Here is a 72,089-nt window from a genome sequence, read left to right on the forward strand (position 1 = left end):
CCCAGAATTTCGATCACATGTGGTCGAAATATGGCAACCATATTGCTAAATTTCGACCACGTGTGGTCGAAATTTTATTTTTCTGGGTACAATTTCGACCACATGTGGGCGAAATTGTGAAATATCTGGGATGATTTTCGACCACCTGTGGTCGAAATTCTGGAATATTTTTTCCAGCATTTTCCTGTTTTTGACATCCCACCTGCCAATTTTCAAATAACCAAATTCATCAACCAAAACAGTTATCCAATTCATCAACAATGCAACACGACAACCATAAACAATGTTTGAACACTTAAACATTATCCATTCAAACACTTAAACATCATAAACTACGTTCAAACACTTAAACATCTTAAAATTAAAAGTACTTCTAGTTCAAATTAAAACTACATTTAGTGCTTCTAGTTCAAATTAAAACTACATTCATATACATATCCATTTAAACATAGCAGAATTAGAATCCAAAAGCACATTAATCAAAAAAGTCAATGTTCGGTGTTAGAGACATGATCCGTATCCTCCCCACTAGACTCATCGACAAGAGCATGATTTATGTCAGCTTGTGACCAACGTCGTCTACCTTGGGAAGGTCGGGGTTGGCTAGGAGGCTATGACCTACGAGCATCCCCAGGACACGGGGGAATCGGAAACTGCCGCGAATTAAGTAAGCTATTAATTTGGGCTTTCATACCCAACATCCTGGCCTCCGAGGAATTAAGTGTTCTTGTTAGCAGGTCAAGTTGCTGCTTCATGGCTTCATACTCCTTAGGATCAACTGTCCCATCATCCATAACACCTACGGCTTCAAGGGCCGACGAGTATCGAGGAAAGGCTCGACTAGGCATTCCATAAACTGTCCCATGCCTTGTTGGTGGAGCAACCTTCTCAATCCATTGTTGTTGTATTAACTCGTCGGTCATCTGCGTGGTACTTGGCTGAGTGGCTCGAAACTCCCCAAAGTGTTGCTGAAATTCGTTCTAAAATTGAAGGATACAATGTTAGTCGTCTAATTTAGTACAAAAAATATATAATTATTGTTAACTAACGACTTACCCAAGTTCGCTCAGCCCTTGGCTGAACCCATCGGTCTGTACCATCAGCTTTCTTCTCCTTCCTCGTGTGAGTAATCTTGAAGATCTCATCTTGAGGTACCGCCTGACCCCTCTGGAGCTCCTACAAATAAATCAAAATTAACAATTTAAAAAATTCCGCAAAAACTATCCCCAAAAACAGTCCTAACAAAAACTATCCCCAAAAACTAACATTAGTACTCCTTTACCCAACTTACATATTATCCTTGTTATACTTATTATCAAATGAGGAAAATTAAGATTCATTTTAATCATTTTTTATAACTATGAGAACTAAGTTTGATTTGTTATTCCTATGACTGATAAGATTTGTTTAATTGGTACAATTATGACAGGAGCTATAGTGTGTCAATTAGAAATAAAGAACAGGCTAAGCTGTTAAAACAATGCATTAGTAGTTGTTATATACAAGGAGCTACAAAAGAATTATCTACAGTCCAGTAGGTAAAACATCTCTCATTTATTTGCCTATCAAAATGATATGTGGTTTTAGAGTGCTGGTTTGATTTGTTTCCATAGAATGGAAGAAAAAGTTATAACACTATTTGCAGGAAGAGTTGTGTCTACAAACATAAGATGGTCTCCATTTATATAGAATATATATGAGATTTTTGAGTTGTTAAATGATGAAGGTAATGCAGTGCTTTGGTTTATTTGACATGGTTGTAGTGTAAAAGGAAAGAATGCCAAAAGAAGATGAAAAAGAATTTTTATAATACGAAGCTAATGTATTAGTATTTTTCCCTTCAAACTTGGAGCCACTTAATCATTATGGAAAAACAGTACAAAAAAATGACCAAAAACAGTCCCTAAAAAAACAGTCCGCACAAAACAGTTCACAAAAATAGTCCAAAAATGACCAAAATAGTCCGTAAAAACAGTCCCAAAAACAGTCCGTAAAAACAGTCTAAAAAAACAGCCTAAAAAAAACAGTGCAAAAATGACCAAAACAGTCCGTAAAAACAGTCCCAAAAAACTGTTCAAAAATCCAAAAACAGTCGCAAAAAACTGATCAAAAACAGTCCCAAACAGTCCGTAAAAACAGTCCCAAAAAACAGTCCAAAAAAAAACAGTCCCCAAAAACCAGTCCAAAAAAAACAGTCCAACAAAATAACTAAAACCATCCCAAAATTGAACTAAAACAGTCCCAAATAACTGAACCAACACAGTCCAACAAAATCACCAAAACAGTCCCAAAAAATAAAGAACCAAAACAGTCCCAAAAATCGGAACCAACAAGAATAAGAAATGTCACTTGACAAAGCTAAAGAAGGAAACATACCAGCCGCTTCATCAAGTCCACTTGACTCGTGGCGCCACTAGTGTGCAGCGATCTACCCTTCACTGAGGCTCTAGCGGCCTTCCCATTTTCGCTTCGTTTCAAAAGTCGGATCAGTTGCCCAGTAGTGCAGCAGCTCCTTCCACCATTCATCTTGGATCCAATCAGGCTGCACACAATTATTACGAGCTCTAAGTAACGCATCCTTAAGTATTTTAGCCGCTTTTTTCTCAAAGTTTTGCGCTACTAAATCATGATGTTCCGGCTTCCAGGAACACTTTGTCTGTAAAGAAATTAATATGATTAGGGAGCATATTAAAGGAATATCCCATAAACAATCAACATATAGTATTTTACTACAAATATTAAATACCCTAAACTCGAGAAACATCTGCTTCTTCAGTTTCATTGGCACCTTGCCCCAAGACGGAACGACGCCTCTATAGAGTCCTTTGATTGTCTTTGAAATCCTCTTAGTTGCTTTGCCTGGATAGAAGCTTCATTAAAATGATAAGATAATTAGATGCTATAAAATTAGATGTCTTATAATAAAATAAATAAGTTATGCAAACTAAATAAACTTACGTGTATCCAACTGGCTCGATTATGAGACGACCACTCATATCAAAATTCAAAACCTGTGGAGGGTCTCCTTTTTTGGGACGTTCTTCGTCAGAATTAGAGCTACTTTCTTCACGCTCCGACGTCCCAGCATGTGGAGTAGATGATGTCGATGGTTGTGACACAGTCGGGCTAGGAGTAACTATCGGAGTACCACTCCTAGCCGCTCGCTGTGACACATGATAAAACTCAGGGAGGCCATGTGGGATCGTCAAAGGTGTGATAGGGGACGGAGATCGTCGTGCATGTGGATCTGTCTGGCCCTGAGGCCAAAAATATGGTGTCACTGCGACATGGCCAGTCTGCTGACTCCATGACAACCCATCTGCAACACCTGACATCGGAGGGCCAAGTGGCGGAAGGCAAGGTGCAGGATCTCTAGCTCCAATCCGAAGGGGACCTGGCTCTATGCCTTCTGGTGGTATATACAAACCCTTCTTTTTTGACTTTTTTGGGGCTTTCGCAATAGCCTTACCCTTTTTATCACCTGCCATCTACAAAATAAATATAAGTACTGCAATTAAATTATGAAACAAAGTTTAAATGTTAATGGTAAATACTAACACACAAAACAAAAAACACCAAAATGACATTAGCATTGAACTAGTGAAGTTAGTAAATCTGCAAAACATAAAATACCAACCAAATACCCAAACAATATGAGACACTTATAAATCTTACATTCAATTAAGATTCAGATACTTATAAGTCTTACAATCAATTAAATAAAACTACAGATATTAAATAGTTCTAAAATGAAATACAAGCTATTTTTCATCATTTTCTTCCTCGTCTGACCATTCTTCCTCATCGCTTGTTTTAATTTCATCATTTTCTTCTACTTCATCAGTAACTTGTGCTACATCCACTTCTTCTAATATATGTTCTGGATGCTGCAGTTCAGTTTATAATTCTGAGTCGACTAGTTGGTTAACATGTGATGTGTCGTTAGTCTGAAAGGCAACAGACAAATCACTCTCAACTTCCACACGACCAACCAGCTTGGTTTTAATAACCACCCACCAATCTGACTTATCTGGTCTTAATGGATAAGGGAAATAGTACACCTGCTTAACATTGAGTGCAATGATGAAAGGATCGTAACCTGCATACCTCCGCTTGTGCTTTACTTCAATTATATTGCACTCCTCCAGTACGCTCGTACCTCTTTTTGGGGTTGGATCAAACCAGTTACATAGGAAAAGAACAATCATTTTGAGAGGCCAACCAGAATAATCTAACTCTAAGATCTCTTCAATTACATCAAAATAATCAACACCATCAGCACCTTTAACCCACACACCACTGTTATTAGTTTTCATGTGGTTAGCACACTCTCGAGTATTAAATTTGAAACCATTAACAACATATTTGTCCATACAATGGACACTAGTTGGTCCCCAAGATAAGTCCATCAAAAATTGTTCATGAAAACCACACGGATTCTTGTAAACCTATTAAAAGTTAAGTATTAGAAAGCTAGAAATATTAGAACTCAAAACTTAGTAATGTTGCTACATTACTAAAGAAAATTATATATAAAACTTACATAATTGTTAAACCAAGTCCCAAATTGGTCGGACACTGTTTCTTGGCCATGTATTTCCACAAAGAGATTGTTCAACAAATGGAATTTCAGTTAGCCCTTATTCTCAATTTAAATGATGAAATTTTGCAATTTTTGGTAAACTTACTCATAATAAGGTTGAAATTTTGGGCAATTTAACAAGATATGTGTCGAAGCTGATTTATACTCCAGTTGATTCAATGGTCTCTCACGTTTTTTGGACCCATCACCTGGTCGATTGAAGATCGACATCAGCTTCAACAAAGAGTTATTCACACCTCCATCATAGTGTCTATTAGGCCTGTTTCTCAAACAAGGCACATCGTTCTGAAAGTAGTAAGAACAAAAATGGGATATTTCCTTGGCAAGATAAACTTCGCACATTGAGCCTTCCACTTTCGATTTTTGCTTGATAGCCCTTTTTAACTTACCAATAGACCTACATTTAAATCGTGGTGTATTTTTAAAAAATTAAAAAAATAGATTAGATAGGAACAAAAAAAAAATTGACTCATTACCTCTCGAAGGGATACATCCACCTATATTGAACTGGGCCTCCGAGCCGGGCTTCATATGCAAGTTGAATTGGAAGATGTTGTGGAAGAATTTTCTCTAACTTGTTTGTGATAACAGGAATATTCTGATGCATCCGACAAAGGTTATCCTCCCTCAACGTACTGGAACACAAGTCTTTGAAGAATAAACTAATTTCTGACATAGGTTTTCAAATTCGTTCAGGCAAGCCACTAAATGCAATAGGGAGTAAAGTTTCCATGAAAACGTGACAATCATGACTTTTCATCCCATGTATCCTGCCTTGCTCCATATCAACACGTGATCCAAAATTTGATGCATGGCCATCGGGCATCTTCAAGTTCTGGAGGCACTCACAAATATTTCGCTTCTGCTCCATTGTGAAAGAATAGCTAGCCTTAGGCTTGAAGAACCTGTCCTGTTTAGGTTGCAACCATAACTCTTTTCGTCCACAATACTCAATCAAGTCCATTCTAGCCTTAACATTATCTTTCGTCTTGTCCTTCACATCCATCACTGTGTTACAAATTATCAAAGTAATTTTTTTCAATGTGCATGACATCAAGATTATGGCGTAGAAGATTATCCTTCCAATATGACAACTCCCAAAATATGCTCTGCTTTGTCCAGTTATGGTAAACCCCATACCCATCGAATCTGTACGGTTCTTCTTCGGTAACTTTTGGGAGGTGTTGAACCCTCTCCCAAATATTCTCACTAGACAGTATTGGAGGTGGACAATGTTGTTCAATTGTGTTATTCTTGAATGCATTTTTCATTCTCCTAAAGGGATGATCCATCGGCATGAACCGACGGTGACAATCAAACCATGAATTTTTTTGCCGTTTTTTAAAGTGAAGGACTTAGTATTTTCCATGCAGTGAGGACACGCTAACTTTCCAGCTGTTATCCACCCAGACAACATCCCATACGCAGGAAAATCATTAATAGTCCACATTAAAACGACCCTCAAATTAAAATTCTACTTACGCGAAATGTCATATGTCTTAACAACCACTCTTTTCCCGCTACGTGTATCCCTAAACCGTTCACTACCACAAAACTTACAAGATTCTAGATCGACGTCATCATTATAGTATAACATGCAGCCATTTTCACAGCAATCAATTCTCACCGACGAGAGTCCCAACATAGATACCAATCTCTTTGCCTTATAGTAATTATCGGGTATCTCTATAGTCGGGTCAACCAATTCATGCATAAGGTCAATCACAGAATCCATTGCCCCTTGGGGAACATTGTTATCTGCTTTGATACTCAATAATCTAACAGCAATAGATAATTGAGAGTGGGTAGAACCATCATGTAAGGCCCGACTAGCTTTTTTAACTTTTTATAAAAACGGCTGGCCTCTTCATTGGGAGGTTCTTCAACATGGCCACTTGATTCAAAGCCCCAATGCATGCCATAACCATCCTGAACCATGTCGTGCATTCTAGAATTCTGGACAGTAGGTTCTACCATCCTACTGCTTTCACCCAAAACAAAGTTCTGAAATCCACCCAAATTGTTACGCGTTTCTCCATGATTAGTCCAAACTGTATAATTACTTTTAAAACCTTTTTCCATTAGATGTCGCCTAACAATCTCTGGGGTCTTGAATTTCATGCATTCACATTTAGAACAAGGACACCTAACCACACCATGAATTGTAAAATCCTCAAGTGTTTTAGCATAGTCAACAAAATCATAAATGCCGGCTACAAATTCATTCTTCAACCCAAATCGACCAGGATTAGTTCTATCGTACATCCAACTACGAGATTCCATCTACACAAATTGCAAAAAATTTGAACTTGTTAAAACATATTTAATTTATATGATTAGTAAAAGAATTTTATTTCAAAGTATAACCTTCCTACCGGTGATGCGCAGTTTGAAACTAGATAGATAAAGTACCTAAATATTTTTAACTTTAGTTAATAACTACATAATAACCACCCATGTATTAACAACTAGAAAAAACAGTACAAAAAAATGACCAAAAACAGTCCCAAAAAAAACAGTCTGCAAAAAACAGTCCACAAAAACAGTCTCAAAAAACTGTCCAAAAAACAGTCCAAAAAATTAACAAAAAACAGTCCCAAAATAAATAAATAAATAGCACATAAATAAAGAATCAAAATAGCCCCAAAAAAAGGGACCAAAACAACCCAAAAAAATAACATTCAATTTCAACTCAAAATCCAAAAAACATTACATAAAATAAACCCTAAAACAAATATTGAGCACTAAATAAAGTTATCAAATCTACTAAATATAGAAGGTAATGTAGCTAATAACATGAGATTATTATGCATTAATTTAAAAATTATGAAAAAAAGGCATTATTATCAGAATATCTTTTTATTATATAAAATAATAATAAAACTTTAACATAATAAGTTATTAGACAATATGAGAGTCTTCCATTAAAAAATGTAGGAAGACACATTTTATTTTCATGACAAATAGCTATACCTTAACAAGTTGTGACCATTGAATTCCCACATTGTTATCCACAAACTGGATGATAAAGCACACTATTAGAGGTACATTGAGGTAGAGCAAGTAGTGTAGACAACACTATTGTGATCTATCAAGACGAACAAATTCTCGGATTTAATCGACTCCAGCTTGGTTGCAAAATAACCCAAATGGGTTCCATGAACGCAAATGTAACTTGCACAGACATAAAGAGGACTTTTTATAAAGTCCCTGTGCTGCAGTTATTGGATAAAATATTCGAATTCAACAGTACATTGCCCCTTATTCCTTTTCCCTATCAACATGAAGTGTCTAAATAAAGAATCATAATAGTCCCAAAAAAAGGGTCCAAAACAGCCCAAAAAATAACATTTAATTTCAATTGAAAATCCAAAAAAAAAAAACATAAAATAAACCCTAAAACAAATATTGAACACTAAATAAAGTTATCAAATCTACTAAATATAGAAGGTAATGTAGCTAATAACATGAGATTATTATGCATTGGTAAGTGTTCATGACATTGGAAAAAAAAAAACCAAAAACGTACATGCGCCGCCGACGGTGGACTGGCGGTGGTTGGAGGCAGTGGGTTGAGGTCTGGGCTGGTGGGGCAGTGGGCTGGTGGTGTGGGTAGAGAGAGGAGAGGGAGAGAGGTGGTGTGTGTGGGTAGTGTGAGGAGAGGGAGAGAGGAAAGAGAGAGAAAGAAAAAATAAAAATGTGGTCGTCTGGTGCTGAAGCAAAGGAGTGTGTATATACAAATGTGGTCCAATTTTCGACCACGTGTGGTCGAAAATTGTTTTGTTTTTTAATTTAAACGTTTCGCATTTATTATTTATACAAAAATTAATTTCGACCCCACGTGGTCGAAATTTTATTTTCATTTTAAAATGTCGACCCCGTGTGCTCGAAATCCTACTGAAAATAAAATAAAAATTAAATTCTTGATTTTTCGACCGCGCGTGGTTGATTTTTTTCGACCAAAAATGTGGTCGAAACTTTTTGGTCGAAAACGCCCTTTTTTTTTAGTAGTGTATGCCTAGACTTCTTTGATCTTGAGGCTCAGCGGAAAGGCAAGGGAATTGTCGGTGTTTGTTTTTTCGGCCATCCAGTTAGGTTATGGCTTACCCTTGGTGAGGCTTCGTATAGCGAAGCATATATTTAGATTATATTGTCGGAGAAAGCATATAGACCTTCGGATATGAAGTTGGGTTGGATATTATCTTAAGTTGGGTCCTGTTGCGTGATTGGGGGCACTCCGTTGTGTTGTGACTTGATGCCACGTGTTGTTAACAGATATTAAGAATTTTTGTTACATCTTGATTGTGATATAGTGGTACTTTACTTTGACGTTGCTACGAGCACAGATTTCCGTATGACCTGTGTAGTTGTTGATGATATTGTTGGCGTACCCATGTTGGTACTTGAGACATTGATATATTGTTGGTGTACCCATGTTGGTACCTGTAACATTGATATATTAATGGCATACCCATGTTGGTACTTGTGATAATGAGCTGATTTTTTATGTTGACACATGCATTTCACTCATTCTCATTCTTCATGACATACTGTTGAGACATTGTTGGTACTTGGTGAAATATTGTGATGATCTTGGTTCGGTTTTTAAATGAGAGTGATGTGAGAGTCCGATATCCGATGTTAGTCTCGAAATCATGGATTGAGTCAGTGCATCGACTCCGCGAGTCCCCCAGGGTGGTGCATCAACTCCGAAGGTCTCGTCTGTCTGTTGGGCAAAGATCTGGGATGAGTGGTACTTAGACTTCATGATTCACCTTGAGTTGTGCTACCGAGACGTCAATACTTCTGTCCGGAGTATATGTGTACATGGCATTGCATTGGCATTCATACATCATTACATTGCATTGCATCGTGGCTTTTATTGTGATGATCCGATGTTATACTTTTTTGATTGATTCGGATTGTGTATATATCGAGACTTGACACACTTAGGTTTAGATGCTTCAACCTAGGTAATGACGGATACTTATTTCAGGTTGTTGTGACTTATATTTGTTGCTAATCTGCCTATCCTGCTTTATTGTCTGAATTATGTTAGCTATGCTTAGTCGGCCGATGATACCTACCAATACTGTTTTTTTTGTACCGACCTGCACTTGCTACATTTCTTTATGAATGCAGAGTATCAGGTTGGGTATGCTTCCATCTCTAGTGGCTGATAGTCGTCATCAGCATAACATCGAATTTCCAGGGTGAGCACGAGACGTTCGCTGCCTTGATGACTCTTCCTATTTATGTCTTACTATTCCTATTCTGAGACATAGATAGATTTATGTATCATTATTCCGGACTTTTATATTTTCATTAGATGCTCTTGTATGACTTAGATCAGACCCTGGGGGTGTTCCTTCTTTCTGGACTATTTCTATTATTTATTACTGTGAGACTTACGTATTTTTTTTTGTTTGCTTGATTTATTATCCATGTCTTTCGTTATCATTGGGTTGAGGGTTCGCTTACCGAGGTGGGAAAGGTAAGTGCTCGCACGACTTATGTCAAAATGGATCGTGACACGTTGGTATCCAAGCTGTAGGTTACCCAATCTATAATACAAGAGCGTGTCTAGTAGAGTCTCGTAGATCGGTACGATGAGCTTCGTACTTATCTGCGAGAGCCTATAGGATATTTAGGAAACTTCCAATTCTTTCATTCTCTCGTGCGACTTTATTCAAATTAGTATCTAGTCGATTTCAATTGGTATCTGAACTTTGTTATCTTAATCACCCACGGAGGGTGGACACTCATTCTTAAATTCTTATGCGAATGGTTGATCTACGACATGTGGTGGCTTGGTGCGAGATGTGTTATTCTAATTCGGAAAGGTGATCAAGTTGCGGTTACACTTCATTGTTGTATGGAGTCGTGATTAGACTCGTTTATTGTGAGAGTTCATGAGAAATGGAAAGAAAGTTCAGAGGGTTACAAGGTCTCCATGTTTCAGTATTGGGTTGCTCGAAAATGACAAAGTGCAATTATGGCTTAACAATAGTGGGTTGCTCGATAATATGATCGGTTTGACTTCAGCTTCGTCAAGGCTTTATGATGGTGTGCGTGACGCTGGTGAACCAATGGCGTTCGACGATTCAGCAATGGTAGAGTATTAGACTTCGATATGTGAGAACAAGTGTAAGTTCAGTGATGACCAATGAATGTTGGCAAACGTATCGTGATCGCGGATAATAAAGAAAAGAAGATGACAATAAGGACATGAGGGAAGCTTTTGTGCAAGTGTGTAGCGAAGTAAGACTTCTTAGAATATGTTGGATGTAAGTATTTTTCGTGATATTGGGAAAGAAAAAAATAGTATCTGGCATGGTTGTCAAGGTAAGGTTACGACTGGTGCTAAAGGTTATTCTTGATATGAGTTAGTTGATGTTAAAGGACTACTCGGTTATTAAGCGAATACATGCAAGCTTTGAGGAGTTAGTAAGCGACTGTTGAAAATGACTTCAATTACGAGCGTATGCGATAAGTAATGACTAGAGGAGTTACTGGTTGTTCACTTAGATGGGAGGTGAAGCATTGATATTGTTGTGGTTTTTTGGGCTTAAATGGATGATTAGTTTAGTAGATCGAGTGGATTTGAGCATTTGTTGGTATAGTGATAAAAGTGATTCAAAATGAAATACGGGAACTGAATGATTACAATGAGGCATCATTCTATCGGGTTCAGGAGATTAAGGTTCGTAAGACTTGAGGTGAGGTAACATGGGTACGTGAGTTGTGTTTGGGTTTCGGGGGGCACTATATCATGACGTTCAGTAAAAAGGGTAGCTGATAAGGTTGATTGATATCTTCAAGATTAAGGGCAGAAAGAAAATCGTTGAAGCAAGAGTTAGTGATGTAGGGGTTGGTTGCAGTGTACGGTGTAGAGTGGGCTTAAGAGTTTATGGGTGGGTTATATGTTCGGTCATATCATAGACTAATAGAGATTAATGGTGGAATGAGGATGGGAACCTGGTATTCATTGTGTTATTGGCTAGATCCCTCTAGTAGTGTGTTATTACTCGGCTTGGGTGATTAAATAAAAAAGGGATAGTTATGCAAGTGGTTAGAGGTATTCAGATTCGATAATTGAGGTAAGAGGTGATTCTTCGAGGACTAGTAACGTTAACGATTTGAGTAAGCGATTAGTAAACATGGGTACTTGAAATGATAGAATGGACGATAATGGGTTAACTGATTTAAGTTCAGTATATATTTCAGGAATTGAGTAAGCAATTCGGGCAAGGACGCTTCAGTGAGATACATGAGGTTATTAGTGAGACTGTTGTGTGATACGTTGGGTTTAGAGAGTGTTCAATTTCGAGTTGTGAGCGTTAAGAAAAACTCTAATGTGCAAAGTGTGTGGTATGATCCTATCTCCCGGTTGGATTTGGCTAGCTTGCAGAACTTATGATTATGCGGTATTCGATTGAGTGGATTCGAGGACTGACTACGGTATTGATGATCGTAAATTGATTAGAAATTGGAAAATTGACGAGTCGAGAAAAGGTATAGATGATCGTGGATCAATAAGAAAAAGGTACATATTGGGGATTTCTTGAGTCAGTATGGATTGTGGTGTTGCTTTCTTGCATATTCCAGTTGAGATGTGATTGTTGCGTGAGCTTAAGAAGGAAATCTACAAGAATGGACTATGTAGTTGGACAGAGTTCTGTGAGGTGTGCGATCGGCAGCTAGTAATAAGCATATTTAATGAACCAACATGTTGAGATTTATAAGAACTGGCGTGGTGGTACACCGTTGGAAAAGTTCGTAATATTCTGCAGTGAATGAGTCAGTGTGCTTTAAGAGAGAAGATTGTGGAATCCCTATCATGTGAGAACTAGAGTTATAATTTCGAGGTGAGACCCTATTCGTGGTGATATTTTATGTTGAAAGTAGTATTGACTGGATAGTTTGGGTAGGCACTTTTGGTTATTAAAGACTTGGGGGTGATTGTGTGAGATTTAGAGCGGCAGTGTAAGACTGGATACTTTCGAAAAATTTATGAGTATATCGAGGTGATACTATGAGAGGTTCAATGGTTATATAATTACTATATGAGGCTTTAGGTTTCTTGGTGAAACGTTAGGGGTTGTATCGGAATTGTGTATCGGGTAAAGGTGGAGAAATACAAAGATTGAAATCATAAAGTATAGCTCTTCGGTACCAAATTGATAACTTGGATAGGACTCAACTTGTGGAGTCGAAAGTGATAGACAGGATTTGTCATACGTGGTATGGCCGTGATTGTTTTCGAAATTCAGGTTGGTTCTAATGACTATTGGTGACATTCGAGAGTTGTGCATCCATTTAGGGTCAACACGGTTCGAGTTAAGCTTAATGGTCTATGGTTATATTTCCAGGAAGATATTTAAAGACTCGATGTGTTTCGACTCAGATTGGAGGTATGACAGGTTTATCGAGCCTTGTTAGGGTTTTCTAGTGGATTTGATGATATTTTCTGAGAACAGTTACTTGGATAGAATAATGGATTGCAATGAGCTTAGTACAGATTTGAGGAGAAACTGTTGTGCGAGAGGTCTTTATAGTGATAAGTTGTTTTCTCGACGAGATAATCAGTAGTATGGTTCCTGTATTGTGATTTGAAGTTTAAGAAGATTCAGAACTGGCCAAGTTAGCTGCCAGTATGATCAGTTTTTGATGGAATTGCATAGAGATCGCAGATGAATCACGGATTGTTTCTGACAATAGTAAGTTATGGGTTCAGAATTTTGGTATGTGTGTTCTTATGTTTCTAAGGAATCGCGATATGAGAAACGACTCTAGTAAGTGCGAAGGAAAGGTTAGTCGAATCAGAGTATTTCATCGGTTCAGAATAGGTTATGGTTGTGACCATGTATTACAGGATTGCATTGGTTGGGGAAGTAGTTGTGGGGCCTTTTTGTTATATCCCGTAATTTTATACGTCGAGTTATTCGCAAAAGAATCGACTCAAGTTAAAGACGGAATCATTTTCGGGCACGAAGTAGAAATCTTTAATTTCCGGTTTTTATGAGAACATGAATTGTTTATAAATTTTACTTAGTGTAAAAATATTAATGGAAAGTTGGATTAATATACCATGATTAGATTATTAAATGGGATTAAAAGTTTAATTAGTCATGAATTAAGTGTTAGTGGTCGTGGGCCCCACCCATGGCATGGCCAAATTTGATTGGCCCATGCTATAAGTGGGACATGTGTCACTCTATAAGGCAACATATATAAGTATAATGGATGACTAATTACATAGTCATAATCCATTTCATCTTCTCCACAACATTAAACCCTAGAGATAGAGAGAGGAGCTCTCAAGCTTAAGGAGAGAGAGAAGTTCACGGCGCCACTGTTCACGGCGCCACTATTCACGGCGGCGCACTATTCACGGCCAGCCTTGTTAAAAAAAATTGATTAAATCTCCAAGGTGATTTAAATGTCCCAAGGAAGCGGCAAGTTAGGATTTAAATTGAAGAAAGAAGAGGCGGTACAATTGGTGCAAGCGAATGTAGAATTTGCTCCGATTAAATTAAGGTAAGATCTTCTCACTTTATGGTATAGTTGGATTAATGGTGTGGTAATAGAAAGATTAAAATTGTATGAAGTGGAATTGGAATTGGAAGTAAGAAAATTGCATGATTAAGTGTTGGTGTTCAAATGGACAGAATTGAAGTTGTTTAAGTTAGAAATTGGTTTGATTGTGGTTGTTGTTATTATTGTTGTGAATTATGTGTTAAAAGTAAAAGGTTATGTATGTTGATGTTGAATTATAAATTGAGCCGTGTAAGGGGAGTGTTTTGAGTAAGAATGATGAATTGATTTTAGTAGCATTATGGAGGAATTAAATGGTTAAATTTAAAGTTGTGTTGTTTTATGGACATGTTGTTATCCTTGCTGAATTGAAAGGATTGAGGGTATGATTATGTTCATATGATTATTGTTGTTGTTATCATGGATTATGTGATGAGAATGAAGGAATTTAATGGTTAGAGTTGGAGTTAAATTTGTTGTGGGTTGTTGTAGGGATTATAATGATAATAATGTGGTTTACTTGCATATGGATAGATGATGCAGTTGTGGTGTAGCTGCTGTAGTATTTCATTAAATTTGCTGAAAAGATTGCATGAAATAGTGTATAAGTAGTGTATGTGGGCTGCTTGGTGTATTGTAGGTGTTCGGTAGAATTTCGGGCATCTTTATGTTATAGTTGGGGGCTGTTTTGATATGTTGTTGTTCTTGTTGAATTAAAAAGAATTGAAGATATGGTTGTGCATATATATTGTTGTTGGTATTTCTGTGTCAACAGGAGAGTAATTGGAAATTCAGGATAGGCGAATATATAGGGGAGGTGCTGCCCGATTTTCGTCAACTCTTTAGATAATAGAAAGCCTTAAAACGAAAATATGTGAACTAACGGATAAGTTCTATAAGGAATGGGCTATGGAATTGTGAACCAGAAAATGTAGTTACTAACGACAATGTTACTTTATATAAATGGGCTAAAAGAGCGACAAGGCGAAAAGGATTCGCGAATAAGCGCTAATGGTATGTAAGGCTAACCCTTCTTTCTTTTGGCATGTCTTAGATATAAGTGATGAATGATATGAACTTTGGGGTAACTCTATTCATAGGTCTGAATGCGATTCATAATTCTTGTGCTATTCATTCTATATGTACTTCATATGATTCCATTCCTAGATGAGTAAGGTCTAAATGTTCCTTGTGGTGGTTTATTAATATTGTACTCCTATTCTGTGCCGAAGGGAACACCCATAAGGTGCCAGTTGAGTTGTGTATATGGTTTTACTAATGATTTCGAGGAAATTAGTTTTATACTAAAGGAACATAAAGTTAGACTTTCAAAACCACTCCGAAGGGGGTGCGAGATTTTACTATTTAGACTTTCAAAACCACTCCGAAGGGGGTGCGAGATTTTACTATTTAGACTTTCAAAACCACTCCGAAGAGGGTGCGAGATTTTACTATTTACAACAACAACAACAACAACAGCCCAGTGAAATCCCACATCTTGGGGTTTGGGGAGGGTATAATGTACGCAGACCTTACTCCTACCAAGGTAGGATGGCTGTTTCCGAGAGACCCTCGGCTCAATAGAAGCATAAAAAGGGGGTCAGATAAGGTTAAAAGATTTAAAACGATATTGCAATGAAATAATGCAAGCGACACAGTAAAACAGGATAATCAAGGAATTCAAAGCGATATGGAAATGCAAATCACGAAAGCGGCACAGATAAAATAGAGTAATCAAAGTACAAAAAGTAGCAAATAATAACATAAATCAAAGCACAAGAAATTATAATGCGCTAATGCGCCTACTAATAAGGAAAGATAACGAGACTTATATACTAGCCTTCTACCCTAATGTGGGTCCTCCACACCTTCCTATCTAAGGTCATGTCCTCGGTAAGCTGTAACTGCGTCATGTCCTGTCTAATCACCTCTCCCCAATATTTCTTTGGCCTACCCCTACCTCTTCTGAAACCATCCATGGCTAACCTCTCACACCTCCGCACTGGGGCATCTATGTCTCTCCTCTTCACATGCCCAAACCATCGCAGTCGCATTTCCCGCATCTTGTCTTCCACCGAGGCCACTCCCACCTTATCCCGAATAGCCTCATTTCTAATCTTGTCGCTCCTAGTGTGCCCACACATCCATCTCAACATTCTCGTCTCGGCAACTTTCATCTTTTGAACGTGAGAGCTCTTAACTGGCCAACACTCCGCCCCATACAACATAGCCGGTCTAACCACCACTCTGTAGAACTTGCCCTTCAGTTGTGGTGGCACCTTCTTGTCACATAACACTCCTGAAGCTAGCCTCCATTTCATCCACCCTACCCCAATACGATGTGTGACATCATCATCAATCTCCCCGCTGCCTTGCATGATAGACCCAAGGTACCTGAAACTACTTTTCTTTTGGATGGCCTGAGCACCAAGCCTAACTTCCCGAGATTTTACTATTTAGATTTTCAAAACCACTCCAAAGGGGGTGCGAGGTTTTACTATTTCATTTCATTTACGACTTATGTTTACATTCCATAGTATCATCCCTTTGTATTGATATGATGGTGATATTAAGCCGGAAGCGGCTGCCCGAAGGGGCCATCATTATTATTAAGCCGGAAGCGGCTGCCCGAAGGGGCCATTATTATTAATCCGGAAACGGCTGCCCGAAGGGGCCATCATTATTATTAAGCCGGAAGCGGCTGCCCGAAGGGGCCATCATTATTATGCCAGAAGCGGCCGTCCGAAGGGACTATTGTGATACTAGCCGGAAGCGGCTGTCCGAAGGGACCATTTTGTTAATATGTCGGAAGCGGCATGTGTGTTAGATTGCATTAATTACTTAAAGAATGTGTGTTAGATTGCATTATTTACTTAAAGATTGTGATTTCTTCTCTCCTAAATCAAAGTATGATTATGATTTGTTACCACCTTACATACTCAGTACATTGTCCGTACTGACGTCCTTTTGCCTCGGGACGCTGCGTTCATGCCCGCAGCCCCAGATTGTTTGGCACGTTAAGTATATATCTAGGATGCTTGGACGTCAGCTGGGATTGGCAAGTTCCACCTCATTCTGGAGCTGTGCTGAGTCATGTATAGATACGTATGATTACGGGTATGTCAGGGCCCTGTCCTAACTCATAGTGTTCAGTTTACTCCTTAGAGACTTCTGCAGACAGTGTCCTGTGGTATGTTTGTCGAGATGTCGACAAAGTGATATCAGTTGAGTCATTTATGGATTTTAAAAGAGTATGTATTTTCGATGATTTAGATTGGTCTAAAGTACTTATTGATTGAAATTTTTCATAACCGTTATAGACATAATGATTTCTATTTGGAAAGTTTTATGTTCTTCAAAGTTTTTGAAATGACAGGTTTTAATAGAGCGAATGTCTAAGGGTTCGCTCGACTCTGATGAGAGTCGGGTGCCCGTCATGCCCTATCAAGATGAGGGTGTGACACTTTTGATTGCGTTCAGAGTTGTAGTTTTATCAAATCGGAGAATTCGAGTAAGCGATTCGTTTATTCGAGGATCAGTTGCGAGGGAAATTCGAATATAGAGATATGAGAATTAGAGCTTGAGCTAAGTTTAGAGAGTTGTGACTGGTAAGCGAGCCGAGGTGCTTGGGCCTGTTTGAGACTACCCGTTGTTGGACCCTTGTTCTATGAGTTAGTTTTTCACCAGATCTATCGAATGTTCATCTGATTTTCCATGTTTCTGTGCTAGAGAAGTACCATTCTGGTCGTTTCTGTATCACTCGTTGGGATTCAGTTTTGTTCGGTGAGAATCTTTCCTATAAGGAGAAGTCCGACATGCGTAGCCGATATCCCCAGTCGTTCGTTGATTCAGGTATTTTCTGCTTCTTTTCTCTTATTCTCTCGAGGACGAGCGATCGTTCAATTGGTATCTAATCTAACGACCCATTTGGTCGTTATAGTCTTTTTGGCTTTTTCGCCATTTTCCAAACTTGGTTAGCTCATTTTGACCCGAGGGGACCGTTGATGCGCTTCCCAAGGTGTCTAGGTTTGATTCGGATGACTTTTTATAAAATTTGGGCTCTAAGCAAAAAAATGTTGACTAAAGTTGACTTTTAGGTAAACAGACCTTTTCAAGAATTCGTCGATTCTGAGAGGTCCAGATGGTCGTTTAGAACTTGTGTGTATACCTGGTTTGGTTCCTAATGCACTCAAATGCATTTTGAGACTTGGGTTGGGAAGCTGTTAATGAGGTATCGGGGGTTGACTCGGTTAACGAGACTCCCGTTGGAAATTTCGAGGCCACGAGTGCATTCGTAGCGTATTTTTATGTGGGTCTGTGTATGTGGTTTGTGAGCAGATGGTCTTGGGAGTGGTTTGGAATTTCGGTTGAGACTTAGAAAAATTATTGGGTTTTCGGTACCTGGTGTCCGCCGTAGCGGCACCAGTGCCATCCCAGCGGCACCGCTATTGTCGTGGGATGACAGCTGGGGCGGCCAAGCCCATTTCTTCCCAGATCGCCCCGACGGTCCTAGAGGATGCTGGAGCGGTGGCGCTATAGCGGCCCTAATGCCGCCATGGCGGGATCGGGCCTGTTATTTCATTAAGTGTGCATTAAAAGCCCTTAGTCTATTCATTTAATATCATTACGAAAATTGAGCTATTGGAGACTGTTTTAGGAGATTCTTGAAGAAAACTCTTGGTGGTAAGTCTTCCTAACCTTCTTACTACTTTATTGTTCCTAATCATCCTAAGGATTCTTCTTTCCTTGTCAGCCCTTAGTAATGGAAGATTAAAAGTGGGCTTTGATAGATTTTATATCTAGGGTTATTAATGATGAAATTGATGGAGTTTATGCTAGATTTTGATGAATCTAAGATTGTTAATCATATATCTTCCATTATTAGTGTTGAATTCTTGAATCAAAGAGTTAGGGCTTATACCCAAAATTGGGGGTTTCACTTGAATTTCGAAATTAGGTAAATTCATGAGTTAAATTAGCAATTAGTTGTTGGGTTATGATCTAGAAATTAGTTGTTGAGTTATGATTACCTAGTGCTTAATTTGATATTTTACTTTTGAGTTTCCCGTTTTGCCCTTGTGGGGGCCCGTTTCCCCAAATTCTAGGGTTGGTTCTGACCCAATTTGAATGATAGCAATATTAATATCATTCTTCATGATTTCTAATCTAGATTTTGAATATGCCTAGACTGCTTTGATCTTGAGGCTCAGCAGAAAGGCAAGACAAAAGAGCGAGTTGTCGGTGTTTGTTATTCGGCCATCTAGGTAGGTTATGGCTTACCCTTGGTGAGACTTCGTATAGCAAAACATATATTTAGATTATATTGTCGGAGAAAGCAGGTAGACCTTCGGGTATGAAGTTGGGTTGGATATTGTCTTAGATTGGGCCCTGTTGCGTGATTGGGGTTAGCCACCCCATTGTGTTGTCACTTGATTGATTTGTTGTGTTGGCTTGATGCCACGTGTAGTTAATAGATATTGGGAACTGTTGTTACATCTTGATTGTGATATGGTGGCACTTTACTTTGACGTTAATACGAGCATAAATTTCCGTATAACCTGTGTAGTTGTAGTTGTTGATGATATTGTTGACGTACCCATGTTGGTACTTGAGACATTGATATATTGTTGGCGTACCCATGTTGGTACTTGTGATAATGAGTTGATTCTTGATGTTGACACATGCATTTCACTCATTCTCATTCTTCATGACATACTGTTGAGACACTGTTGGTACTTGGTGAAACATTGTGATGAGCTTGGCTCAGTTTTTAAATGAGAGTGATGTGAGAGTCTGGTATCCTATGTGAGTCCCGGAATCGTGGATTGATTGAGTGCATCGACTCCGCGGGTCTCCCAGAGTGGTGCCGGTGAGAACCCCCGTAGGCAAAGATCTGGGTCTTGTTTGTCTGTTGGGCAATGATCCGGGACGAGTAGCACTTAGACTTCACGAGTCACCTTGGGTTGTGCTACCGAGACGTCGATACTGCCGTCCAGAGTACATATGTACATGGCATTGCATTGCATTAACATTCATACATCATTGCATTGCATTGCATTGCATTGCATTGTGGCTTATATTGTGATGATCTTGTGTTGCATATATCGAGACTTGACACATTTGGGTTTAGATGTTTCAACCTAGGTGATGACGGATACTTGTTTCGGGTTGTTGTGACTTATACTTGTTCATTTATCTGTCTGTCCTGCTTTATTGTCAAAATTATGTTAGCTATTTTAAGTCGTCCGATGATACCTACCATTACTATTGTTTTGTACTGACCTGCACTTGCTGCATTCCTTTATGAATGCAGAGTATCAGGTTTGGTCTGCTTCCATTTCTCGTGGTTGATAGTCGTCATCAGCATAGCATCGAGTTTCCAGGGTGAGCACGAGACGTTCGCTGCCTTGATGACTCTTTCTATTAATGTCTTACTATTCCTATTCTGAGATATAGACAGATTTATATATTATTATTCCAGACTTGTATATTTTCATTAGATGCTCTTCTATGACTTAGATCAAACCCTGGGGGTGTTCCTTATTTCTGAACTATTTCTATTATATATTACTGTGAGACTTACGTATTTATTCTTTTTCGCTTGCTTGATTTATTATTCATGTTTTTTGTTATCGTTGGGTTGAGGGTTTGCTTACCGAGGTAGGAAAGGTAAGAGCCTGCACAACTTATGTCAAAATGGGTTATGACAGTTTGTGTCTCCTTCTTCTAACCACTTTACTCTTGCTTTTTGGCTAAGAACCTTCTCCCTGATTTTGAAGAATCTTATAAATTTTTCTTTTGATCTTGGCAACTCCATCTTATTTTCAGGGTTGTTATTGTTGATAGAGATTTGTTCAAGATTTCTGATGAGCTCTTCCAATCTCTTTGGTTCTTCATAGAAGTCCCCAAAATCAGTTAATCACCAACTACTCAAGGTTTTGCAAACTAACTTAAGTTTTTAATGAAGCACTTGAAGGGGATTTCCTTCATGACGAGTAGTCCAGTCTTCTTGTAACACTGACAAGTAGTCTTCATGTTCTGCCAAATGTTGAGAAACCTGAAATATTTGATATGGTTAGAGTTATCAGGAATGCACTTAATTAATATAAGAGCATGATCAGAACAAGCTCTAGAGATGTGAGAAACAATTGTTCCGCTGAAATTATCAAACCACTGGTTTTTGTAAGTGAGCCTATCAAGTCTTTTCCAGATGGTATTTTTTAGGATCTCTATTATCACTACAAGTGAAATTGGCACCAGAGTAACCCCCATCTTGCAGGCCACAATCTTAAAAGCAAGAAATAAACTGCATGCTTTTTTCTAGTCTGTACGGAAGACCACCTATTTTCTCTTCTAGACGAGTAATGACATTAAAGTCTCCAACTACTCCCCAAGGGCCATTCATGTTTGTGTATATCTCTCTCAGTTCATCCCAAAGAGTTACTCTCAACTGTTCATCACATTTTGCATAAATCACAAAGACATGAAAATTAATAGGCTCTTGCTGATATATGATATGAACTAAAACATATTGTTCTTTGTCTTCCATGATGTCCAGTTGATAGTCAATGGACCAAAAAAATCCATATCTTATTTGAGCAGTTGAAGAAACTATTAGCATAGCCAAGTTTCCTTTTGAACTTTTGAACTTTCCTAGAGTTCACCTTTAGGTTCCTGGATGAACATATAAGGAAATTTGTGTTGTTTTTTGAGAGTTTGAAGTCTTTCAATTGATCCTTAGGTTGCTATCCCCCCCCCCCCCCCCTAATATTCCATGATAGTGTATTAATCATGAGGAACATTGGGAGGGGGTAGGTTTTGTAGCTTGTAAGACAGTTCTATTTGAATTGAATTGTATATCCATGGGATTTTGGTCATCTCTAACTCCTCTAGGGGAGAGGTTATTAAAGTAAGACACACTTTGTTGAACTTTGCTAACTGTTGTGGGTATGGCACAAGTTAGAGCTGGTATGTCTCCTCTGATGTGTTCATCATCAGAAATAGAAAAGGTTTTCTCGTCTTTTGCATTTACCATATGAAGATCTTATTCACAATATTTGTAGGAGTTATCCTCAAATTCTTCTCTAGGATGATAGAAGCTAAGAACTTTCTGACCATTATCATAGTTAGTATAGAGGTCTTGCTCCTTTTCAATACCAGCTTTTTCTTTTGCTTTTCTCCCAACCACCATTACAGCAAGGTTTGGATGAAGCCTAAAGAGAAGTTGAATGGGAGGGAGTAGGGTTTCCTTCTCTTCCAGAGACATCTCTTCAGTGCACAGAATACCCTCAGGAGGAATGACAGTACTCTTGCTGAATTTTTTCCTTCTGTTAGTAGCTTTTTTGCCAGTGTCCTTAAATTCCACTAATACAGTACTCATGCTTTGAATCTGGATTGGGGTATCAGGGTACTTTGTTTCAGCCCATACAGTTCTCTTCCTCATGTTGCTCTCAAGATTATGAAGAGGTTTAGTGATCTTCTCCTTTCTGTTTTCTTCTTATTTTCCACTCTTGGCATGAGATCTCAGGTTTGGGTAGCTTTGTTGATATTTCTGCTCATTCACATGGGGTTGAGCATTGTTCCTACTAGATTTCAAGTCCTTTCCTGTAGTAGTACTATTTTCCTGACTTGGGATGGCCTTCTCTTTGGTGATGCTTTTGTTGAGGTCCTGACAGCCCCTTGAATTGTTGTTTATAGCACTGGGTTTTTTGGTTTGATTTGGAACACTTTCAGTAGAGTTCTTATAAGTACTCTTGCCCCTCTTTCTTACCACCGTTTGCTAGTCCTCCTCAGGATTCACTTCATCCATTCTGTCAACTTGATCTAGTTGTACATCACAACTTTTCTGAGAAGGGGAAGTTTCATCGGAATGGGATTCTTTAATATCATTTTTGCTATTAGGTTTGGTATTAGCCTTATCCCTTAATTCGGGATGAAGAAAGGTATATTTTTCATCAGTGTGCCCTAGCATATTGCAATGAAAACAATATAGAGGAATGAATTGATATTCTACGCTTTGAGGAATGATTTCTTTATTGCCCTCTATTGCGGTAATATCTTTATATTACCATATATTAGTTAGTTTCCTTGTTTCACTAATTACCATATATTAGTTAGTTTCCTTGTTTCACTAGGGTTCAAGATTGTATCCTATATATATTCTCTCCTGGTGAATGAATGGAATAAGTCAAGATTGTGTAGTTTCTACATGGTATCAGAGCACACGTTTTTTTTCTTCTCTCCATCGTAAATTTCCATGGCCGGTGACGCCGTACCACCTCCACCACCACCCAAAATTGAGTCTAATTCTCCCTATTCTCTCGGTCCTCAAGACCGACCCGGGGACTATATCACGCCTACTCGTTTCAAGGGCGCATCAAATAACGCTACCGTCGGTCAGCACTTTACTTCCGACAATGGAAGGCTATTACGGGATTTTTGGTAATGCTACAATTCCCGGAAATCATTTGAATGGTAAGTTTGATATTTTTTCTTGGATTATTGACACCGGTGCAACTCATCATATTACCGGTGAGAAATCTTGGTTGTTTGATGTCCATACTGTTGATTGTCCTATTGGTTTGCCTAATGGTGAAAAGGTGTTTGCTTTTTTGGAAGGTTCTGTTCGACTGTCAGATAAAATCACCTTACATCATGTCCTTTATGTGCCTTATTTACGTTGCAACTTACTCTCCGTCCCCCAACTTACTGATAATTTACATACTATTGTCTCTTTTAATTCTTATATGTGTGCTATTCATGACCCACTGAAGGAGCTTATTGGAACGGGAGTTAGGAGGGACGGACTATACTATTTTAGCAAACCGGACGGACTATACTATTTTAGCAAACCGGACGGACTACACTATTTTAGCAAACCGGACGTGGTGCAACATGTGTCTACTGTCGTGGCAACATCCGCATTGGAATTGTGGCATCGACGATTGGGGCATCCTTCCGAGAGAGTAGTTAAGTTGCTTCCTCATGTCAGTAGTGATAAGAGTAGTTTAGCAAAGGATTGTGAAGTGTGTTTACGTGCTAAGCATCTTAGAGACAAATTTCCTTTAAGTGATAATAATGCATCTAGAATATTTGAGAAAATACATTGTGATTTGTGGAGCCCATATCGCCATGTTTCGTCGTGTGGAGCTCGTTATTTTTTAACAATTGTTGATGATTTTTGCCGAGCTGTTTGAATTTACTTGTTGGTTGATAAAACAGAAGTGTTTCTGATGTTTATGGCTTTTGTTGCTATGGTTGATCGATAATTTAATCAAACAATTAAAGTTGTACAAAGTGATAATGGTACAGAATTTAATTGTTTGATCGATTATTTTTCCGCCACTGGTATTTTGTTTCAAACCTCTTGTGTGGGTACTCCGTAACAGAATGGGAGGGTAGAGAGGAAGCATAAACATGTGTTGAATGTTGCGAGGGCTCTCAGATTTCAGGCCAATTTGCCTATTTTTTTCTGGAGTGAATGTGTTCTTGCTGCATCTCATCTCATAAATCGTACCCCCACACCCAAATTGGAAAATAAAACAACTTTTGAAATTTTATTCAACAAACCTCCTTCTTTTGATGTTATTCGTACTTTTGGGTGTTTGTGCTTTGCTCATAATAAAAAAACTCAGGGTGAAAAATTTGCTAGTCGGAGCAGAAAGTGTTTGTTTGTGGGATATCCATTTGGTAAGAAGGGGTGGCGGTTGTTTGATCTTGATACGAAGGAATTTTTTGTCTCTCGTGATGTAAAGTTTGTGGAGGATGTGTTTCCTTTTGCTTGTCCGGAAGATGTTAATATTTCGTCTAGTTTTATTGATGAGGGTGCTGAAATTGATCGTGATTTTATGGTGTACGGGGATGAATTAGGGGGCGAAGTTGATAGTTCGGAAGCTGCCGAGCAGCAGCCGCAAACCACTGCCCAACCAGCGCCTGCTGGCAGCTAGGCCGAGCTGTAGCCAGCGGCCACTGTCCAGCCTGCTGGGAACCCAGCGCCAGCTGGCAGCGAGGCTGAGCGGCTGCCAACAGCCACTGCACAGCCCACTGGGAACCCAACGCCCGCTGGCAGCGAGGGGGGGAAGCAACATCATACCTCAGTCACGAATGTGGAAGGTGGCTTGGGGCGTGGTTTTCGGGAGAAATTTCCCTCTGTTGTGCTTCGTGATTATGTGACACACTCAGTTTTTGCTAATAGTCTGTTCGCTACAACTCCTGTTAACAATCAATCCTCAGGTACTCCCTATCCTTTGGCACACTATATTAATTGTGACAATTTTTCTGTAAATTATCGTAAGTTTCTTGCAGTTATTATTTCGGGTAAGGATCCGAAGACCTTCAAAGAAGCCATGAAACACGAAGGTTGGAGACATTCAATGAAAGAAGAGATACGTGCATTGGAAGACAATGGTACGTGGACTTTGGAACATCTTCCTCCGGGTAAGAAAGCACTTGGTAATCAGTGGGTGTACAAGACCAAGTTTTTGTCAAATGGAGATGTGGAATGGCTCAAATCGCACTTGGTTGTGTTGGGAAATCATCAACAAGCGGGGATTGACTACAATGAAACTTTTGCTCCGGTCGCCAAGATGACTACTGTTCGAGCCTTCCTAGCCATTGCAGCATCCAAAAATTGGGAACGTCACCAAATGGATGTTCATAATGCCTTTTTACACGGTGACCTTGATGAGGAGGTGTATATGAAGCTCCCTCCCGGGTTTGAAAGTCCAGATCCTACGTTGGTGTGTCGTTTGCGCAAATCGTTGTATGGGTTGAAACAGGCCCTTGATATTGGTTTGCAAAATTGGTGACTGCTTTGAAAGGGTACGGTTTCCTTCAATCTTATTCTGATTATTCTCTTTTTACATTTACTAGAGGGAATATTCAGATTAATATCTTGGTTTATGTTGATGATCTTATTATTTCTGGGAATGATTCTGCTGCACTTGCAACTTTCAAAGCCTATTTGAGTGATTGTTTCAAAATGAAAGACCTTGGGTCTCTCAAATATTTTTTGGGTATTGAAGTAGCTCGTAGTTCATCAGGGTTGTTTTTGTGTGAACGCAAGTATACTCTTGATATTATCTCTGAAGCAGGATTGTTAGGTGCAAAGCCAAGTGGGTTCCCTATTGAGCAAAATCATAAACTTGGCCTTGCAAATGGAGATTTGTTGTCGGATCCGGAGGTCTACCGTAGATTAGTCGGGCGTTTGATTTATTTGGGGGTCACTCGACCGGACTTGGCATATTCTGTTCATATTTTGTCTCAATTCATGCAAGAACCCCGGATTGAACATTGGGAAGCGGCCTTACGAGTGGTCCGTTATTTTAAAGGCACACCAGGACAGGGTATTTTGTTACGTGCCGACAGTGAGTTGACTTTGCAGGGATGGTGTGATTCTGATTGGGCGGCTTATCCTCTTACTCGTCGTTCGTTGACAGGTTGGCTAGTATTTCTAGGTCAATCTCCCATCTCATGAAAGACAAAGAAGCAGCACACAATTTCTAGATCTTCTGCAGAGGCTGAATATAGGTCCCATGGCTGCGGTCACTTGTGAGTTGAAGTGGCTGAGAGGTCTGTTGTTAAGTTTAGGTATACAACATCCCAAGGCGATCAAATTGTTTTGTGATAGTCAGTCCGCTTTGCACATCGCAAAAAATCCGGTTTTCCATGAACGAACAAAGCACATTGAGGTAGATTGTCACTTTGTTCGTGATGCAATTAATGAAGGTTTGATTTCTTCGTCACACGTTTCAACATCTTCACAATTGGCAGACATTTTTACCAAAGCTCTCGGCAAAACTCAGTTTGACTTCTTGCTTTCCAAGTTGGGCATTTTTTATTCCCATGCTCCAACTTGAGGGGGGGGGGGGTATTGCGGTAATATCTTTATATTACCATATATTAGTTAGTTTCCTTGTTTCACTAATTACCATATATTAGTTAGTTTCCTTGTTTCACTAGGATCTTAGTTTCCTTGTTTCACTAGGGTTCAAGATTATATCCTATATATATTCTCTCTTGGTGAATGAATGGAATAAGTCAAGATTGTATAGTTTCTACACCCTCCTCATTAGTAACCTCCATTAACACTTCCTCTACTAGGGGTTTGGCCAAGTCAATCTCAATTTTTACTTTGGCAGTGGCTGATCTAGATTTTGAGAGGGTAGCTTTATCAAGTAGGAGGGGGTATTCCTATAGGTTCAACGATTCTACACACAACATCCCACTCATAGTAGTGCCAGGGTAGTTCAGGAAGGGTGATCCAAACAGCTACCATGGAATTTGGAGTATTTTGTTTGAATTTGGTAGACCATTTCTCAATCTTCATTATGTTCAACCCTCCTAAGGGAATGATGTTTCTTGACATCACATTGAGGTGGTCTGCTAAGTTGTCGAAGTCAAGGAAAACATTGTGCATATCAAAACCTCCTATTGTAATAATACCCATACTAGTAATAATCTTAGCAATATATCTTTTCTAATGATATCAATGGAAGGCTTGATATGATTGAACTTACTGACTACGGTCCAATTTGCAAGTTTGGGCCAGTAGCTGGTTTTTTTTCTTTGGAGAAGGATACCACCGGTTTTTCATTTGGAAACCCATGAGTGCGTGGTGGTAACCTAACCCTGTTCCTTTTGATGATATGACTATCGGCTGCATTTGCATATGTGGGCTTATTGTTATCTGATTATTTTCTTTGGGTTTGAGTGGGGATAGAGGTTGAATCAAGTTGGGGATTTGCAGATACAGGTTGGGGGAGATTAGGGATTTGAGGGTCCAAAATCACTTTTGGGGTAGTTTGATTTGATGAAGAATGATTGTTCACAGCACTTTGTTGAGGAATTGGATCGTGATTTGGTTGATTCGTCAAAGGGAGAGGGTCACCGAGGACCGGCAGGTCTACGGTCAGGAACACTGCCTTCCGGCAATTCCCAACCAAATATACGAATACACCTAGGGTTTCAACATGTAGGTATATATACAACCAAAAAATTGATCTATTTATACCTGGTGTAATTTTTTAGTGAAGTGGTATTCATTAGAATATTGGGCAAAGAGGAATGCCAATGAATATCGAGCGAATCATTCGTAAGAACATTGCTTTTCAAATTCATTTGAAAACATTTTTTAGTATGATTATGATTTGCAATGACAATGAATATCGAGCGAATAGGCTCACCATTTCATCAGTTTGAGTTTTCATTTCTTCCCTTTCATTCTTGTGCAACTCATCCCACCCTTAATGTAATATTTATAATTGTATTAATTAGTATGGGATACACACGCAACACACGTGTTCGAGAACTAGTTAAAAGAAAAGTCAATTACTATAATGAAAAAAACTTAACTAACAATTAGTCCACAAAAAACGAATGTGTGTTTCAAATGTTATTTCTGTGTTCATTGTAATATTTTATGTCTCTACTTTAAAATCCAGAGATGCAGGGACAATGACTAATTCACATATGTACATAAATGGATTAGGGAGACTTGTGACAATCAACAAAGTGTAAGTTTATCAATACCATTAAATCTTGAGTCTAACAAGTTGGTATACCTCTTATATGCATGAGCCTTTGTTTCTATTATGTTCTTCTCTTTACAAATTAGTGTGGTAGAACTTTTAAGGCAGCCTTTTTTTTTTTTTTAAATGTGATTTTGGGTCTACCTTATATCCTTTTAACACATCGAATAATCATGATTGTATCTATGCATTGGTATATTTGTAGGTATATGTAAAGAACATTATAACCAAACTACATCAGACGATTATCTTTTCGTTTATTCTTTGTGTGCGCTGTATGATCTTACGCTCAATGTGTAATTATTTTTAATCGGGTTTAATCGTATTCAACAGCACAATCTTAGTAGCCGTTTGGACATGCAGTTTGAAATCATGATTTGAAACCATGAGATGAAACCAGTGTTTGGACATGCATTTCATCTCATGGTTTCAAACCCCAAATCATCCAAAAAGACATGATTTGGGGTTTCAAACCATAGTTTCAAAATATTTAAATATAAAACTTGACCCATAAGTTGGTAAATATTTTTAACAATTATTTAATTATGAATGCTCAGCGTGAAGGGATTGTTCGTACCATGTGATATGATTATATTAAAAAGTGGTTGCATTATTGTTCATGTTAAATTTTCATTTTTATTGAACTAAAATTTGATCAATTGATGTAGTATTTTTTTAGAAAGGCTTTCTAGTAGTGTATTAGTTTTGTTATGAACTATGACTTGCTCATTTGGTAAGATTGTATAAGAATTGAGAATGTTTTGATAGTTTTTTCACAAATAGTGAATTTCTATGTCGATAAGAAAAATACAATTTAAAATATTCAAATTGCATGTCCAAACATGATTTCAAACTATGTCCAAATGGCTCTGTAAATATAAGAGTTTCAACTTTAGAACTTTTTTTTCTGCTGAAACTTTATTGCCGACCGGCTCTATTATCTGTTACCTGACTGACGTTATCTTCTTAAGGTTGTCGAGATTCAAAAAGAAAAAATCTTAGAGTATATAAAACATGGAGTGGACAAACATGTCGTACAACATCTTTTTGCCTGTCAAACGTGGTGAACAATTTATCTCAGGTAAGGTTGTCTCCAGCACTTAGATTTACGAAAATTATCTTTATTTTATTCAAAATGTTAGTACTATATTTTTTTCTTTTACTCTGTCCCTTTTTATTTAGGGGTTGGAGGTAAACCTGTCAATCGGGCCGGTTGAACCGGTCAAAATTGGTAATCGGACCTGGTTTAACTGGTTCCGTAATCGGACTCGGTGGACCGGTTTACCAATTGCCAATCTACCGAGATTCAATACCGGGCCAGTTTTCAAATATTGTGACCAATTAATCGGTTAACCGAATTCGGCCGATTAAAATCGGCTTACCGGTAAAAAAATAATTAATAAAATGCTACCTACTGGACAGTTGGCCAACTGTCCATTTTGCAAAAATGGCCGTTGGCAACGGCTAAAAACGGACATTTTGGCCTCCCTTTGTTCCCCCCCCCCCCCCCCCCCCCCCAAACTTTTTTTTATACACTTTAACCCATCGCCCACCGCTATATAAACTCCTCTCCATTTTATTTTCATCCACACCAATTCACTCTTCACTTTCTCTCAATTTCTCTCAATTATAGCTACTTTGCAACAATTAGTCACTTTAAATTTCTCTCAATTAAATACTATAAATTTTTATTCTAGTTTCAATTTTATATTTTGCAATTATAAAACAAAAATTATTGGTGGAGTTGGTGATTTTGCAACAATCTGAAGTAGCTCCAAAGCTTTGGTGGATTTGCAATTCTAGTCGCCTTCACTTTGGTGGAAATTAGTCCGGCAATTTGGTTCCTTCGTTCCAACTCTATCTTTATTTTTCCACTATTTAATTTACACAATTTAATTTGTTGCAATTTATTTTCTTGTGATTTATTTGCGTGTGATTTAAATTATTGCTATTTAATAATGTCGAAGAGAGTGAAACGTGGTGGTGGTAGTAGTGGTAGTGGTAGGGATGGGTTTATGGAGGAAACATTTGTGAACAAAACACCTAATTTAGGTATTAATATTGATGAAAATAATCCACTTTTAGATCATGATGTAATGGAACACCAATTCGGCACTTTTAATGAAATTGATGATGATGATGATACACAAGCCCCCAAAAATCCCATAGGAGATACACATCATTCACAATCACATACACAAAACGAACCGCCAAAATCTCGTAAGCCAACCTCTAGAATTTGGAAATTTATGACTAAAGATAAGGAAAGATGATTAGCTATATGTAATATATGTGGAAAAGAATTTACTTTCAAGCAACAATCTAGTAAGGATGGCGGAACGGGTTCACTAAAGAATCATATGAGAACTAAACATAAGGATGTTTGGAGAGAGCGAATGGGTTCAAATGTGAGGGGTATTCAACAAACAATAGACCCACGAACCGGTAAAATTTTTAGCTATGACAAGAAAAAAGATCGTATAGAAATAGCTAAAATGGTTGCTTTTGATGCTCTACCATTTTCCTTTCCTTCGAGTTTGAGTTTTGTTACTTATATACAACGTTGTTATAATCCGTTGTTTGAGGGTATTCCTAGAAGTACTTGTAGATCGGATATTATTAATTTATATAAAAAATATAGATTTTATTTGGGCCATGTATTTAATTTTTTAAATTGTAGTATTTCTCTTACCGCCGATATTGGTCTTAGTCTTAACAAGTTAGTTTTTTTGCTATTACATGTTATTGGGTTGATGATAATTGGGTGATGTAGTTTCTTTTTTTTTTTTTTTTTTTTGCTATTACATGTCACTGGGTTGATGATAATTGGGTGATGCAAAAAAGAATTATAGCTTTTTTATATGATGAAGGGAAAGGTCGTCATGAAGAAAACAATTTAGCAGATCCAATGTCAACTAGTATGAAATTTTTTAACATTTATAAAAAAACACTTTGTATTGCTTTAGATAATGCTTCTAATAATACAATAACGGTTGGTCTTTTAAAAAGGGAATTAAACCCTCCGCTAGAAATTCTTTTCATGTGAGATGTAGTTGTCACATTTTAAACTTGATTGTTAAAGATAGTCTTGACTATTTTGAAGATTCTATTCAAATGGTAAGAAACGCGGTTGTTTTTCTTTTTTGTAATGCTAATAAGGAAAAATAAGAGATTTTAAGAATTTTTGTTTTCAAAATAACCTTAGACCTAGGAAAATTCAAATAGAAGTTGACACTAGGTGGAACTACACTTACATTATGTTACAACAAGCATATGATTATAGGATTCTCATAAAACAAGTTCACAACTTTCACAATACGGAAAGTGATGAGTGGATAAATAATAACGATTGGGTAGATGCTAAGGAATGTATTAAACTTTTACAAATTTTTTATAATGCAACTCTTGCTTTTTCTAGACAATTCTATCCCGCGGTAACTGAAATTTTAGCCTACTTAACGGAAATAGCTAGAGTTTATATGAGTATAAAGATAAATCCGGTTATCAAACGACTATTTTTTCTATGACAAAAAAATTTAAGAAGTATTTTTTTCCCATCCCAACTTTATTTATATTGTGTTATCTTTTATATCCTTGTTTTAAAATGTCTTATACTATAGGATTGGTTAAACAAATTTATGAATTTTTAGAAATTTCCGAGGGAGTTAAACCATCTTTAATTGACGCCGAGCTCGCGGTTGATGCCGAATTTAGAAAAGTTTTTACTCATTATTCTACTTTGGAAGAAAGTACTTCACCCGTTGTTCCACACCTTAGTACTTCTCAAAGTAGCAAAAAGGGCTTGTCGAGTTTGTCGATGCCAAAAGTTTTATATTCACATCCAACTCCTTCTAATAATGCAAACTTTGATGAATTTCACCTTTATTTGATGCAGCCAAATGTGGATATCTCCCACTAGATGATTTGGACATCTTAGCATGGTGGAAGAAATACAAGGCGAGTCATCCGATACTTTCAAGAATGGCTCGAGATATCCTTACAGTTCAAATAACAACCGTGGCTTTGGAAAGTGCATTTAGCCAAAGAAGACAACAAATTGGAGACCATAGACACTCATTAACCAGATTTAGCTTGCAAGTGCTAGTTTGCATTCGCGATTAGATTAGATCGGAGCGACGCAACCAAAACTTAGGAGCGGTGGAAGGCGAAGGGAAGAGATTGAAGATTTGGTAGCAAGTGGAGGAGACCAAATGGAAGACTTTGAAGATATCTCAATGACCGGATTTAATATTGCGGAGATTAGCGAAATGATTCAAACTTTTTGATTTTATTCTTGTATTACTTTTTTGCAACTTATGTATTATTTGCAAGTTAAAAAAACTACAACTTGCAAATAAATGTTATCCATTAATAAATAAAATATATGGTTCATTAAGCTTTCTTCTATTTACTTGTGTTCATATTCTTACTTATATTAAGTTAGGAATATACTTAAAATATACTAAAAATATACTTATAATATACATTTACTTAAATTAAAAAATAGAAAGTTATATACTTGGAAAAATAGCTTAAGTTATAATACATATAACTTAAACATATTTCTACTATTATAGAAGCACGAGTTTGAGCCGGATCGTCGTCAACATCATTCCAAAGGCATTTCGGTCATTTCACGTTTTGGTCTTCCATACTAATAATCAATCTTTTCAATTCTTCCTCTATAATCTGCATTTTATCTCATTTTCTCTGCCTCCCTCTCTCTTGGAAATTGTTGATGGGGTCATGGGGACAGACAATTTCGGTTCTACCTTGCGGTGAGCTTAATCTGCTCTTTTCTTTTTTCTTCTTTTCAATTATTGTACTATTATAGAAGCACGGGTTTGAGCCGGATCGTCGTCAACATCATTCCAAGGGCATTTCGGTCATTTCACGTTTTGGTCTTCCATACTAATAATCAATCTTCTCGATTCTTCCTCTATAATCTGCATTTTATCTCATTTTCTCTGCCTCCCTCTCACTTGGAAATTGCTGATGGGGTCATGGGGACAGACAATTTCGGTTCTACCTTGCGGTGAGCTCAATCTGCTCTTTTCTTTTTTCTTCTTTTCAATTATTGTACTATTATAGAAGCACGGGTTTGAGCCGGATCGTCGTCAACATCATTCCAAGGGCATTTCAGTCATTTCACGTTTTGGTCTTCCATACTAATAATCAATCTTCTCGATTCTTCCTCTATAATCTGCATTTTATCTCATTTTCTCTGCCTCCCTCTCACTTGGAAATTGCTGATGGGGTCATGGGGACAGACAATTTCGGTTCTACCTTGCGGTGAGGTCAATCTGCTCTTTTCTTTTTTCTTCTTTTCAATTATTGTACTATTATAGAAGCACGGGTTTGAGCCGGGTCGTCGTCAACATCATTCCAAGGGCATTTCGGTCATTTCACGTTTTGGTCTTCCATACTAATAATCAATCTTCTCGATTCTTCCTCTATAATCTGCATTTTATCTCATTTTCTCTGCCTCCCTCTCACTTGGAAATTTCTGATGGGGTCATGGGGACAGACAATTTCGGTACTACCTTGCGGTGAGCTCAATCTGCTCTTTTCTTTTTTCTTCTTTTCAATTATTGTACTATTATAGAAGCACGGGTTTGAGCCGGATCGTCGTCAACATCATTCCAAGGGCATTTCGGTCATTTCACGTTTTGGTCTTCCATACTAATAATTAATCTTCTCGATTCTTCCTCTATAATCTGCATTTTATCTCATTTTCTCTGTCTCCCTCTCACTTGGAAATTGCTGATGGGGTCATGGGGACAGACAATTTCGGTTCTACCTTGCGGTGAGCTCAATCTGCTCTTTTCTTTTTTCTTCTTTTCAATTATTGTACTATTATAGAAGCACGGGTTTGAGCCGGATCGTCGTCAACATCATTCCAAGGGCATTTCGGTCATTTCACGTTTTGGTCTTCCATACTAATAATCAATCTTCTCGATTCTTCCTCTATAATCTGCATTTTATCTCATTTTCTCTGCCTCCCTCTCACTTGGAAATTGCTGATGGGGTCATGGGGACAGACAATTTCGGTTCTACCTTGCGGTGAGCTCAATCTGCTCTTTTCTTTTTTCTTCTTTTCAATTATTGTACTATTATAGAAGCACGGGTTTGAGCCGGATCGTCGTCAACATCATTCCAAGGGCATTTCGGTCATTTCACGTTTTGGTCTTCCATACTAATAATCAATCTTCTCGATTCTTCCTCTATAATCTGCATTTTATCTCATTTTCTCTGCCTCCCTCTCACTTGGAAATTGCTGATGGGGTCATGGGGACAGACAATTTCGGTTCTACCTTGCGGTGAGCTCAATCTGCTCTTTTCTTTTTTCTTCTTTTCAATTATTGTACTATTATAGAAGCACGGGTTTGAGCCGGATCGTCGTCAACATCATTCCAAGGGCATTTCGGTCATTTCACGTTTTGGTCTTCCATACTAATAATCAATCTTCTCGATTCTTCCTCTATAATCTGCATTTTATCTCATTTTCTCTGCCTCCCTCTCACTTGGAAATTGCTGATGGGGTCATGGGGACAGACAATTTCGGTTCTACCTTGCGGTGAGCTCAATCTGCTCTTTTCTTTTTTCTTCTTTTCAATTATTGTACTATTATAGAAGCACGGGTTTGAGCCGGATCGTCGTCAACATCATTCCAAGGGCATTTCGGTCATTTCACGTTTTGGTCTTCCATACTAATAATCAATCTTCTCGATTCTTCCTCTATAATCTGCATTTTATCTCATTTTCTCTGCCTCCCTCTCACTTGGAAATTGCTGATGGGGTCATGGGGACAGACAATTTCGGTTCTACCTTGCGGTGAGCTCAATCTGCTCTTTTCTTTTTTCTTCTTTTCAATTATTGTACTATTATAGAAGCACGGGTTTGAGCCGGATCGTCGTCAACATCATTCCAAGGGCATTTCGGTCATTTCACGTTTTGGTCTTCCATACTAATAATTAATCTTCTCGATTCTTCCTCTATAATCTGCATTTTATCTCATTTTCTCTGTCTCCCTCTCACTTGGAAATTGCTGATGGGGTCATGGGGACAGACAATTTCGGTTCTACCTTGCGGTGAGCTCAATCTGCTCTTTTCTTTTTTTCTTCTTTTCAATTATTGTACTATTATAGAAGCACGGGTTTGAGCCGGATCGTCGTCAACATCATTCCAAGGGCATTTCGGTCATTTCACGTTTTGGTCTTCCATACTAATAATCAATCTTCTCGATTCTTCCTCTATAATCTGCATTTTATCTCATTTTCTCTGCCTCCCTCTCACTTGGAAATTTCTGATGGGGTCATGGGGACAGACAATTTCGGTACTACCTTGCGGTGAGCTCAATCTGCTCTTTTCTTTTTTCTTCTTTTCAATTATTGTACTATTATAGAAGCACGGGTTTGAGCCGGATCGTCGTCAACATCATTCCAAGGGCATTTCGGTCATTTCACGTTTTGGTCTTCCATACTAATAATCAATCTTCTCGATTCTTCCTCCATAATCTGCATTTTATCTCATTTTCTCTGCCTCCCTCTCACTTGGAAATTGCTGATGGGGTCATGGGGACAGACAATTTCGGTTCTACCTTGCGGTGAGCTCAATCTGCTCTTTTCTTTTTTCTTCTTTTCAATTATTGTACTATTATAGAAGCACGGGTTTGAGCCGGATCGTCGTCAACATCATTCCAAGGGCATTTCGGTCATTTCACGTTTTGGTCTTCCATACTAATAATCAATCTTCTCGATTCTTCCTCTATAATCTGCATTTTATCTCATTTTCTCTGCCTCCCTCTCACTTGGAAATTGCTGATGGGGTCATGGGGACAGACAATTTCGGTTCTACCTTGCGGTGAGGTCAATCTGCTCTTTTCTTTTTTCTTCTTTTCAATTATTGTACTATTATAGAAGCACGGGTTTGAGCCGGGTCGTCGTCAACATCATTCCAAGGGCATTTCGGTCATTTCACGTTTTGGTCTTCCATACTAATAATCAATCTTCTCGATTCTTCCTCTATAATCTGCATTTTATCTCATTTTCTCTGCCTCCCTCTCACTTGGAAATTTCTGATGGGGTCATGGGGAGAGACAATTTCGGTACTACCTTGCGGTGAGCTCAATCTGCTCTTTTCTTTTTTCTTCTTTTCAATTATTGTACTATTATAGAAGCACGGGTTTGAGCCGGATCGTCGTCAACATCATTCCAAGGGCATTTCGGTCATTTCACGTTTTGGTCTTCCATACTAATAATCAATCTTCTCGATTCTTCCTCTATAATCTGCATTTTATCTCATTTTCTCTGCCTCCCTCTCACTTGGAAATTTCTGATGGGGTCATGGGGACAGACAATTTCGGTACTACCTTGCGGTGAGCTCAATCTGCTCTTTTCTTTTTTCTTCTTTTCAATTATTGTACTATTATAGAAGCACGGGTTTGAGCCGGATCGTCGTCAACATCATTCCAAGGGCATTTCGGTCATTTCACGTTTTGGTCTTCCATACTAATAATCAATCTTCTCGATTCTTCCTCTATAATCTGCATTTTATCTCATTTTCTCTGCCTCCCTCTCACTTGGAAATTGCTGATGGGGTCATGGGGACAGACAATTTCGGTTCTACCTTGCGGTGAGCTCAATCTGCTCTTTTCTTTTTTCTTCTTTTCAATTATTGTACTATTATAGAAGCACGGGTTTGAGCCGGATCGTCGTCAACATCGTTCCAAGGGCATTTCAGTCATTTCACGTTTTGGTCTTCCATACTAATAATTAATCTTCTCGATTCTTCCTCTATAATCTGCATTTTATCTCATTTTCTCTGCCTCCCTCTCACTTGGAAATTGCTGATGGGGTCATGGGGACAGACAATTTCGGTTCTACCTTGCGGTGAGCTCAATCTGCTCTTTTCTTTTTTTCTTCTTTTCAATTATTGTACTATTATAGAAGCACGGGTTTGAGCCGGATCGTCGTCAACATCATTCCAAGGGCATTTCGGTCATTTCACGTTTTGGTCTTCCATACTAATAATCAATCTTCTCGATTCTTCCTCTATAATCTGCATTTTATCTCATTTTCTCTGCCTCCCTCTCACTTGGAAATTTCTGATGGGGTCATGGGGACAGACAATTTCGGTACTACCTTGCGGTGAGCTCAATCTGCTCTTTTCTTTTTTCTTCTTTTCAATTATTGTACTATTATAGAAGCACGGGTTTGAGCCGGATCGTCGTCAACATCATTCCAAGGGCATTTCGGTCATTTCACGTTTTGGTCTTCCATACTAATAATCAATCTTCTCGATTCTTCCTCTATAATCTGCATTTTATCTCATTTTCTCTGCCTCCCTCTCACTTGGAAATTGCTGATGGGGTCATGGGGACAGACAATTTCGGTTCTACCTTGCGGTGAGGTCAATCTGCTCTTTTCTTGTTTCTTCTTTTCAATTATTGTACTATTATAGAAGCACGGGTTTGAGCCGGATCGTCGTCAACATCATTCCAAGGGCATTTCGGTTATTTCACGTTTTGGTCTTCCATACTAATAATCAATCTTCTCGATTCTTCCTCTATAATCTGCATTTTATCTCATTTTCTCTGCCTCCCTCTCACTTGGAAATTGCTGATGGGGTCATGGGGACAGACAATTTCGGTTCTACCTTGCGGTGAGCTCAATCTGCTCTTTTCTTTTTTCTTCTTTTCAATTATTGTACTATTATAGAAGCACGGGTTTGAGCCGGGTCGTCGTCAACATCATTCCAAGGGCATTTCGGTCATTTCACGTTTTGGTCTTCCATACTAATAATCAATCTTCTCGATTCTTCCTCTATAATCTGCATTTTATCTCATTTTCTCTGCCTCCTTCTCACTTGGAAATTTCTGATGGGGTCATGGGGACAGACAATTTCGGTTCTACCTTGCGGTGAGCTCAATCTGCTCTTTTCTTTTTTCTTCTTTTCAATTATTGTACTATTATAGAAGCACGCGTTTGAGCCGGATCGTCGTCAACATCATTCCAAGGGCATTTCGGTCATTTCACGTTTTGGTCTTCCATACTAATAATCAATCTTCTCGATTCTTCCTCTATAATCTGCATTTTATCTCATTTTCTCTGTCTCCCTCTCACTTGGAAATTGCTGATGGGGTCATGGGGACAGACAATTTCGGTTCTACCTTGCGGTGAGCTCAATCTGCTCTTTTCTTTTTTCTTCTTTTCAATTATTGTACTATTATAGAAGCACGGGTTTGAGCCGGATCGTCGTCAACATCATTCCAAGGGCATTTCGGTCATTTCACGTTTTGGTCTTCCATACTAATAATCAATCTTCTTGATTCTTCCTCTATAATCTGCATTTTATCTCATTTTCTCTGCCTCCCTCTCACTTGGAAATTGCTGATGGGGTCATGGGGACAGACAATTTCGGTTCTACCTTGCGGTGAGGTCAATCTGCTCTTTTCTTTTTTCTTCTTTTCAATTATTGTACTATTATAGAAGCACGGGTTTGAGCCGGATCGTCGTCAACATCATTCCAAGGGCATTTCGGTCATTTCACGTTTTGGTCTTCTATACTAATAATCAATCTTCTCGATTCTTCCTCTATAATCTGCATTTTATCTCATTTTCTCTGCCTCCCTCTCACTTGGAAATTGCTGATGGGGTCATGGGGACAGACAATTTCGGTTCTACCTTGCGGTGAGCTCAATCTGCTCTTTTCTTTTTTCTTCTTTTCAATTATTGTACTATTATAGAAGCACGGGTTTGAGCCGGATCGTCGTCAACATCATTCCAAGGGCATTTCGGTCATTTCACGTTTTGGTCTTCCATACTAATAATCAATCTTCTTGATTCTTCCTCTATAATCTGCATTTTATCTCATTTTCTCTGCCTCCCTCTCACTTGGAAATTGCTGATGGGGTCATGGGGACAGACAATTTCGGTTCTACCTTGCGGTGAGGTCAATCTGCTCTTTTCTTTTTTCTTCTTTTCAATTATTGTACTATTATAGAAGCACGGGTTTGAGCCGGATCGTCGTCAACATCATTCCAAGGGCATTTCGGTCATTTCACGTTTTGGTCTTCCATACTAATAATCAATCTTCTCGATTCTTCCTCTATAATCTGCATTTTATCTCATTTTCTCTGCCTCCCTCTCACTTGGAAATTTCTGATGGGGTCATGGGGACAGACAATTTCGGTTCTACCTTGCGGTGAGCTCAATCTACTCTTTCTTTCTTTCTTCTTCTTATTTAGGATATTTGTTGTTAATGAAACATTTATTAAGTCATACAAAAGTAAATTGATTCCTCATTTGCTCTAGAAGTTGATGAAATTGACATAAAAAATTGACCTTAAAATAAATTTTGATAAGAAAATATTTGAAATTGTTTAATTAGTAAGGTGATCCTTGTCAGCTCTTTCTTATTCTTATTTAACATCATTGAAACTATGTAAAATGAAGCTGTAAAAGAGATTTTTATTTTTTACTCAATATTCTGAACACAAAGTAGGCTTTCAAATTGCACAAGAAGAAGCTACAGCTGCTGGATCAGTTGTAGGAAGAGCCTACCGTTTTAATTTCTGGTTTTGTTCCATCGTGATGCCTCTTCGCAACATCCTTTATTAAGTATTTCTACTTTAACTTTATTGTTATTTATAGGTTTTGCTTCCAATTCGGGTTGTTACCAATTGTTAAGATAAATTATCACCGAAAAGAAAGAAAAAGTTTAGGTTTTTTATCAACAAACAAAGCGCTTTATGGAACCAAGATTCTTAAAGTTTGAAGGAAATGTCACATCCATTTTTTAGGATGACCAAAGAACCGAATCAGTCTATTTTTAGAAGACCACATTCATCTACCTTCATTTCGTTGTGTTCTGAGCTTCTTATTTATCTGAGATGAGTAATCTGTTACGCTTTTTTCTGTGCAATAGTTGGGTCCTTTTTCGCTTTGATTTCGAATATCTTATTGTCAATTTAAACTTCTAATTTTTGCAAGTTTCAGCAATTCGTTCGTGTTCGGCTGTCTCTTCTTTTTTCCAGTTTGTATATTTCTAAAAGAGCCTTCATTTATTTGTGCTACTTTTTAATTTGTTCTTGAAATTCTGACAGGAAAGAGTAGTAATGCTAAATTTTGCGTAATATTACATGCTTAACAATCTATGGAGAAGAAAATATACTCTGGGCAGGTGAAACGATTCGTACATAGGTATAGAATCAAGATGCATATTACAGATGAATGCCGATGATTTACACGCATGCCATTGTCAAGGAACTAAGGGAGACGTAGGCGAGTGGGAGGACAAAGGAATACGAGTAGAGAATGTCACAGTCATTGCTCTTAATTTTTACTTCAGCAGTCGGATTTTATATGTTATCTCTTGAGGTATTAATATTCAAAATGCTCCTTTGATTTCCTCCAAACACACAATCTAATGGATGGCTTTGTTTTCTTCTTGGTTTGCATCCTTTCTTCAACTTTGTTAGTCACAGATATATATTACTGATGCTTATGATGGTATGTTTTGCTTCATCTTCTCTGTTTCAACTTTTGCTTTATGTTGTGGTAATTGCAGGTTTGTGTGTGTGTTCAATATCTCAGACTTTGGCGAGTATTGCTCCTTTATCGGATTTCATTTTTTCCCCTTAGCTTCTTCGCATTGAGGAGACGTCGACTTCCCAAAAATGCATTGCCCTCTTTTGAATGACGCTTCAAGGTTTGTTTGATAATTTGATCATTTTTGAGGTATCAGTCTCTCTGTTTAGAGTAATCTTATTGTTGTCATTTTTTCGTTGATAATGAATTTGTTTACTTTAAGGTCTTCGCAATCATATTTTGATACCCTTTCGAATTAAAAGGGAGAAATATTTCGCTTAATTTGATTGTTTACACAGAGATATTGTATAGCATATGTTCTGATTGGTTTCTGTTTGTCTATCTGAGGAGTTTCTGTTTGTCATGTGTTTGAAGCAGGATCGTCAACATGTCTACTTGCAGACAAATTATTTTTGTTCAAGGGTATTTTAGACTTTTCAGGGTAGACAAAAATGCAAAGTTTAACCCTAAGACTAGAGAGCCACCGCATTCAAAGTATTTCACCTCTGTATCTGGATATTTCTCCATTCTACTGTATTTCTATCTCTGTCATACATACTGCTGCTCATAATCTTCGTTTCTTTTTGCCCTTTATTTGGTCTCCTTTCAAACCGTCTCCATTTGGATAATTCTGGTGAGTTTTATCCACTTTTTCTTTGTAGAAGATTGTAGAATTTCCTGTATTCTTTGTTCATTCAATGTAGAAGATTGTTGGTAATGGGACTTGATTGGGTAATTTTTAGTGTTTTCATCCATTTGGACAGTTTACACATCCATTTCTTTGCAGGGTAGTCCGTTAACCTGCAAAGATTGGTGTTCTCTTTTGAATCATCTCTTCCCAGCAGCTTTCGATGTATCTCCTTCTCTCATCAGATACAATAGAATTAGACTCAGTCCGCATTTTGATATTGTGCTTTCTCGGGTGTTTTGTCGCAATTTTACAAAGTATTGTTGTAGTTCTATTTTCCTTTCCTTCTATTTCTGGTTCTTTCATAGATGGGTCGCTGCCTTGAATTTACTTTTATTTGCATGAGTGCAGTTTCTCCTTTCATAATTAATTTCAGGAGGAGTAAAATTAATTTTATCCTCAATTTAATTGGAATTGTAGGAAACAGATTACTCTTGCTGTGGCCTCCGCAACAGGCTTGGTTTTCCGGGTGAAGGCATACTCATCCTATGCCGAAGCTTCAATTATGGCAAGGTAATAATTGCTGAATCTTCTGAAACATTCTTATTCTCATTCTTTCTGCTTAAATCTTTTATTCTTTTAGCTTTCTGAGTAATTGAAGTGGTACTTAGTTCTTTAATTCTTAGTTCTCATTCTTTCTGCTTAAATCTTTTGTTCTTTTATCTTTCTGAGTAATTGAAGTGATACTTAGTTCTTTAGTTCTTAGTTCTAGGTTGTACAATTGTATTGGTGATTAACTGATTACTATCTTTCAGTTTCCTACTTCATCACTTCCTCTTATGACTGTCTAGGCCAAGTAAGCGCTCAGACTGATTTTTTCAAGGTAAGCAATGTTGAATATGAATCTACGTTTGAAAAGTGCACCTGCAAAAGCTGTTATATGGCTTGCTTCTATCTGTCCGTTCTTATTCTTAGGTGCTTACTAGAGGTTTATGTAGTTTTCCGCTCTAAGGTTCTCCTTATACCAAGTTTTGGGGATATACCTGCCATTGTCAAAGTCATTTTCACAGGTGATTTGGTTGTGCTTCTTAGCTCAATGAAGTCAGGTTGTTTATTCAGTCGCTGCACAATATTTAGAATGTGCTAAAAGATATATAGCGTTTGTGCTATGCTTAAGAAAAGGACTGCATTAGTATTCCCTATGATCAAGTTTTATTAGCATTTTAGTTTTATCCAAAGCCCAAAAAAGGTTTGTGTCATTATAGATCCAAACACTCCCCCCAGCCAGGCAAAAGGGTTAGCCTGAAGTGGTGGTTTAGCCAAAGGGGAAACATGCAACAGTTGATCTTGGTCTGTTTTGGTTGGTTTAGTCAACTAGACTTTAAATTTGTGGTCTTATAACATAATCGTCTCAACTTTGGGAATCATAGTGGTGATTCGGCTGCCTACCACCAGCTTCTTAGCTCAATAAATCAGGTTATAGCCTGCACAATATTTACAATGTACCAAAAGATATATCGTCTGAGCTAGGCTTATGAAAAGAACTGTATTAATATTTTTATGACCAAGTTTTACTATTAGCATTTTAGTTTAGTAGTCTAATATTGTGGGAAGAAAATCTATCGTATCTACTTAAGAAACTGACATGGTTTCTATTGCTATATGTTTTCTTTTTCGTTGTTTAGCAGTTTCATATTTTTTGTGTAATGGTGTTGGAAAAATTTATTTTTATCTGATACATTTCAATTTATCTTCTCAGGGTGAACCAAGTTTTCATCTATTTGGATTCATAATGTGTGTCGGTGCAACAGCTGCAAGAGCACTCAAGTCAGTGCTTCAGGGGATTTTGTTGTTCTCCAAAGGGTAATTACTGCATAGATCTCTGTGTTTTATATATATGAGTGAATCTCTAGCCAAGTTTTGCTTTTTGTTGAATGCTGAAATGTTAAATTTTGAATAAAGAGAGAAGCTGAATTCCATGAACCTTCTACTCTATATGGCTCCTATAGCAGTTGTATTTCTATTACCAGCAACACTTTCAATGGAAGAAAATGTAGTTGGCATCACGTTGGCACTTTCAAGAGACGATAGTAGAATCATCTGGCTTTTGCTATTCAATTCTGCTCTAGCATATTTTGTAAATCTGACCAATCTGGTGACAAAACACAGGTAATATACATTTGATAATGGAATAATGATCAGAAGTATATGCTCTCAATGACATAAAAAAATTATAGTTTTGGGACTTCCATATTCACGATATGCTGTAAAGATATCCCAATCGTCAAGAGCATAATACAGGTGCAATTCAATCTCTTCCTTCATGTCACTTGATACTATAGAAACTTATTTTACATTGATGTATGTGTATAGTTAATCGTATCTTCATCCTAATATCAAGGTGCTATATGTATAATCTTTTAGAGTGTATGGAAAGATAACTTCTTCCTTCTTTGTTTTTCTTTTTTTTTAAAAAAAAAAATCATTTATAAGGTAGGAGAAATATTCTTCATCGTGTTTTTATGAATTCAGATTTGGCTTTAGCTTATTAAGTTGCAGCATCAAATAAGTGGCTGTGCTCTTTGAAATTTTTGGGGATATACCTGCCATTGTCAAAGTCATTTTCACATTGAACTTGTTAGTTTCACTAGAAATCGGTCCAACTATTCGCCAGTAATTTACATGACTATATGCATTGAAGGGTGTAAATTTTTTGTTGCAGATAGGTTAAAGGAATGATGCAGATACGTATGGACAGAGGAAACTGTTTTTTGGAATAAGGTCCCATTTTGGGTGGACAGGCACATCTACCAGATTTTGGTTTCTTTAAATGAAGTTTGAAGTACGTTTTACACCGCAGTGTACCACTTAAGGAGTGTAGTTATTTGATTAAGTTCCTCTTCAATGTTCCTAAAGGAAATTTACATTTATAGCTTGATCATATCTGATTGCAACATCATTCAAGACTAGCAAAATTCGTAGTTTCTTTTTTGTCCATTCAAGATCAATAAGTTCATAATTTCCATTCGTCCATGTCTGTAATTTTGATCCAAAAATGTAAAAAGTACTCGAGTCACATGTTGGGCCCGTGTTGGCACAGGCATCAGGTATTTAGTATATATATATATATATATATATATATATATATATATATATTATAAGTAGCTAAGCATATAAGTTAAGTTTTTTCTAAGTTTATAAATTTCTATTTATAACTTACGTATATTTATATTATAAGTATATTTTAGGTATATCTAGTATAAATATACTTAAGTTATAAATATAAACTTAGAAAAAAAACTTAACTTATATGCTTAGCTACTTATAATATACACATACTTGAGTTATAAAATAGAAATTTATAAACTTAGAAAAAAAACTTAAGTTAACTTATAAACTTAGAAATAACTTAAACATAGTGTGTGTGTATATATATATATATACACATACATATACTATTATACTTGACCTTGAGTTATAATGTAGAAAGTTATAACCTTAGAAAAAAAAAACAATCTAGAAGTTTATAATATTCATAAGTTTTTAGTTAGTAAATATATAAACTTAATTTATGATACATATAAGTTAAGTTTTTTCTAAGTTTATAAATTTCTATTTTATAACTTACGTATATTAATATTATAAGTATATTTTAGGTATATCTAGTATAAATATACTTAAGTTATAAATATAAACTTAGAAAAAAAACTTAACTTATATGCTTAGCTACTTATAATATACACATACTTGAGTTATAAAATAGAAATTTATAAACTTAGAAAAAAAACTTAAGTTAACTTATAAACTTAGAAATAACTTAAACATAGTGTGTGTATATATATATATATAATATACATATACTATTATACTTGACCTTGAGTTATAAAATAGAAAGTTATAACCTTAGAAAAAAAAAACAATCTAGAAGTTTATAATATTCATAAGTTTTTAGTTAGTAAATATATAAACTTAATTTATGATACATATAACTTAATATATATATATATATATATATATATAAACTTTAGTTATAATAAACTTATATAACATATATAAATATACCTAAAATATACTAAAAAATACTATAATATACATATACTTAAGAAAAAACAAAAAAAAAAAATACATTTTTTACGTTTTTAACCGGCCGGGTACGTTTTTCACATTTCCACCTGGTTAACCGGTGACCGGCGGCCGGTTCCGAGTTTTTGACAGGAAACCGACCGATTTTCTAACCGGTTACCGGTTCCAGCCGGTTTCAACCGGTTGACAGGTTTAGTTGGAGGTATTCATGGTAGGGTACATATTGAATATTTTGGTTCGGTAACTTTGCTTTTTTATTTTACAAAATATTAAGTTAACTCTATATGGTTTGATATTTTGTTCGATTTCAGTAAAGTGCGGTAGGATAAGTCAGTAATAATAATTTGTTTGACTTTGATTTATATGTAGGAAAAAATTATGATTTTAACTTTTTAAAAAACGTCTCAATTATAAGGAAAGAAATTTTGGTCTCGATAGGGTAATTCGATATATATCAAAGTATATGTACACTCCTAGTTGGAGTAAATTATTATTTTCTCTGTTCCAATTTATGTGACATTGTTTAACTGAGCACAGGATTAAAAAGGAAAATAATTTTCTTGAATTTGTTGTCTATAAAACAAGTCTAAGATATGTACGTAGTTTGATTTGTGTTGTTATAAATCATCTCATTAAGAGTAAATAAAATTTTTAAAATTAAATTATTTCTCATACAGAAAAATGACATATTTGGAACAGATAAAATGTAAAATGTGTCAAATAAATTAAGACAGAGAAGTACAAAGTAATTCTTGACCTCCCCTACAGATCTCATTCAAAAAATTTGGCCAACTTAAACAAGTTTAAGCTTTGCAGCAGTCTTAAGAAATAAGTTTAGAAGTAATTAATTCATAGTTATGCAATTATTATAAGAATGTGTGACCCCTCTAACCAAGTTTCCTACTACATGAAACTTTAATAATCTTGTAGACAAAAAGTCACACCTCTGATTTTTAGACAGTTCCATTTTTCAAACTCCAGATCTTCTTTCTTATACCAATCACTTAAAAAAAAAAAAAAGAATGAAGATATCCAGCTTTTGCTAGCTTTTTCTGGGATAGCACATTATTGTTGACATTAGCCAAACAAGTTGACATTATTTATTTATTAATTTACTAAGTGTTTACTTATTTTGTGGCTGATTAACTAATGAATAGTGTGAAAATCTCCATGCAACAACAATCAGATATAGATTCGATTACGGTTGGTAAGAAGTGTTAATTAACTTCATTCATATATTTTCCCTTATATATATTTCTTAAAGAAATTTTATAGTGGAAATGAATATGCATGATGAATGGGATTCAAAGAAGGATACATTATTACCTATTAAATGGGGAAAGATTATTGTCTCGTATATTGTTGACAATCCCAGATATTAAAGAGCTTAATATTAAAAGCAGGGAAACATAATTTAGAGCTTTTTTCCCTTAGTGAAATATATGTTACAAAAACTGGATAAGATCAGTGCATGAATCTGCAGTTCTGACTATTGGAGATACCAGATTTCCTTAAGAATAGTATTATTAAGGCGGAAAGTAAATTTCGTTTAGATGCTCGAACTACGATTTATTACATTTAAACATTTGAGAATACGCGTTAAGCTTGAGAATAAGAGCAAAAACTTTTCCAAAATTTGAGTTGGAAGTGTCTAACATAAACATTGTATTATATGATCAGCTACTCAATTAAAACACACCGTACTTCGAACATCTAAATGAAATTTATTAGCAAGTTTAAGGGACTCTCAACGTATTCCACCTATTATTAACTCAATGTGGTTTATCATGTTCCAACTGTCAAGGCGTGATGAGGTTAAATTATTGAATTTAAGTGATCTATAATGGCTGTGTAAGTAGTGTTTATTGCAGCAGTTTTTAAGTTATCAAATTAAAATTATTATATACAATTATTTGTTGTACATAATTCATCTGCTATACTGATACTACAACAACAACAACAACCCAGTGAAATCCCACATCGTGGGATCTGGGGAGGGTGAAGTGTACGCAGACCTTACTCCTACCAAGGTAGTGTATACGGTAAAAACCGGATATAAGGCAAACCGGTGGAGAGAGGAACCGGAGGAAAGAATGAGAATGTGTCGGATACTATTCGCCCTTGACTGGGGTAATGCTTGGGCCGGAGCTGAGCGAGGGCACCGACTGATCTGCCTTCTGCGTCGTTGAAACGGCCAAGCCCGGTGACCCGAGCATTCATGGCCATTGGTCCGTATAGCTATCGGTCCGAGTAGCCGTTGGACCGTGTGGCCGTTGCACGCGGGCCACGCGCCAGTAACTTTCTGTCATGGTCAACTACCCACCATGCGTGTGTCAGACGGCGCCGTCAGTCTAATCCCACCAAATCCGTGCAGAGCTGTCCTTGATATTATTATATTATTAGTTCACATTATATGAGACCCATGGAGGTCACACTATAAATAGAGCACATCTCCCTCCTTTGTAAGGGTTGGCTCCATTACTTACCAAGAACATTCATAATAAAAGAGTTCATATATACAATCTCTCTCTCAATATCTGATTCGGCCAAGGCCATTTGTTTCCATTTATATTGTGTTTATTCGATCAAATATTAAAGAGATTATCATTGTTAGCCGTTTTCTTACTACATATTCACACACTTATTTTACACTATCAAATATACATCAAGGTCCAAGTGCATATCCTATACCCGCGTACAAATTCAATTGTTTTCCCAAATTCGGGGTAAACAGTTTGGCGCCCACCGTGGGGCTAGGATAATAGTGATCTTCGGTCTTGATTTCTATCGTATTCATCAAAATCAAAAACATCCCTGCCCGTCTCTGAGAAAGCGGACTAAATGGCCGACATCGAACAATCCGGTCATGTCAATAACACCGAGATTGTGGCGGAAAACGAAGGAAGCGGACTACGGGTGTTGCCAAACCCCGCTGACCCGAACCCCGTCGATTCAAGGGAGGGACTCAACCGGCAAAATACCGTGGATCAAGCGAATGCCGCCCCACCGGCCACTGATCCTCTAAATACTCACAATTCTGTTACATTGTCTCGGACCCAGGGCCGGAGAGAACCGAACGCACCAAACGACGGTGTTAGCTTACATTTAATTTTTGAAATGTTGCAGGAACAAAGAGCGGCAATCGCCGAGCAAGGAATAGCAATCGCCCAGTTGCAGAGCGGGAAAGGTGAAGCAGGGCCGGAAAAGGCAAAGGGTACTGCCGAAACCGGAAGAAACGAGACGCGAATGGTTGAGAGCGACGGCTCCGGAGCTGGCTCCTCTACCGAGGTTCTAAAGATGCTCGAAACTTTGGCGAAACGGGTAGACTCAACCGAAAAGAGGGTCGAGACATACAATTCTCGGGTGGACCAGATACCGGGGGCTCCACCTTTGCTGAAGGGGCCGAATTCAAAAAGGTACATCCAAAGGCCTTTTCCTCCGAGTGCAGCCCCGAAACTGATCCCGAAGAGGTTCAAAATGCCCGATATACAGAAGTATGATGGCACAACGGACCCGCACGAGCACGTGACCTCATACACCTGTGCCATAAAGGGCAATGATATGGAGGAAGATGAGATCGAGTCAGTGTTGCTGAAAAAATTTGGGGAAACTCTGTCGAAGGGAGCGTTGACATGGTATGACCATCTACCCGAGCACTCGATCACTTCTTTCGAGATGCTCGCCGATGCCTTCGTAAAGGCTCATGTCGGTGCCAAAAAGGTGCAGGCCCGCAAGGACGACATCTTCCGAATAACCCAAAGGGACGATGAGTTACTGCGGGAGTTCGTCAACCGGTTCCAGAGGGAACGGATGGAGCTCCCCCCGGTTCCGGAAGAATGGGACGCGCAAGCTTTCACAAAGGGGCTCAACATGCTAAGTTCAGCTGCTTTGGCCAAATTGAAAGAGAATTTGCTGGAATACGAGGCCGTGACATAGGCCGATGTCCATAATCGGTATGAATCGAAGATTCGGGTGGAGGATGATCAGTTCGAGCTCCCTCCGGTCCAGTTAAAAATGGATAGGAGCTTTGAGAAACCGAGGAAGGTTTATGAAACGAAGGCCGAATCATCAAGGGAAAGGTTTCGGCCGTACTCCCACTCGGAGAGACAAAATTTCAGGTCGGAAAAGTCAAGGGAGATCCCGAGCCACTTCTCGGGTCGAGGTAGCAAGCGGGTCGAGCGCCCGACAAACAGCCGGGGGCTCTCGTTCAGGAGCGATGCCGGAAGTTCTGCCGTCAATAAGGGTCCACCGAAGATTTCGGAGTACAACTTCAACGTTAGTACCTCGGGCCTCGTCTCGTCCATCGGCCGCGTCCCGGATGTGAGATGGCCGAAACCACTAAGGTCAGATCCGGGCCAACGGGATCCGAACATGGTGTGTGAATATCACGGAACGCATGGTCACAAAACCGAGGATTGCCGCCAGTTGAGAGAGGAGGTAACCCGGTTATTGAAAAACGGCCATCTCCGAGATCTACTGAGCGAGCGAGCCAAAAGTCATTACAAGGAAAGGGAAGCTCATCGAAGGGTCGAACCGGCCGAACACCAGTATACAATCAACATGATAGTTGGGGGCATTGACGCCCCTCGGGGGCCGGTAATGAAACGGACAAAGGTCTCTATTGTTCGTGAAAAGCGCATCCGAGACCATTCAATCGGGGGATCTATTTTCTTCAATGACGCAGACGCGGAAGGCATCGTTAAACCGCATAATGATGCATTGGTAATTTCTATACTTGTCTTTAAAACTAAGGTTAAACGTATTTTGGTTGACCCAGGTAGCTCGGCCAACATTATCCGATGGAGAGTGGTCGAACAGCTAAGGCTGCTCGATAGAATTGTATCGGTGGCTCGGGTACTCAGCGGGTTCAATATGGCTAGCGAAACCACGAAGGGAGAGATCTCGTTGCCCGTGAACGTGGATGGCACCATTCAGCAAACGATGTTCTATGTGATCGAAGGGGACATGAAGTACAATGCATTATTGGGCAGACCCTGGATACATAGCATGAGGGCAGTACCCTCAACACTGCATCAGTTGTTGAAATTTCCCACCCCGGAGGGGGTGAAAACCATCCGAGGTGAGCAGCCCGCAGCAAAGGAAATGTTCGCAGTAGAGGAGGCGGCGTCCCGGCCCAAAGAGTCGGCTCAAGAAAAAAGGGGTGTAACCGGAGGGAAGGTCCCCCAATAGCAACCAAAGTATACCGGGCCAGATCCGGAGCATGAAGAGGATGATTTCGGGATACCCAGATCTTTTGTCATGCCGGATGACTCGGATGCGACCAAGTCAACCGTAGAGGAGCTGGAGCAGATCATCCTGTTTGAATACTTACCGGACAAAAAGGTATACCTGGGCACGGGGCTTACCCCGGAGCTCAGGCGCAAATTAATTGAGTTTCTTCGAGCTAACACCGATTGCTTTGCATGGTCGCATATAGATATGACAAGTATATCACCAGACATAGCATCTCACAAGCTCAGCTTGGACGGGAAGTTTCCCCCGGTGAAGCAAAAAATGAGGCCTATGGCGGAGCCAAAACACGCCTTCATAAAAGACGAGGTAACAAAGTTTTTAAAAATAGGTTCCATCCGGGAAGTCAAATACCCGGATTGGCTTGCTAACGTGGTGGTGGTGCCCAAAAAAGGTAATAAATTGCGAATGTGTGTCGATTATAAGGATTTAAACAAGGCATGCCCGAAGGATTCATTTCCATTGCCTCACATCGATAGAATGATCGATGCGACGGCCGGACATGAAATGTTAAGTTTTCTCGATGCTTACTCCGGGTATAACCAAATCCGGATGCACCCGGAGGATCAAGAGAAAACGTCCTTCATCACCCGTTACGGGACTTACTGTTATAACGTCATGCCTTTCGGATTAAAAAATGCCGGTGCAACTTACCAACGCCTAGTTAATGAAATGGTCGAAGAACAAATAGGAAAAACGATGGAAGTTTATGTTGACGATATGATTGTTAAGTCCCTGGAAACGGAGGACCATTTAAAGCATTTGCAGGAAACCTTCGATGTGCTCCGCAGATACAACATGAAGCTCAACCCGGAGAAATGTGCCTTCGGGGTAAGGTCTGGTAAATTTCTGGGTTTCATGGTGTCAAACCGGGGAATTGAAATCAACCCGGACAAGATCAAAGCCATCGAGGACATCGAGGTCGTGAACAACATAAAGGGGGTACAGAAGCTCACCAGGAGGATAGCGGCGCTGAGTTGCTTCATATCGAGGTCCTCGGATAAGAGTCACCGTTTCTTCTCCTTGCTCAGGAAGAAGAACGACTTCGTTTGGACACTAGAGTGCCAAGAAGCTCTATGGGAGTTGAAGAGGTACTTGTCTAGTCCCCCGTTGCTGCGCACACTAAAAACCGACGATCTACTTTTCCTCTACTTAGCTGTCTCCAAAGTGGCGGTAAGTGGCATTTTGATCCGAGAAGAATCAGGTACGCAATTCCCTATCTATTATGTAAGTAGAACTTTGGGGGATGTAGAGACCCGTTACCCCCATTTGAAAAAGTTGGCATTGGCGCTGGTAAGCGCTTCCAGAAAGCTCAAACCTTATTTTCAATGCCACCCCATATGTATAGTAACCACTTACCATTTGAAAAACATCATGCATAAACCGGAGTTGTCAGGAAGATTAACAAAATGGGCTGTAGAAATTAGCGGTTACGATATCGAGTATAAACCTCGAACGACCATCAAATCCCAAATCTTGGCCGATTTTGTGGCAGCCTTTACCCCAGCTATGGTCCCCGAGGTCGAAAAGGAACTTTTGCTGACCTCGGGAAAGACCACGGGCATTTGGTCTCTACACACGGACGGGGCCTCGAACCTTAGAGGTTCCGGACTAGGGATTGTCCTTAGGGCCCCGACCGGGGATGTCATTCAACAGTCCGTCAGAACTGCTAAGTTGACTAACAATGAAGCCGAGTATGAGGCTATGATTGCAGGTTTGGAATTGGCTCGAGGCATGGGGGCCGAAATAATCGAGGCGAAGTGCGACTCACTTTTGGTCGCCAACCAGGTGAACGGCGTGTTCGAGGTCAAAGACGAACGGATGCAGAGGTACCTCGAAAAAACCCAAGTGGTGCTTCATCAATTTAAAGAGTGGACCATGCAGCACATACCGAGGGAGCAGAACAGCGAAGCCGATGCATTGGCAAATTTGGGATCCTCGGTCGAAGGGGAGGAAATCAACCCCGGGGCAACGGTGCACTTATCAAACACGACCATAGAAAGCGGCCACGCCGAAATATACATAATGGGCTTAACCTGGGATTGGCGCAATAAGTACATCGAATACTTGCGTGATGGTAAGCTCCCGAATAACCCGAGGGAGTCACGGTCACTGCGAACCAAGGCTGCCTGTTTTTGCTTAGTGGACGGCCAACTGTATCGACGCTCTTTCCTCGGTCCTCTAGCTAAGTGTTTGGGACCCGGTGAGACGGAGTACGTGATGAGAGAGGTACACGAGGGAACCTGCGGCAACCACTCCGGTGCAGAAGCTCTGGTTCGAAAAATTATCAGGGCCGGTTATTACTGGAATCGGATGGACGAAGACGCGAAATGTTTCGTCCGAAAATGTGACGGGTGTCAGAAGCATGCTCCGATGATTCACCAGCCCAGGGAGTTACTGCATTCGGTGATCTCACCTTGGCCTTTCATGAAGTGGGGAATGGACATTGTAGGTCTGTTACCTCAGGCACCATGTAAGGCCTGTTTCATTTTGTTTATGACTGACTATTTTTCTAAGTGGGTTGAAGCGCAGGCCTTCGAAAAGATAAGAGAGAAGGAAGTCATCGACTTCATATGGGATCACATCATTTGTCGTTTCGGCATCCCCTCCGAGATAACTTGTGATAATGGTCCTCAGTTCATGGATGGCAAGGTCAACAATTTCCTCGAGGGATTGAAGATCAAGAAAATCGTGTCAACCCCGTATCACCCATGTGCAAAGGGACAGGCAGAAGAAAAACGAACAAAACAATAATCCAAAATCTGAGGAAAAGACTTGAAGCATCGAAGCACCATTGGAGGGAGATATTGCCAGAGGTGTTGTGGGCTTACAGAACCATATCCAAATCGAGCACGGGGGAAACCCCGTTCTCATTGGTTTACGGAGCCAAAGCCCTCATCTCCGTGGAGGTTGGCGAACCGACCCTCCATTTCAGGTATACCACCGAGGAGTCAAACGAGGAGGCCATGGCCGTGAAGCTCGACCTCGCAGATGAACTACGCGAAAGCGCGTCAGTCCGCATAGCGGCCCAAAAACAGAGGATGGAAAGATACTACAACCGAAGAACCAACTTTCAGCATTTCCAAGTTGGGGATTTAGTACTTCGAAAAGTTACCTTGCACACCAAGAACCCCAACGAAGGAAAGCTGGGTCCGAACTGGGAAGGCCCGTACAAGGTAACCGGTATAACGGGCAAAGGATCGTACCAATTGGAGTCCATGGACGGGCAGCGTCTGCGTAATAACTGGAACGTGGCCCATCTGAAGAGATACTACTACTAAGGATAGTCTCCCCATATTCTCTTATGAACTTTTCTCTTTTGCAGGAAGTCAAGAGCGGGATAAAATTAGAATCTAGGCCTGAAAACACGTGTTGCACTCTTTTCCTTAGTACGGTTTTGTCCCAAAATGGGTTTTCCGACAAGGTTTTTAATGAGGCAACAAGTACAACGTGTTACTTAACAAATATGAAGGGCGAGTATCCGAGTACCCGATGTCACATCCTCCGGTTGGGGACACAATAGCACTCACCCGACCTCGGAGCTCGGATAAGTGCTAAGGGAGTACCATGCCCGCACGGAAGATGACCCCGATCAAAGTAGACGGTGAAGCTCAACATTTGCTACGGCAAAACTAAGGCCCGGCCACCGGCCATAGCCTTCGATGTAAGGACCAAACGATCATAATGAATCGTGTCCCATTTTGCATTTGCCACGGCAAAACTAAGGCCCGGCCACCGGCCATAGCCTTCGATTTAAGGACCAAACGATCATAACGAATCGTGTCCCATTTTACATTTGCTACGGCTAAGGAAGAACGAGTTAAAATTCTCATATTTACAAATATTTTGCAAACACAAAGTTATCAAAAGTTGGGATAACAGCTTTCTGTTAAATATACTTTGCCCGGTTGATAACCACCGTATTTCGATACTGCCTCATTCGCATACCCTACGCCGGGTACCGTGGTCGAAATTCAACAAAGGCAACGAGATCACAATGATCCAAGCCAAAATTTGACAAGCCACCGGCCCAAAAATGTCGGATAAGACCTACGGGCACGATGAATTAACGACTACGAGTCGACTTGTCCTAGAACGGACCAACAATTATAGCAAAAACAATAGCGAGCATTCAAAACGAAGAAACAAGAAAAGGACATTCTTTATATATACAAAGGATGGTCTTTACATCAAAAAACCAAAATCCTACAAAGGCAAAAAACAAAAACAAAAGACGAAGCACAAGTCTTATGCTATCCGGCATGGCTAGAGGAGGATGAGTGTTCGGACTCGGTCCGCTCGGAGTCGTCTGACTCGGACCCGAGAGCACGGTTGGCCTCCTCCTCCATCCTTTTGGCTTCGAATATTAGGGCCGGAAAATCCGAAAGGCCGTGCTCAGCTTGCTCGAGGGTGATTCGCCGAGATTTCCACTTCTCATACTCGGCGACAACAGCAGTATGAGCCTCGGCCGCCTCCACACTTTTCCAGGTTTCTTCCAAATCGGCCTCGACTTTAGCCAGTTTGGCCTCTAGATCAACCCGGTTCTCCTCAAGGAAACTTCTCCTACGGGTGGCCTCCTCTAACTCGGCCTTAAGGCCGTCATTGGCAATAACCGCCTCCTCGAGCTCAGCTCTTAGGCCTTCACATATCCGAGATTGATCTTCGGCTTTCTCCTCGAACACCCTCCTGCGCTCGTTGAACAGAGCGGCCTCGGACTCGAGCAGCCGGTTCCTCTCGGCCAAGCCCGCAGCATCAGCCTTCACCGAGTCCAGTTCCTCCCGGAGGCGGGAAACCGTGGTCTCAAGCTCATCTAGCCTCAAGGAAAACTGGGCTTTATCCCGACTAAGGCCGATCTTGTCAGCCTCAAGGCTCCGTTTATAATCGGTCATGGTGGCCAGTTCACTCTTCAAACAGCGGTTTTCGTCCTTAGCCGCATCGAGCTCGGGACGGAGGTTGGCCAGTATAGCTGTCCGGTTCAACTCTTCCTCCTTCTCCCGAAGAAGATGCTGGTATTTCTTCGTTTCTCGGCCCTGGGCATCCAGTTGGCCTCGAAGATCGTCCATCTCGGGTTGAGCACGGATGAAGGCTTCGTTAACCAGTACCACACTCTGCATGTAAAACAAGTTAGAGGCATAGGCGAAATAAGGATAAAATCCTCAGATAAACTATACAAGGATGGCTAAGAATCTTACCCGATTGCCCGCGTGCATGCCCTCGTTAATGAGGCACTGCCAAGTGACCCCAGTCATTTTGCGCCTGTCCGAATCAAAGACGAGGGGTCGCAAATAACTCACTACGCCCACCGGACGCGATAGAAAGCTACAGTCCTCGGGGACGGTGATTACGGCCGATCTTGTTCTCCTTGGCTCCACGCTCGGGGCTGGGAAGATACTCACCAAGCCATCCCTGGCATCGGATTCGGAGGCCCTGTTGGCCGGTCTCGTGGCCCGAGGAATAGGTAGATGACCGAAGCCCGCAGCCTCGCCGGTAGCAGGGGGAGTGCTCGAAAACATATCATCAAAATCATCCACCCGCAGAGCCGGGGTAGATGAAGTTGAAGCAGCCCCAATATTTTCAGCAAAGGCCAGGGGCTCCACAGTTTTAGCAGGCTCATGCTCGGGAGACGGACGAGCACCTATGGGGGCTTCGCTCTCCGGTATTAGGACGGTTCTTTGATCGGGCTCAGCAGCAGCCGCTTCCCCGGACCCCCTTTTCCTTCGCAGAGGAGTATCTTCCGAAGAAGTTTCACTTGAAATGTTGACAAAGTCAATCGACCGAAGAGGAGCCGGGGAAAGTATTTCTTCCGCACCTGAATGTGGAGTAGGAACCAAGAGACCGTCGCCGATAGAAGGAATGGGTGGAACAGAGACCGCCTCCCCCGGTATTGGAGCCACGGAGGGAACGGAGCCGACTCTCCGAACGATGATGTCGAGCTCCGTCTCTTCCCTTGAAGACCGAGCAACGCTTCTCGCTTTCTTCCTTTTCGGCGTCTGCCCCTTTTCGGAGGGTCGTTTTCTTTTTGCAGCATCAGCAAGAACACGGAAAGAACCCGCTGTGTCAAACTCGGACGCCGGTGCTGGGGGAACGGTCCCCGACTCCGATCTAGGGGCTACCGAGCCCTTAGGCAAACCTGTAAAGAATAAGATGTTAGCGAAGGTCGAAGGACGGAACGAATAAATGAGGATGCAGCAGAATAGAAGTAAAAGGCTACCGTGATTCTGGGCGACCCATCGGCCGCGCGACAGGTGGGCCCATGTCCGGTCGTCATAAGGATGTTGGTCGAGAAGTACAGTGACCCAGTCGCTAAAATTCCGAATGACCGGAGGAACGTACCCATTGGCTGACAAAAGTAAGGAAGAAACAGTGAGAAAGCGGAATCAAAATTTGACGAAGCAATGCTAAAGCGATTATTCGAGACTTCGGACTTACGCTTGTTATTCCACTTCTCCGAGAAGGGCATGTGTTCGGCTGGAATAATGTCCTCGGTCTTCACCCGAACGTATCGCTCCAACCATCCCCGATCTCTGTCTTCATCCATTTTTTAGAAGAATGGATTCTGGCTACGCTTGGCCAACTTCATTACGCCATCCCGGAACAGCCTCGGGGAGTATAGGCGTATCAGGTGGGCCAGTGTGAACTCTTTCTCGGCGTTGTTGGGCAACAACCGGAGACATGCTACGACCCTCCAAACGTTTGGGCCGATCTGGGCCAATGTAACGCCGTAAGTCCGGCACATGTCGAGAATGACCGGATCCACCGGAGGGTCGAGTTTGAGCGTGAAGGGGTATGTGTAAACGTACAGAAACCCTTCACGATGGTCAGTAACAGATTCATCTGGCCCGGGGGCGAAAGCCCGAACCGGACGGGTGTCCCACCCGCAATCGGCCGGGACTAAATCGAGCTTCTCCTGGGTAATAGATGAGGGATACCGCCTCACGTCGAATCCCCTGTCTGAAACGGAGGAAGGCTTTTCAACCTCAAGATCTTTGTTGAAGTTGAATTTAGCCGGTATGATATCCGAAGCCGTGGGCTCGAATTTAGCCGGAGACACAGGCTCGGCCCCCAGGGACGACACCGGTGGAGCATCATGGGAGGTGGATTCGGACATCTTGGAAATAGGAAGGAAAGAAGGTTCGAGAAAGGAATTTAAGAAGAACAAAGGGACTGGTGGTTCGAGGAGAGGCAAGGTATAAAATAGCAACACTCGAGCAAAGAATATTCGACAGAAATGGTGACAAAAGTTGGTTCTTTTGCGCGTAGTATGAAGCAATGAATCAATAATCAGATCAAATGTGGAGTTAATTGCGTGTGCTGCAAGTGGAAAAAACGCAGAAATGAAGTGAAGTTGAAGAAGAGCAGAATGTGAAAATGATAAAGTAAAGGGGTAAAAGGCCTTATATAGGCATGGAAGAGGAACGGTTACCGAGGACGACCAATCAGACGGCGCCACGTGCCCCCCATCATTAATACAAAGCGACTCGAAACGACGTGCAAAAGGCGGTTGGCAGAAGTGGACCACCAGGGGCGAGACACGTGGCCGATAAAAGGGAAGGCATTGCGCAACCGTTCCCGCCAAAATGCGAAGATAACGATGAGCTGACAGGACCACCGGTTTAGGAAGGTATCCACTCCCCGTTACTCCGATGGATCGGAGATCCGGGAAGTGTGGGGCTATCTGTATACGGTAAAAACTGGATATAAGGCAAACCGGTGGAGAGAGGAACCGGAGGAAAGAATGAGAATGTGTCGGATACTATTCGCCCTTGACCGGGGTAATGCTTGGGCCGGAGCTGAGCGAGGGCACCGACTGATCTGCTTTCTGCGTCGTTGAAACGGCCAAGCCCGGTGACCCGAGCATTCATGGCCGTTGGTCCGTATAGCTATCGGTCCGAGTAGCCGTTGGACCGTGTGGCCGTTGCACGCGGGCCACGCGCCAGTAGCTTCCTGTCATGGTCAACTACCCACTATGCGTGTGTCAGACGGCGCCGTCAGTCTAATCCCACCAAATCCGTGCAGAGCTGTCCTTGATATTATTATTTTATTAGTTCACATTATATGAGACCCATGGAGGTCACACTATAAATAGTGCACATCCCCCTCCTTTGTAAGGGTTGGCTCCATTACTTACCAAGAACATTCATAATAAAAGAGTTCATATATACAATCTCTCTCTCAATATCTGATTCGGCCAAGGCCATTTGTTTCCATTTATATTGTGTTTATTCCATCAAATATTAAAGAGATTATCATTGTTAGCCGTTTTCTTACTATATATTCACACACTTATTTTACACTATCAAATATACATCAAGGTCCAAGTGCATATCCTATATCCGCGTACAAATTCAATTGTTTTCCCAAATTCGGGGTAAACAGGTAGGACGGCTGTTTCCGAAAGACCCTCGGCTCAGTAAAAGCATAAAAAGAAGTCAGATAAGGTTAAGAGATTCAAAGCGATACGAAATGAAATAATGCAAGCGACACAGATAACACAGGATAATCAAAGCACAGGAAATAACAGATAATAGCAGAAATCTGAGCACAAAAAATTATATTGCGCTAATGCGACTACTAATAAGAACGGAAAACGAGACTATCTACTAGCCTTCTACCTTAATTTGGGTCCTCCAAACCCTCCCATCTAAGGTCATGTCCTCGGTAAGCTGTAATTGCGCCATGTCGTGTCTAATTACTTCTCCCCAATACCTCTTCGGCCTACCCCTACCTCGTCTGAAACCATCCATAGCCAACCTCTCACACCTCCACACTGGGGCATCTGTGTCTCTCCTCTTCACATGCCCAAACCATCTCAATCTCGCTTCTCGCTTCTCGCATCTTGTCTTCCACCGAGGCCACCCCCACCTTATCCCGAATATGCTCATTCCTAATCCTGTCACTCCTGGTGTGGCCACACATCCATCTCAACATTCTCATCTCAGCAACTTTCATCTTTTAAATGTGAGAGATCTTAACTGGCCAACACTTCTCTCCATACAACATAGTCGGTCTAACCACCACTTTGTAGAACTTGCCCTTAAGTTTTGGTGGCACCTTCTTGTCACATAGCACTCCGGAAGCAAGCCTCCATTTCATCCACCCTGCCCCAATCCGATGTGTGACATCATCGTCAATCTCCCCGCTGTCTTGCACAATAGACCCAAGGTACTTGAAACTACTTTTCTTTTGGATGGCCTGGGTACCAAGCCTCACTTCCAAGCCAGCCTCTTGAGGTGCTTCACTGAACTTACACTCCAAGTACTCTGTCTTGGTCTTTCCTACCTCCCCACCCCACCCGCCACCCCGTCAGGCGATGACGCAGCTATACTGATAGTGTGAAAAAATAGGACACCGTCAGCATTAAGCTCTAAAGTTTTCTCTCACCCCCTTTTTTCCTTCGTCAACGCTGATTTAATTAAGTGGTAAATAACTATATATAATGTGCCTATTTCAAGCATTCCATTAATTATCCTAATTCATATGTTCGTTATTGTCCCTACTTATTAAAGCTTAGCACTTGATTAGTCTACGTCAATTAAATAGCTAATGAACCAGAGGGCTCGACATTTCATCACTCAACTTTTTAAATGTATGTAAAAGATTAGGAAAAAAAAAGAAGTATGAATGACCTGAAAGTGCTTAAAGTCCTATTTACATGGTTCTAGTTGCTCGAAAGCTGTGTATAAAATGCATGTGCTACAAAATATATTGAAATAAGTTACGAATTTCGTTATTAATTCGTCTATTACTCATAGCTAATAGATTTTTTTAACAATCCGTTGCTAAATAGGATTAGCAACGGATCTTATTATTTAGCTACAGAATTTATACGTCGCTAGTTTCTATCTTTTTGCACTACCAAAAAAATATTTCCCACTGAAAAATGTTCAGTGGCTATTTCTCACTGAATGTCGGTGAGAAAAACCTAAATAGTAGTAGTGTTTTCACACGAAAAAATTAGAAAGTTTCCTAGCGTTTGAATGAGAACCTGTTTTCCACCATGCGTTTTTCCAGTGAGCTGATTCGGTGGGAAGAAAGTGGTAAAATCATGTTTTATAGAATAATTTTTTCACTGAATGTCGATGGGAGAAACATGTAGAGTTAATAGTGAGGTAATAGAACTGATCAAATTCCCTTTTGCCTTTACACAATAATCACTCACCAGCCCAAAACATCAAATGACTCACCCTTAAGATTCTTAATCTAATTAATGAATGTGAGTGCGCATGTGAGAGAAAAAGATGTCATATGTAGGGTATCATAGAGATCCTTTTGGTAGATCAAGAAGAACACCTAAAAACGTAAAGCATGGTATTCCCCAAACTCGTGAAACTTGAAAGACATAAGATCAAGAGAGTTCAAAATCTTGAACATAATAAGCTAGAGACTCACATATAAAAATTAATTTCTTGTCTCTATTTCCTTTTCCTTCTTTCATGTGTGTTTTCATAATAATTGAGATGAGCTCTCCTTTGGAGCCATCCTTTTTCTAATAATAATACTAATGTACAATTGAAAGTTAGCAATTGGAGAATCTAAGAGCCAGCTTGAAGTACAAAAAGAAAAAAAAAAGAAAAAAAATTACAAACAAAAGAAAAATATAGTTAGTGTTCACAAGGCATCAATTATAACCCTTTGTTTCTTGCTACACTCAAATGCCAACAACTCCATCTCCCTCATTCTTTTGCCACCACCGCCACTATTGCAATTATTTTCAACAGCATCACCACTAACATCTTGTACCTTGCATATATTAACTCCAAATAATCTCACCATTTTTACTGGCTCAACTTGAACTTGTATTTTATCCAAAACCGGATCGCTAGATTTTCTAGCCTTCCAGTCAATATAAAGCCGCTTATCATCAACTCCAACTCCAGTAGATCGTTCAAAACTAACAATATCTCCTGCCTTCAACTTTTTCTCCTTAACAAAACGACTCCACCCTTTAGTTAGTACGTAACTTTGGCTACTATTCCAATACGAATATCGAAATCTCCAAACTTTCCCATTCATATCTTCCAAATTTAACAACACCCCTTTAGAAGTACTACTATCCCCATTTTCCCTCAAAGGGAAATATCTCTCTGCGTGTTGTTTGGGAATCACAAGCCTATTAAGCTTTCCCACATCGCTCGGTGTAACTGCTTTTTCAAAAAGCAGTTCACGAGCTCTGTTCGTGACTTTTTCATTATTAAATGAAAAAGTCGTCCCACTAATTTTTCCATTATTCTCGAAAGTATAAACCTTTTTCATATGTTCAAGTTCGTCACTATACGTGTGTTTACGTAGCATGTCGACGATTTCTGCCTTAGAACGAGAATTCAAAAACGATATCTCAATCTCAATTTCCTCTTTTTTGCTATTATCAAACAAGGGCTTGAAATTCGTTACGGCGTCTCTGCCACGGAATCTCTGTGCGGCGATATCATAAGCTTTTGCTGCTTCATCTTCATTGTTGAAAGTTCCAAGCCAAATTCTTTGATGTTTCTCGTATATTTGTGCACCCCATCGACCATTTGGCTGAGGGACTACACCTTTGAATCTTGAAGAAGGAAGCTTATTAGTATTCTTGGACTCTGCTTCTATACCATTTAATTCTGCGTCTATTATAACGCTGCCTCCACTTCCCATTCGGTGCAAACTCGCCGGAAAAGTTGATGTTAGTGACGGAGCAATTGATGAAGAATCACTAATTGTGCTGATCTCTTGATCCATGCAACTTCCGTCCATTCAGTACTGAAAAAACAGGAATTAGCGACAGATAAATTTTGTAGCTAAACAGCAAAATCTGTTGCTTTTTAGTGATGGATAAGTAGATTATCAAATAATTCTGTTGGCTATGAGCAATTTAGTGCAGATTAGCCAGGAGGTTCGTAACTAATTTTAATTTTTTTTCTGCAGTGATATATTTAGTTTCTTGTTGTGTTTAATATGAGAAAGAAGAGAGTGTTTGTAAAATGTGAAGTTTGAGGAATTTCATTTTGCAAAAGAGAGGAAGATAAAGAGAGAGAGAGAGAGAGAGCTAAAGAAGTGTGAATTGGGGTTGTTGATAGATGAAATCGTTGAATGCCTATATATATAAGAAATCTGCCTAAGTTTTGTCTGCAGCATATTGTTTAATACAACTGGTCATGCAAATTGTTTATAGTTTTTTGATATTATTAGTATTGTTTTTGAAGATATTAAGACGTGGGTATTGTGGGTCAACCAGAAGCCAATAAGTTAAAAGGACTGGGAAGATTCAAAGATGGTAGGGTGGGGGTGGGGGAGGAATTGAGTGGTATGTACTAAACATGGGGTATATATTGTTGAGGATGAGGAGTTGGGTGGGTAAATAACTAATATATGGTGTACGTATATACAGTGGGGTGAGGTTGGTGGCATAATACATATTTATACCAACGTACAAATTCATGATTTCAATGAAACAATAAAAAATATATGATATTTGACGTACTCTAGCTATCCATTTTATTTTTGCATCTTAGTTTGATGGGCTCAAAATTAAGCCCCTGTTTGGCCATAAGAATTATTTACTTTATTTCGGAATTTTTTTTTCACTTTTTTCCGGAATCAGCGTTTGACCATGAGAATTTCGTATACAACTTGAAGTTGTATTCCAAAATACCAAAAACTTAAAAAAATTATTTTTAATTTTTTTTCCCACTTTTTTACAACTACATTTCACCAAAAACTACAATTTCAAAAACTATGGTCAAACACAACTCCAACTCCAACTCCAAAATTTAAAAAAAAAATGAATTTCTTTTTGGTATCTATGGACAAACGGGGCCTAAGAAAGTTAAAAAAAAATAAATTAAATCTTGTAATCTCAAATTAAAAATGTTTATAACGTATCAAACTTGTAGTCTTGAGCATGCACATTATATTATTCCTAAAAATATTGAATTAATGCATTATTAAATATAGAAAATGACAATATTTTTTTAAAATACACAAATTAAAACGGAGGGAGTACTTTATCATTTTAAAGCTAGTGGACAGTGGAACTTTGTATCCACATATTAAAATTTTGAATAATTCTCTAATTGTTGAGTTAAATATTGTTTGAATTGGAAGAGGGGTGCAGGGGCACAGGCGAGGAGAAGATTTTAACCAAAAACTTTGGAGAACAGAGTTATTCAATACATTAATTAGAAGTACCAAATACGTAATGAATAATCGAAATGTACATAAATTAATTCTGACACCGACAATATCACAAAATTAACACGAATGTACGTGTTGTGGGCTCTCTCTCTATATATATATGATAGGTGGGGCTAGCTAGATATATCATCAAGTTGGTGGTGTTCACATGTGAGTGGACCATGTGTAAGTTCATCCCCCCTGAGCTTTGGTGCTAGCTGCTGCTGATCAATAAGAATGGTATTGGGCATCCTTCCTTTTCTTGAAGTTTATCTGGAATGAGATGATGCTTTAAAAGCAACAACAAAATAATAGAAAAGATTTTGATGTAATATCAGCATTAGATAAGATGAGGGGGCTTGGAACAATAATAAAATTATATCCGTGTGATTTGTAGTTTACGTCACAAATAATTTAAAACATAGTATTAGGCAGGTTGGGTTATGAATCAGTTTTTAACGCATTGCAATCCAATCTGTTTCAGCCCAAGTAACTTTGGACAGGTCAATGACCCGTTTATTTATTAACTCAACCCGTTTTGACAATGTCCAATTTCAGCCCAACCCTCCCATTTGACACCCCTAGATTACGTCTACATCATATATCCTTAAGATGCGATTCTTTTTCCGATCATGCATAAACGTAGGATTTTTTGTATAGCAAGCTGCCCTATGAGCATCAAATAAGATACAAATGGACATTTTTTTAGAGTAAATTTATACATTTTGTCAGTACTTTGATGTATTTTCCCCTGATTTCAGCTTCCCAATAGGATGGGAGGTATCATGCATGGGCAAATGTTAGATGAGAGGATGGATGGACTTGAATAAACACATCCAACAAGAATTTTCCCCATAAAATCTTACCTGGTAGGATTTGATTCGTTCCATCCATCTTCATTTTGTCTTTATTTACTAGATTCAACCTTGTTACTCCCTCCACTTCACTCCACTTAATGTTAGGTCATACTTATTTTACAGGACACTGAGTTTAAATATAGTTTTTATGTTAGTTCTACACGGTAATGCAATAAGAATTTTCACTAAAAGGATTTAGAATATAAAGAATATAAACACGCGGTATATAAAAAAAAAACTGACCTATTTATGTATTTTTTTTTTCATAAAGGTGTGTCTGTTAAATCCTCTTGTCCAAGGTGGCTTTGCCATTCTACTTCGGTCAACCCTTTTTTTTTTTTTTTTTTTAAAAAAATCTTCAAACAAGGATGGAGGGTCGCCCACAAAATTAAAATGCCTAACTGACTTTTCGAGATAAGTTGAGAATAAAATTTACGTTTTTTATTCTTATTTTAAATTAAATTTTTGACTTATTGCAAACAGTTATTGATTCAAGACTTTTGATTGAAAATCAGGACTGAGTGCATTAGAAAATGGATGATTATATACGGAAAGAATCATTATTAAAACACATAATAATAAAAAAAAATTGATCGATAAACCAAGTGCGTTAGACACCATTGGCGACTTCCAATTTGTCTTACTGGTCCCATTTCAAGATTCCCTTGCTTGTCTTATTATATACGTATAATCTACTTGTATACACTTGTAATAACTAATTGTATATACTTGTAATAATCTTTTTATAAATGCCCTGGAGGGAGAAAGACAAGGGAAGAGAAAGAAAATGCTATGCTACTAATGAATTTGAACCTTTAATTCCAACTCAATTGTGAAAGACACAGAATTCACCAAGCGAGTTACAGAATTCGCCAAGTAAGTTAACCCTTCAATTCCACAATTTTTGCGATTAACTATCTAATTTCTTAGTTCTAATTTCTAACTGTTGTTTTTGTTTTCTTCTTCAGATTGTCAATTGTTTTTAGTGTTCGGTCTCACATATATTTGATTATTTAAACTACAAAAAGCCTAATAAAGCTTATGCATGTGGATTGACCGCATACAGAGGCGGATCTAGGATTTGAAGGCGGCGAGTGCCACAATTTTTTCAATGTACATCTTGTTAGGAACGTGTATTGAGATCGGGTCCATCTCTTTTTAGTTTATTCGATTAAACATAATAGGTTTTTTTTTAATTTGCAAATATGAAATTACATCTCAAAAATCAAGAAACGAACATAATTAGCATCTTAAACAAAGAATTACACCCATTAACAACATAATTAAAATCAACATTTTCATCAAGGGACTTGCATCTCTTATGTATATTAAAAAATAAATTTGCACAAGTAAAATAACATCTTTAATAAGGGAATTATACCAATCAAAATAAGAAAAACAATAGAAAAATTCTTCAATAGGTAAATACACCCCATAAGTAAATTGGAATTAGATAAACTACAAGTTTTCAAAAATAAATCATAAATTTCTTATTTTTTCTAAGCAGTGCTTATGAAATTTCGATCACAATTTAAGTAGTATTGAATTTAACAATTATAGAATAGCATAAATTTTTATAATACACTCCCTCCGTCCATTTTATTTGTCCATTTTACTAAAAATGTATGTCCACTTTTACTTGTAAGTTATATAGTTTGAAAAATCAAGACATAATTTACCATTTTATACCTATTTTACCCTTATTATTAAGTACTCCAATTCATTTCTCATTTTATTTATTGCTTATTAAGAGTGTCTCAAATCAAATATAGACAAGTAAACATGGACGGAGGGAGTAATAAACAAAAGAAATTATAAAAAAAAAAAATGAATTTTGATCTCAATCCAAAATTTCATTGAGACCCAAGTTTTTCAATTTAAATACACACGGATTTAAGATTAAGAGAAACATTTAATTTAAGGGATTTTGAAGTTTTTATTTGTGTGTTCTCGCTAGAGATCACAAATAAAATAATAAAAAGGAGGAAAGACAATATAAATAATAAAAAGATAAATAGAAAATTAGGAGAGCCGAAAAGGGAATTAATAGTACAAAGGAAGTAAAAAGCACAAAGAAAAACAAGATTCGAAAAATGTTTAAGATAGATTCAAACTTGTGTCTACCAGCCATGACACCTTTGTCTAATTTACGACTGGGGTGGCGGGATCAAATATTTAACCTAATTTAAGCAAATTACAACATAAATACACAAAAAAATTATTAATTTAGGGGGTGTCATGCCACCCCACCCCAGAGGGTGGATCCGCTCCTGACTGCATATTTATGGTACACTTGGAGTTGAGCTACAGACTAGGTATAATTTTGTGTCCCTTAATTGCTGCCATCACTTACGCTAGTGTGAATGAATATGTTGGTTCGTCACATGAGGCCGTTCTTCATTGATAAAATGTGATTTTTTTAATTTTTTTTTAGGGCTCGAATTCGAGATCGCTACTTAAGAGTAAATGAATCTTATACATTTCACCACAATGCTTGATGGTACTCTTTCTAAAATAAATTATACCGAAATTATAATATAAGAACTAATTATACACGAATTATTTCCTTCATATATGATATAATTTAAGCATGGTTAACTGACACATATTCTTAACTTAGTTTTTACTTAATCATGATATATTTAGCATGTTTTGGTGTATATACCAATCCAATAAGTCCTTTTTCTTTTACTTATTCCTTTATTCCTTTGCTAAAAAGTAAAGGAAAACAAAGGAAGAGAATTCGAAGATGATATCATTAGAAGCTTATTTGAGGAGTCATTGACTGAGTCTAAACAGTTAACACCTTGTAATCTGGTTACAAATATGAAGATTCATTTCTTCCCCAGCAATTTTGCTGTTTTACATTAAAGCCAACTTAGTCAATTGAATAGCTTATTGGAGGAAGCACTGACTAGGTCAAGACACTTCAGAGCTATTTATAAATTTGAAAACATTTAATTTTCCTCCCCAATAATTATGCAATATCACATTTAGTCGGCCTAGTGACCTAGAGCCTGTTTGGATGGGCTTATGCCTATAAGCTGTTTGCAGCTTATAAGCTAAAAAAAATAAGTTGGGGTAGTCTAACTTATTTTTTTTGGCTTATAAGCTGTTTTCAGCTTATAAACTGCTTTAGATAAGCTAAGTCAAATAGGCCCAATTATTTTTTTGAGCTTATTTTAAGCACAAAATGACTTTAAGCTGGCCAGCCAAACACTCAAAAAAGTTGAAAACAGCTTATAAGTAACTTATAAGCAACTTATAAGCCAATCCAAACGGGCTCCTAGTCAATTGTATAACTTATTTAAGGAGGCATTGACTAGGTCTAAAGTCTAGCTAATCAGTTCCTTGTTATTTATATTTAAGTTTTGTGCGTGGACAATATAAACAAAAAATTATATGAATAAGATCACTTATTAGGTCATTGCAGATATATAATTTTATTTAATATAATTAATAGATAATTTAAAATAAATATTTGTAACGGTATTAACTTGGTATAATATGTGAGATTCGCGATTTTGATTTCTTCTTTTATTTTTGTTCCTGCTTCTTTCTTTCTAATCATAGGTTGGCTTCGCGCAAATAGGTATTTGTCATTGGAGATTAGTGCCTCTTGAGGTTAATAAAATTGTCATACCCCATTTTAATCGGGTTAAAGTAGAGTACAACATATTGGTGATTCCTCTTTTTCGTGTATGTTAAGGAGCCGCCACCTAATTATTTACGGTGAATTAGGACACCTAAAGTTAGTTAAAGTAATTATCTAAAGTTGATTTTATTTTAAAGTCTACGAAATCAAAAGATCTGAGTAAGGGTTCAATTAGTCTAAAGGGAAGGTATTAGGCACCCTTTAAGACCCATTAACAATGGTTAACCGACCGGACTTATGATTAGTTAGGCTAAGTGTAAATATAGTATTATAGAAAAAGAACGTAGCTTTGTAAATGTGGCTAAAGTTATAGATAGACCTGTAAGAATGCTATTTAAAAGAGGACTTGTAGAAAAAAAAAACAGTTATTTGTATAAAAGAAGATTTTGAATGCTATTTAAAAGTAAGACTTACAAAAGACTATTAATTCAATATAGACTATGTAAAGATTATTTTAGCAAATATATGTTCCAAGCGTTGAAAAAAAAAAAGCTAAAGTGAAGAAGTTATCCACAGAACTAGCTTGCCTTTTTATTTCTCCAAATAAGCTAACCTTAGTGTATAATTTGTGATGTTTTGAAAATCCTAAGATGGTAAGAATGAAAAATGATTCCTTTAACCCAAGAATGTGTAGGCATGCCATTTGAAAATCAATTACTCGAATAAATGTTATAGATACCATAAATAGTTTAGAACATAATTAGAAGTGAATATAAACTTGTGGAATTAACTACCCATTACTAAACTACAACCCTTAATACACTAGAATTTATCTAAGTTAATAAAATAAGATGTTAGTCATACAAAGCAAAGAAAAAATACACAACCATAAAATAAGGAAGAGAGTAGAAGAATAAATGAGTTTGGCCCATTTATTATGGGCTCAACTGCTGAACTGTTCACGTTTATTGGGCTTAGGCCCAATAAATTCCTTTGTATTGCTGCTGTGGGTTGTCCCTGTTTATTGGCTTCGGCCCAGATTCTTGTTTTCTATTTGTGCTACGGACAGAGGCTGGACAGTAAAGAGGTCATGTTGTTACGTTGGGCTTTTAGCCCAACATCGGATACGGGAGAAGGCGAGTCCCCTCGGACTCGTATGTCATGTTCATGCATAAGAACAAAAGAAAATGATTAGTATATTATCAATGAATAAGGTTAAGCATATAAAATGTAAACTAAAAAAAATCAGTAGCTTGTGTATATGGTGTATATGCCATGTATATCGCATAGCAGTAGCATAATAGCAAAGAGGAAGAAGGAGAGTAGAAGGGTTTCGCATTAGTTCAATATCAGTACGCACATATATAATGGTGCACTTTGACATAATACGAACATTTATCGACGGTGGAAAACTCATGACCAGTATAAAAATGACATGCAATGAACCATTTGTCTTGTTTTAGTCATGAAGATGTTTAAGCATGGATAAATTGTAGTCTAAACTATCCAAGAGGGAAATGACTCTCCAATCCCTTAAATTGCAGGATGGGATAACCACAAAATAAGAGGCAACACAAACACTAGAAAATAGGCAAACTTGCACAGTAATGGCAGTGTACTCCACAAAACTAATTGGCTGCATCCCATACTAATGCACATAAAAGAACTGGCAATGAACAATACAGGAAAAACTGCACAATATGCCATGGCAAACTGCATCTGCACAGCAGTGTCAATGAACAACATTAACTACAAACATGCCTAGGAGACAGCAGCTATTAGCAGTGACACTGAACTTCACAAAATTGACCACGATACTAATCATACAACTTTCAGATAAAAGAAAAGACACCAATGCTTGCTTCTGCCCAACAGCAACTGTCATCATATTTTCACTAAGCTAAATTCCCAAAATATCAAACGACAGGGGGGCAGGACAGAGAGGGCGATATCATTCTTCCATATACACAAATACGCAAACAGTAACAACAGAATTAGTGCAGGGAATTAATTAATTTGGGTTGTTAACAGGGCAAGGCACAAGTAACAATTGTATCACTTAAGTTGACAGAAATTTGAGAGTACAATATGATCTTAAGTTTAAAGGTTAAACTGTAGCAATCAAGCAAAATTACAGATAGCTCCTACTGTTTGCAACACCTTTAGTCTAGCCTATGTTTAGTTCAGAGGTTTAGAAGGAGACAGATTTGCACAGGGAAAATCCCATTTCAAAACAGAAGAATACCATACACATGTTCAACACTTACACATTAGCATAGTCTTGTAAGTGATCAAAGTAAACTGGAGTACAGGAAAATATTATGTCAAAATTCAGATTCATTCTTATGTATCAAGTATAGATGACATAAACACCTTAAGAGGAAAGGGAATGAGGAGGACCATGGTGCAACAAGAGATAAGTAAAACAACCAACTCATGAGAATTGGGCAGAAGGTTGAGCAGTTTCTGTTCAGAGAAACAAAAGAGAAGAAGAACAGTTGGGGAAAAGATTTCTAGACATAGGATGCCTGATCAAATGCAGGTCACAAATAAGCAAGATGAAATGTCTTGGAGACCATATGACTACACAGAACAAACATTCAGAGTGTCTTAACTAGGATAAGAAGCAGGAGAGGAGAGAGCACACAAGAAAACAAAAAAAAAAAGGAGTGTCATGCAAAAGTCAGAAGGAAACAGTAGCACAGAGTAGCATGGGTATGCAGCAGCTAAGATGAAAGAAATCAGCATGTTTGAAGGGGAGGGGTTATGCAAAATTCATTCAATGGCACATGATGGCATGTCTAGAAACAGGGAGAGTGGTAAACCAACAAATGAGTGCAGATTTTGGTTTTTGAAGATGTTTGTAAGTGACAAGCACACATAGGCTGAACCAGCAACCAATTATCAAAAGAACAAGTTCAAGCAACACAACAAGACAACCATACGACCCCACTTATTGGGAAGATTAAAAAAAAAAAAAAACTCAATGTCATGCCACCTAGACCTTAGAGGAACACAATCTATTCTCATGCCTATGTAAGCCTTAACAACTTTTGCCAAATTAAGGAATCACCACAGAAGGCTGACAGAATAGCAGTCTAGGCATAGTTCATAATACAAGGTTCCTAAATGCAATCAAGAATGTGAAAACTTACAAATTTCATACTCTTGTATAAGAAATCTGGTTACTAACAGCTCAAGACAAAAGGGATGCAGTACACATAGTCTAGGGATTACAGAGGGAGTTAAACAGTGCATAATAAGCATAG

The 72,089-nt window shown here is 38.7% G+C and overlaps 2 protein-coding genes across 23 annotated transcripts; one reads left to right on the top strand and one right to left on the bottom strand.

Annotated features, from left to right (window-relative positions):
- The first annotated feature begins 39,596 nt into the window (after nt 1–39,596).
- On the top strand, nt 39,597–44,913 carry LOC132613747 (probable sugar phosphate/phosphate translocator At3g11320). 22 transcript variants are annotated; one of them, XR_009572080.1, is made up of 10 exons: nt 39,657–39,873; nt 40,775–41,048; nt 41,239–41,379; nt 41,637–41,892; nt 42,046–42,203; nt 42,367–42,459; nt 42,702–42,769; nt 43,646–43,749; nt 44,056–44,187; nt 44,609–44,913. XR_009572080.1 is itself a non-coding variant. In XM_060327953.1 (8 exons), the coding sequence occupies exons 3-8, from the start codon at nt 41,348–41,350 to the stop codon at nt 44,610–44,612; spliced, it is 501 nt and encodes a 166-aa protein (XP_060183936.1). In that variant the 5' UTR covers nt 39,650–39,873; nt 40,775–41,048; nt 41,239–41,347; the 3' UTR covers nt 44,613–44,913. The 22 variants fall into 22 exon arrangements, 1 of the variants encoding a protein (XP_060183936.1); XR_009572083.1 differs by having other exon boundaries at nt 39,658–39,873; nt 42,046–42,111; XR_009572078.1 differs by lacking the exon at nt 42,046–42,203 and having other exon boundaries at nt 39,659–39,873.
- A 16,698-nt stretch (nt 44,914–61,611) lies between these two features.
- On the bottom strand, nt 61,612–63,300 carry LOC132614890 (AP2/ERF and B3 domain-containing transcription factor RAV1-like). Its single transcript, XM_060329448.1, has one exon. It carries the CDS (start codon nt 62,947–62,949, stop codon nt 61,828–61,830), a length of 1,122 nt encoding a protein of 373 aa, XP_060185431.1. The 5' UTR covers nt 62,950–63,300; the 3' UTR covers nt 61,612–61,827.
- Between the last annotated feature and the right edge of the window lie 8,789 nt (nt 63,301–72,089).

The sequence above is a fragment of the Lycium barbarum genome, chromosome 10 (genome assembly GCF_019175385.1).
Source record: "Lycium barbarum isolate Lr01 chromosome 10, ASM1917538v2, whole genome shotgun sequence".
Classification (NCBI taxonomy): Eukaryota; Viridiplantae; Streptophyta; class Magnoliopsida; order Solanales; family Solanaceae; genus Lycium; species Lycium barbarum.

What these genes read in the sequence shown, in the direction of transcription:
- LOC132614890 (XM_060329448.1), bottom strand. Translation starts at nt 62,949, where the DNA reads ATGGACGGAAGTTGCATGGATCAAGAGATCAGCACAATTAGTGATTCT.
- LOC132613747 (XM_060327953.1), top strand. Translation starts at nt 41,348, where the DNA reads ATGCATTGCCCTCTTTTGAATGACGCTTCAAG. An exon ending in TCTTCCCAGCAGCTTTCGAT is followed by an intron (nt 42,112 to 42,366) that starts GTATCTCCTTCT and finishes TTGGAATTGTAG; the next exon opens with GAAACAGATTACTCTTGCTG. An exon ending in GAAGCTTCAATTATGGCAAG is followed by an intron (nt 42,460 to 43,645) that starts GTAATAATTGCT and finishes TTATCTTCTCAG; the next exon opens with GGTGAACCAAGTTTTCATCT.